The 72,089-nt window shown below is 45.8% G+C and overlaps 2 protein-coding genes across 2 annotated transcripts; both read left to right on the forward strand.

Moving 5' to 3' along the window:
• Window positions 1-30,212: 30,212 nt before the first annotated feature.
• LOC124673103 (L-gulonolactone oxidase 3-like) lies at window positions 30,213-34,063 on the forward strand. Its single transcript, XM_047209229.1, has 2 exons — window positions 30,213-30,896; window positions 32,969-34,063. Exons 1-2 carry the CDS (start codon window positions 30,213-30,215, stop codon window positions 34,061-34,063), a joined length of 1,779 nt encoding a protein of 592 aa, XP_047065185.1.
• Window positions 34,064-52,482: 18,419 nt separating this feature from the next.
• Window positions 52,483-60,257, forward strand: LOC124673104 (wall-associated receptor kinase 2-like). Its single transcript, XM_047209231.1, has 4 exons — window positions 52,483-53,144; window positions 55,499-55,752; window positions 56,464-56,625; window positions 59,161-60,257. The coding sequence occupies exons 1-4, from the start codon at window positions 52,483-52,485 to the stop codon at window positions 60,255-60,257; spliced, it is 2,175 nt and encodes a 724-aa protein (XP_047065187.1).
• The last annotated feature ends 11,832 nt before the right edge of the window (window positions 60,258-72,089 follow it).

A 72,089-nucleotide genomic window follows, 5' to 3' on the forward strand; every position in this document is an offset into this window, starting at 1 on the left:
ATTATATGTGGATGACATATCATTGATTATAAATGATGTAATTATATACTTGATTAAAAGGTTTCATTGAGAATTAACTTCAATGAAAGGATATGGACTGAAACATATTTAGTGTCAAGATCTATGAAGATAGATTGAAACACATAATAAGTTTAAGTTAAAGTACATAGAATGAAGATTGAAGTAGTTCAATATAAAAATATTAAGAAGGTGTTCTTTTCATGTGAAGGTTTAACAAGACTTGGGTGTATCTGACACTCAATGAGTAAAAACACATGAGTGGTTTTAGATCACGAATAATATGTACACAATCAGATGTTCTGTGCTCTAAAGAGTTAGGAGCATATACCGAATGATTCATGTGATGATCATTGACCAACAGTAAGAATATCCCTGAGTGCTTTAGAAGAACCAATGATATATTTATTAGTTTTGTATGGGGAAACGACAAACAAATCGCTGTAAGGTGTTGCACCGATATTAGTTTGGTCATATATAAAAATGAATTTCAAATCTCAATTAGGCTAAGTATTCATTAGAAGGTAGCACAATGCTAGATTTAGATGAGTTCTAAATATTGTGACGGATTCTACAAACGAAGGCAGAGTATGTCATTGTTTTGACAATGACTGAGGATGTTAAAGTCGAGGAGTTCTTTGAGAACTTGGTGTAGTTCCGATAGTGTCAGAACTTTGAAGCTATATTGTGTGTGACAATATTAGTGACATATTTCAGACCGCAGAATTAAGGTTCCACCGTAAGACTGAACATATATGATTAATGCCGACTCATTTGGAAAATGAGTGATGCGTTGAGACGCAAATGAATTGCAAAATACATACGTTTCTGAGCGTGTCAGAACCGTTGACTGAAACCTCTCCCGTGAGCAAGACATGATAAGCACCAGAAGGCCAAGGTGTTATATCTTTACATATGTAAACTAGATTATTGACTCTAGTGCAAGTGGGAGACTGTTGGAGATATGCCCGAGAGGCAATAATAAAATAGTTATTGTTATATCTTAATGTTCATGATAAATGTTTACACTCCATGCTATAATTGTATTAACCGGAAACATTGATACATGTGTGTTGTGTAAACAACCAAAGTCCCTAGTAAGCCTCTCATTTAACTAGCTTGTTGATTAATAGATGATCATGGTTTCCTGATCATGAACATCGAATGTTATTAATAACAAGATCATATCATTAGGTGAATGATGTGATGGACACACCCATAGTAAGCATAGCATAAGATCAAGTCATTAAGTTCAACTTGCTATAAGCTTTCGATACATAGTTACCTAAGTCCTTCGACCATGAGATCATGTAAATCACTTACACCGGAAGGATGCTTTGATTACATCAAACGCCACTGCGTAAATGGGTGGTTATAAAGATGGGATTAAGTATTCGGAAAGTGTGAGTTGAAGCATATGGATCAAGAGTGGGATTTGTCCATCCCGATGATGGATAGATATACTCTGGGCCCTCTCGGTGGAATGTCGTCTGATTAGCTTGCAAGCATGTGATTAAGATCACAAGAGATGACATACCACGGTACGAGTAAAGAGTACTTGTCGGTAACGAGGTTGAACAAGGTATGGAGATACCGATGATCGAACCTCAGGCAAGTAAAGTATCGCGTGACAAAGGGAATCGGTATTTTATGTAATTGGTTCAATTGATCACTAAGTTATCGTTGAATGTGTGGGAGCCATTATGGATCTCCAGATCCCGCTATTGGTTATTGGTCGGAGAGGAGTCTCAACCATGTCTGCATAGTTCACGAATCGTAGGGTGACACACTTAAGGTTTGATGTCGTTTTAAGTAGATATGGAATATGGAATGGAGTTCGAATGTTGTTCGGAGTCTCGGATGGGATCCAGGACATCACGAGGAGGTCCGGAATGGTCCGGAGAATAAGATTCATATATAGGAAGTCACTTTCCAAGTTTGGAAATGATCCGGTGCATTTATGGAAGGTGCTAGAATGTTCTAGAACTTTCCGGAAGAAATCACCATGGAAGGTGGAGTCCCGGAAGGATTCCACAAACCCTAACCAGCCAACCAAGTGGGAGGGTGGAGTCCATGGTGGACTCCACCACCTTGGCCAGCCAAGCAAGGGGGGAAAGGGAGAGTCCCTGTCCCTCTAGGTTTCGTCCATATGGCAGTTTTTGAATTGGGGTCTTATTCAGATCTTTTGGGCAAACCCTAGGGATTCCACCTATATAAAGAGGAGGAGAGGGGGGCTGGCCGGCCACTTCAAGCCTGTCCTTGGCCGCACCCCTCCCTCTCTCCCAAACCCTAGCACCACCCCCTCCTCCACCTCTCTCCCGCACGGCTTAGGCGAAGCCCTCGCCGGAGATCTCCACCACCACCGCCACCACGCCGTCGTGCTGTCGGGATTCCGAGGAGGATCTACTACTTCCGCTGCCCGCTGGAACGGGGAGAAGGACGTCGTCATCAACACCGAACGTGTGACCGAGTACGGAGGTGCTGCCCGATTGTGGCACCGTCAAGATCTTCTATGCGCTTTTGCAAGCGGCAAGTGATCAACTACATCAACAACGAGATCTAATCTCGTAGGCTTTGGAAATCTTCGAGGATTAGTCTCATGTTCTTCTTGTTGCTACCATCTACTAGATTGGATCTTGGCTTGTTATTCGTTCTTGCGGTAGGAAAATTTTTGTTTTCTATGCTACGAATCCCATCAAGTTGGTCAGTGATGTGCTGGAGAAGACCGGTGCTGGAGGCGGTGAGGATGATGTCATCGACGTAGAGCAGCAGGTAGGCCAAGTCATCCCCACGACGAAGAACGAAGAGGGACACGTCGCTTTGGGAAGCAACGAAACCAAGTCGATGAGCATAGTGAGCAAATCGCTGGTACCACACCCGAGGCGCCTGCTTCAAGCTGTAGAGAGACTTGTGGAGCAGGCAGACATGCTGGGGCCGAGTCGGATCGTTGAAGCCAGGGGGCTGCTCGCAATAGACCACCTCATCAAGATTAGCATGCAAGAAGGCGTTCTTTACGTCGAGCTGATGAACTGGCCAAGCACATGAGACGGCGATGGTGAGGACGACACGAATCGTGGCCGGTTTGACAACCGGGCTGAATGTCTCATCATAGTCGATGTCGGGCTGTTGAGAGAACCCACGAACCACCCACCTTGCCTTGTATCGAGCAAGATCACCATCAGAGCCAAGCTTATGCTTGTAGATCCACTTGCCTGAAACAATGTTAGCACCAGCGTGCCGAGGTACGAGAGAACATGTATGGTTCTCAAGAAGAGCAGAATACTCCTCAGACATCGCAGCACGCCAATGTGGGTCATGGAGAGCCGTCCGGTATGTTTTGGGAATGGGAGAAATAGGGGTGTGGATAGCGGAGAGGTTAAGTTTGTCGACAGGCTTGACGATACCTCGTTTGGCACGAGTGAGCATGGTGTGGGTGTTGGACGCTGGTGGTGGTGGTGGAGGTGGCGCGGGAGATGGCGAGTCGGGCACAGGAGTAGGCGCACGCGTCGGGGATGGCGCGGGAGAGGGCGGCGATGGGATGCGCGCGGGAGAGGGCTATGGCGTGGGGGCACGTGCAGGTGCATGTTGGGCCGACGGGGCGCCATGCAAGATGGGCTGGGCCGGCACGTGCTGTGTTGCCACGAGCTCGAGCAGGAAGTCGAAAGAGTCGGCTGGATGGGTGATGGTTGCATGAGTGAATGGGAAGGAGTTCTCGTCAAAGACAACATGGCGAGAAGTGATAATCCGACGTGACGACATGTCAAGACAGCGGTAGCCACGGTGGGACGAAGGGTACCCTAAGAAGACGCATGCGGTAGAACACAGAGCGAGTTTGTGAGCAGCAGTGGCGGATTGGTTAGGGTAGCACAGGCAGCCGAAGACCCGGAGGTCAGAGTAGGAGGGAGGTTGGTTATGTAGAAGAGTATAGGGGACTCGGAAGTTGATAGGCTGACTAGGGCGGCGGTTGAGGAGGTATTTAGCGGCAGCAAGAGCCTCGGCCCAATAGGAGGGAGCTGATGACCCACAAGTATAGGGGATCGCAACAGTCTTTGAGGGAAGTAAAACCCAAATTTATTGATTCGACACAAGGGGAGGTAAAGAATACTTATAAGCCTTAACAACTGAGTTGTCAATTCAGCTGCACCTGGAAAAGCACTAGTAACAGGGGTGATGTGAAAGCAAGCAGTAATATGAGAGCAATAGTAACGAGTAACACAGCAGCGAGTAGTAGTAACACGGTGGCAATGGCACCGAGAAAATAGTTGATACTACTTCCAATGACATGTAGAACGAGTGTATGATGATGAGAGATGGACCGGGGTTCCCAGCTATCTACACTAGTGGTAACTCTCCAGTAACAAGTGTTGGATGAACAAATTACAGTTGGGCAATTGATAGGATTGAAATAGCATTAAGACAGAACATCAAGATTATTAATTATGTAGGCATGTTTTCCATATATAGTTATACGTGCTCGCAATGAGAAACTTGCATAACATCTTTTTTCCTACCAGCCGGTGGCAGCCGGGCCTCTAGGGAATCTATTGGAAATTAAGGTACTCCTTTTAATAGAGCACCGGAGCAAAGCATTAACACTTGGTGAAAACATGTGATCCTCATACCTACGCCTTCCCCTCCAGTTATCCCAGTTGCTGTCACTCTGGGGCCTCGGGTTCCGGACATAGACATGTGCAAACAACTTGTAGATACAATCTAAGCAATAATTATAGAGCTTAAATCTAAGATCATGCCACTCGGGCTCTAGTGACAAGCATTAAGCATAACAAGATTGCAGCAACAATAACTTCACAAACTTATATAGATAGACTGATCATAATGTAACAATTCATCGGATCCCAACAAACACAACACCGATTACATCAGATGAATCTCAATCATGTAAGGCAGCTCATGAGATCATTGTATTGAAGTACATGGGAGAGAGAGTACCAACTAGCTACAGCTAGAACCCGTAGTCCATGGGGGAACTACTCACGGAGCATGATGGAGGCAGTGGCGTTGATGGAGATGGCTTCCGGGGGCACTTCCCCGTCCCGGCAGGGTGCCGGAACAGAGACTTCTGTCCCCCGAAACGGAGTTTCGCGATGGCGGCGGCGCCCCTGGAGTCTTTCTGGAGTTTCATCGATTCGTATCGAGGTTTTAGGTCGAAAGAGCTTATATAGGCGAAGAGGCGGCGCAGGGAGGTGCCTGGGGCCTCCTCACCATAGGCTGGCGCGGCCAGGCCTGGGGCCGCGCCGTCTTATGGTGTGGTGGCCCTCTGGCCCGCCTCCGACTCTCCTTCGGTGTTCTGGGGTCTTCCGGGAAAAATAAGATACTGGGTCTTTGTTTCGTCGAATTCCGAGAATATTGCCCGAACAGCCTTTCTGGAACAAAAAACAACAGAAAACAGGAACTGGCACTTCGGCATCTTGTTAATAGGTTAATTCCGGAAAACGCATAAAAACATTATAAAGTGCGAGAAAAACAGGTAGGTATTGTCATAAAACAAGCATGGAACATCAGAAATTATAGATACGTTGGAGACATATCAGCATCCCCAAGCTTAGTTCCTACTCGCCCTCGAGTAGGTAAACGATAAAAGAATAATTTCTGTAGTGACATGCTACTTACATAACCTTGATCATACTATTGTAAAGCATATGAGATGAATGAAGTGACTCAAGGCAACGATCTATAGTTTGCTAATCAAATAGAATACATATAGCAAAACTTTTCATGAATAATACTTTCAAGACAAGCATCAAAAGTCTTGCATAAAAGTTAACTCATAAAGCAATAAATTCAAAGTAAAGGCATCGAAGCAACACAAAGGAAGATATAAGTTTCAGCAGTTGCTTTCAACTTTCAACATGCATATCTCATGGATAATTGTCAACACAAAGTAATATAATAAGTGCAATAAGCAAGCATGTAAGAATCAATGCACAGTTGACACAAGTGTTTGCTTCTAAGATGGAAGGAAGTAGGTAAACTGACTCAACATAAAGTAGAAGAAAGGCCCTTCGCAGAGGGAAGCAGGGATTAAATCATGTGCTAGAGCTTTTTAAGTTTTGAAATCATATAGAGAGCATAAAAGTAAAGTTTTGAGAGGTGTTTGTTGTTGTCAATGAATGGTAGTGGGCACTCTAACCCCCTCATCAAACAGACTTTCAAAGAGAGGCTCCCATGAAGGACGTTATCTCTACCAGCAAGGTAGATCATCCCTCTTCTCTTTTGTTTACACATGTACTTTAGTTTTTATTTATGGATGACACTCCTCCCAACCTTTTGCTTACACAAGCCATGGCTAACCGAATCCTCGGCTGCCTTCCAACATTCACATACCATGAAGGAGTGTCTATTTGCAAAATTAAGTTGCTTACTGATGAATCAGGGCAAAACATGTGAAGAGAATTATTAATGAAGGTTAATTAATTGGGGCTGGGAACCCCGTTGCCAGCACTTTTTGCAAAATTATTGGATAAGCGGATGAAGCCACTAGTCCATTAGTGAAAGCTGCCCAACAAGATTGAAAGATAAAACACCACATACTTCCTCATGAGCTATAAAACATTGACACAAATAAGAGATAATAACTTTGGAATTGTTTAAAGGTAGCACATGAAGTATTTACTTGGAATGGCAGAAAAATACCACATAGTAGGTAGTTATGGTGGACACAAATGGCATAGATTTTGGCTTAAGGTTTTCGATGCACGAGAAGCATTTCCTCTCAGTACAAGGCTTTGGCTAGCAAGGTTGTTTGAAGCAAACACAAGTATGAACCGGTACAGCAAAACTTACATAAGAACATATTGCAAGCATTATAAGACTCTACACTGTCTTCCTTGTTGCTCAAACACTTTTACCAGAAAATATCTAGACCTTAGAGAGACCAATCATGCAAACCAATTTCAACAAGCTCTACAGTAGTTCTCCACTAATAGGTTTAAACTACATGGTGCAAGAGCTTAAACATGATCTACTTGAGAGCTCAAAACAATTGCCAAGTATCAAATTATTCAAGACAATATGAAGCATTTTTTGTTTCCAATCAAATAACAAGAAACTCTCAAAACAAATATAAGTGAAGTAAGAGAGTACTTTCTATAAAATAACTAATAGCTCTGAACAAGAGATACATGAAAACCAAGAGCTAGAAGCTACACAGTGCGAAAACTGAATACTCAACAAATATAAGTGAAGAATAGGAGTATTCAAATGAAAAAGCGGAGCGTGTCTCTCTCCCAAACAAGATAGATAGGATCCAATATTGATATGATCAGAGAATAAAAATAACAAAACAAAAATAAAAGCACACAGACGCTCCAAGTAAAGCACATAAGATGTGACCGAATAAAAATATAGTTTCAATAGAAGTGACCTGATAAGTTGTTGATGAAGAAGGGGATGCCTTGGGCATCCCCAAGCTTAGATGCTTGAGTCTTCTTGAAATATGCAGGGATGAACCACGGGGGCATCCCCAAGCTTAGACTTTTCACTCTTCTTGATCATATATCATCCTCCTCTCTTGACCCTTGAAAACTTCCTTCACACCAAACTTCTCATAAACTTCATTAGAGGGGTTAGTACTCAAAAAACTTTAATCCACTTTAGTCCCGTAGTGACACATTGCAAGAACTCAATAAAACATTAGCTACAGCTCTCCATGTCTAGAAAGCCTTGCTTAAAGTCCACAAGAGACAATGCAAAAACAGAGACAGAATCTGCCAAAACAGAACAGCCAAGTAAAGACGAATTTTTAAGAGGTACTTCCGTTGCTCAAATCAGAAAACTCAAAACTAATGAAAGTTGCGTACATATCTGAGGATCATTCACGTAAATTGGCAGATTTTTCTGAGTTACCTACAGAAGGGGCTACTCAAATTCGTGACAGATAGAAATCTGTTTCTGTGCAGAAATCCAAATCTAGTATCAACCTTCTATTAGAGACTTCACTTGGCACAACAATGCAATAAAATAAAGATAAGGAGAGGTTGCTACAGTAGTAACAACTTCCAAGACACAACAAAACAGTAGCAAAATAAAGACATGGGTTATCTCCCAAGAAATGCTTTCTTTATAGCCATTAAGATGGGCTCAGCAATTTTAATGATGCTCACATGGAAAATAAGAGTTGAAGCAAAAGAGAGCATCAAGAAGCAAATTCAAAACACATTTAAGTCTAACCCACTTCCTATGCATAGGAATCTTATACACAAATAAATTCATGAAGAACAAAGTGACAAGCATAGGAAGATAAAACAAGAGTAACTTCAAGAGTTTCAGCATATAGAGAGGTGTTTTAGTACCATGCAAATTTCTACAACCATATTTTCCTCTCTCATAATAATTTTCAGTAGCATCATGATCAAACTCAACAATATAACTATCACATGCAGCATGCTTTTCATGATCTACAAACACATAATTTTTATCAAGCTCAAAAATAGTGGGATTAAAACTTTCAAACCCACTTTTATCAATAATATAACAAGATGATTGATCATTCTCAAGAGATATGGGACTCCTAGATAAAGTCAAGACTTCTCCAATCCCATTTTCATTAGTAGTACCATTAATAATATCAAGTAACATAGGACCATCATCTAGAGATTTATCATAAACATTTGCTACGCAAAACTCTTTAGTACCATGCATTTCGACATCAGGCACAAATAAAGCATTATCATAAGATTTATCAAAGTAGCATGGATTATCATAGATAACAGTAGCATAATTATTCTCACAAGTTTTACTCATAGGTAATATTTCAAGAGAATCCACAAGAACATAACATTCATCCTCCTTTGGTAAGCATGGAGGACAATCAAATAGTGTAAGAGATAAAGAGTTACTCTTATTAGAAGGTTGGCATGGGTAGCTAATCCATTCTTCCTCCTTTTGTTCATCACTCTCCTCTTCTTTTTCATCCAATGAGCTTTCAGGTTCATCAATTTCCTCCTCTTTTTCATCCAATGAGCTTTCAGGTTCATCAATTTCTTCTTCCACTGGTTCCCGCAAATTGTGAGTGCATTCTTGTGCATTAATGAGTCTCTCTTTATAATCAATGATATAAGGATTATCACTATAACTTTCTATGCAAAAATTAAGGATAGAAGAGACATAATCTTTAAGGTCCTTACAAGCAACACAAGTTTCATAATTTTTAGACATGAAGGATTCTATCTCAGAGGCTCCCATAAATAAGACAAATTGTTCTACCTCTTCGAACCCAAGATGAATATAGCTATTCCAATTATAGTTCTTAATTAAAATTTCCTCACTAAAACCACATTGAAATTTAAGATGTTTAGTATCCTGTTTAGAGCAATAGTTTATATCATGGCGTTTAAGCAAGATTTTAGCAATTGTATTCAATTTTTCTATCACAGCACTCATAACTTTACCCGTTCTTGATTCTCTATAATTATTATATAATTCTATAAGCTCCAAATAGGTTGTGGGTTCTCCCATAACAACAGTTTTTAATTTTTTGATTTTTCAAATTTTTATGGATTTTTGGGTATATAAGAAAAATAAAACAAGACAAAAAGAAACTAAGCAAAAGTAAACTAAGAAAAATAATACTAGACAGAAATAAACTAAGCAAAAATGAACTAGGCAAAAGTAAACTAAGAAAAACAAAATAAAATAAAACAAAAACAGAGAGAGAGGTAGAGTGTACTCCCCAGGTGAACTTATGAGTAGAGCTATGCCTCCCGGCAACGGCGCCAGAAAATAGTCTTGATGACCCACAAGTATAGGGGATCGCAACAGTCTTCGAGGGAAGTAAAACCCAAATTTATTGATTCGACACAAGGGGAGGTAAAGAATACTTATAAGCCTTAACAACTGAGTTGTCAATTCAGCTGCACCTGGAAAAGCACTAGTAACAGGGGTGATGTGAAAGCAGCAGTAATATGAGAGCAATAGTAACAGTAACACAGCAGCAGTAGTAGTAACACAGTGGCAATGGCACCAGAAAATAGTTGATACTACTTCCAATGACATGTAGAACGAGTGTATGATGATGAGAGATGGACCGGGGTTCCCAGCTATCTACACTAGTGGTAACTCTCCAGTAACAAGTGTTGGATGAACAAATTACAGTTGGGCAATTGATAGGATTGAAATAGCATTAAGACAGAACATCAAGATTATTAATTATGTAGGCATGTTTTCCATATATAGTTATACGTGCTCGCAATGAGAAACTTGCATAACATCTTTTTTCCTACCAGCCGGTGGCAGCCGGGCCTCTAGGGAATCTACTGGAAATTAAGGTACTCCTTTTAATAGAGCACCGGAGCAAAGCATTAACACTTGGTGAAAACATGTGATCCTCATACCTACGCCTTCCCCTCCAGTTATCCCGACTTGCTTGTCACTCGGGGCCTCGGGTTCCGGACATAGACATGTGCAAACAACTTGTAGATACAATCTAAGCAATAATTATAGAGCTTAAATCTAAGATCATGCCACTCGGGCCCTAGTGACAAGCATTAAGCATAACAAGATTGCAGCAACAATAACTTCACAAACTTATATAGATAGACCGATCATAATGTAACAATTCATCGGATCCCAACAAACACAACACCGATTACATCAGATGAATCTCAATCATGTAAGGCAGCTCATGAGATCATTGTATTGAAGTACATGGGAGAGAGAGTACCAACTAGCTACAGCTAGAACCCGTAGTCCATGGGGGAACTACTCACGGAGCATGATGGAGGTGGTGGCGTTGATGGAGATGGCTTCCGGGGGCACTTCCCCGTCCCGGCAGGGTGCCGGAACAGAGACTTCGTCCCCGAAACGGAGTTTCGCGATGGCGGCGGCGCCCCTGGAGTCTTTCTGGAGTTTCATCGATTCGTATCGAGGTTTTAGGTCGAAAGGGCTTATATAGGCGAAGAGGCGGCGCAGGGAGGTTCCTGGGGCCTCCTCACCATAGGCTGGCGCGGCCAGGCCTGGGGCCGCGCCGCCTTATGGTGTGGTGGCCCTCTGGCCCGCCTCCGACTCTCCTTCGGTGTTCTGGGGTCTTCCGGGAAAAATAAGATACTGGGGTCTTTGTTTCGTCGAATTCCGAGAATATTGCCCGAACAGCCTTTCCGGAACAAAAAACAACAGAAAACGAGAACCGGCACTTCGGCATCTTGTTAATAGGTTAGTTCCGGAAAACGCATAAAAACATTATAAAGTGCGAGCAAAACATGTAGGTATTGTCATAAAACAAGCATGGAACATCAGAAATTATAGATACGTTGGAGACGTATCAGGAGCCATGTGCACTTGGAAGAGAAGAGTGCGGGTAATGTCATTGATGGTGCGTATAGCACGGTCAGCTTTGCCGTTTTGTGGCGAGGTGTAGGAACAAGACATGCGGATGTGAATACCATGGCGTGTAAGAAACTCGACGAGCGTAGAGTTGACAAACTCCGTGCCATTGTCAGATTGGAGAGCAAGTTGGAATTGTGTGCGTGCGTATGCAACAAAGTTAATGAGGATGCCGCAAGTATCGGACTTGTGCCGTAGAGGGAAAGTCCACATAAAATGTGAAAAATCATCGACGACAACAAGATAGTATTTAAAACCGGAATTGCTCGCGACAGGGGATGTCCACAAATCACAATTTATTAATTGGAAAGGACGAACACAAATAGTTTTAGACCTAGAGAACGGCAAACGGACATGCTTGCCGAGTTGACACGCATGACACACCATAGTATCTTTATTACATGGAAGAGAAAAATCTTTGGCTAAATGAAACGCAGCATCATGTCCTGGGTGACCTAGGCGGCGATGCCACAGCTCGGTGGAGTTGGTGGAGTGATACGTCTCCGACGTATCGATAATTTCTTATGTTCCATGTCACATTATTGATGTTATCTACATGTTTTATGCACACTTTATGTCATATTCGTGCATTTTCTGGAACTAACCTATTAACAAGATGCCGAAGTGCCGCTTGCTCGTTTTCTGCTGTTTTTGGTTTCGAAATCCTAGTAAGGAAATATTCTCGGAATTGGGCGAAATCAACGCCCAGGGGCCTATTTTGCCACGAAGCTTCCAGAAGTCCGAAGACGAAACGAAGTGGGGCCATGGGGTGCCCAAACCCTAGGGCGGCGCGCCCCCCCCCCCCTTGGCCGCGCCGGCCTATGGTGTGGGGCCCCCGTGCCCCCTCCTGACTTGCCCTTCCGCCTACTTAAAGCCTCCGTGACGAAACCCCCAGTACCGAGAGCCACGATACGGAAAACCTTCCAGAGACGCCGCCAACGCCGATCCCATCTCGGGGATCCAGGAGATCGCCTCCGGCACCCTGCCGGAGAGGGGAATCATCTCCCGGAGGACTCTACGCCGCCATTGTCGCCTCCGGTGTGATGTGTGAGTAGTCTACCCCTGGACTATGGGTCCATAGCAGTAGCTAGATGGTTGTCTTCTCCCCATTGTGCTATCATTGTCGGATCTTGTGAGCTGCCTAACATGATCAAGATCATCTATCTGTAATTCTATATGTTGCGTTTGTTGGGATCCGATGAATAGAGAATACTTGTTATGTTGATTATCAAAGTTATATCTATGTGTTGTTTATGATCTTGCATGCTTTCCATTACTAGTAGATGCTCTGGCCAAGTAGATGCTTGTAACTCCAAGAGGGAGTATTTATGCTCGATAGTGGGTTCATGCCTCGCATTGACACCGGAACAGGTGACGTAAAGTTCTAAGGTTGTGTTTTGTCGTTGCCACTAGGGATAAAACATTGATGCTATGTCTAAGGACGTAGTTGTTGATTACATTACGCACCATACTTAATGCAATTGTCCGTTGCTTTGCAACTTAATACCGGAGGGGGTTCGGATGATAACCTCGAAGGTGGACTTTTTAGGCATAGATGCAGCTTGGATGGCGGTCTATGTACTTTGTCGTAATGCCCAATTAAATCTCACTATACTCATCATGATATGTATGTGCATGGTCATGCCCTCTTTATTTGTCAATTGCCCAACGGTAATTTGTTCACCCAACATGCTGTTTATCTTATGGGAGAGACACCTCTAGTGAACTGTGGACCCCGGTCCAATTCTCTTTACTCGAAATACAATCTACTGCAATACTTGTTCTACTCGTTTTCTCGCAAATAATCATCTTCCACACAATACGGTTAATCCTTTGTTACAGCAAGCCGGTGAGATTGACAACCTCACCGTTTCGTTGGGGCAAAGTACTTTGGTTGTGTTGTGCAGGTTCCACGTTGGCGCCGGAATCCCCGGTGTTGCGCCGCACTACATCCCGCCGCCATCAACCTTCAACGTGCTTCTTGGCTCCTCCTGGTTCGATAAACCTTGGTTTCTTTCTGAGGGAAAACTTGCTGCTGTGCGCATCATACCTTCCTCTTGGGGTTCCCAATGAACGTGTGAGTTACACGCCATCAAGCTCTTTTTCTGGCGCCGTTGCCGGGGAGATCAAGACACGCTGCAAGGGGAGTCTCCACTTCTCAATCTCTTTACTTTGTTTTTGTCTTGCTTAGTTTTATTTACTACTTTGTTTGCTGCACTAAATCAAAATACAAAAAAATTAGTTGCTAGTTTTACTTTACTTGCTATCTTGTTTGCTATATCAAAAACACAAAAAAATTAGTTACTTGCATTTACTTTATCTAGTTTGTTTTATTTACTCGTTGCTAAAATGGCCAACCCTGAAAATACTAAGTTGTGTGACTTCACAACCACAAATAATAATGATTTCTTATGCACACCTATCGCTCCACCTCGCTACTACAGCAGAATTCTTTGAAATTAAACCTCGCTTTATCGAATCTTGTTATGCGAGAGCAATTTTCCGGTATTAGTTCCGATGATGCTGCTGCCCATCTTAATAATTTTGTTGAACTATGTGAAATGCAAAAATATAAAGATGTAGATGGTGATATTATTAAATTAAAATTGTTCCCTTTCTCATTAAGAGGAAGAGCTAAAGATTGGTTGCTATCTCTCGCCTAAGAATAGTATTGATTCATGGACTAAATGCAAGGATGCTTTTATTGGTAGATATTATCCCCCTGCTAAAATTATATCTTTGAGGAGTAGCATAATGAATTTTAAACAATTAGATACTGAACATGTTGCTCAAGCTTGGGAAAGAATGAAATCTCTGGTTAAAAATTGCCCAACTCATGGATCGACTACTTGGATGATCATCCAAACCTTCTATGCAGGACTAAATTTTTCTTCGCGGAATTTATTGGATTCAGCTGCTGGAGGTACCTTTATGTCCATCACTCTTGGTGAAGCAACAAAGCTTCTTGATAATATGATGATCAATTACTCCGAATGGCACACGGAAAGAGCTCCACAAGGTAAGAAGGTAAATTCTGTCGAAGAAACCTCTTCCTTGAGTGATAAGATTGATGCTATTATGTCTATGCTTGCGAATGATAGGACTAATATTGATCCTAATAATGTTCCATTAGCTTCATTGGTTGCACAAGAAGAACATGTTGATGTAAACTTCATTAAAAATAATAATTTCAACAACAATGCTTACCGAACAATTCTAGTAACAACTATAGGCCATATCCTTATAATAATGGCAACGGCTATGGTAATTCTTATGGGAATTCTTACAACAATAATAGGAGTTCACCCCCTGGACTTGAAGCCATGCTTAAAGAATTTATTAGTACACAAACCGCTTTTAACAAATCTGTTGAAGAAAAGCTTGGGAAAATTGATATACTTGCTTCTAAAGTCGATAGTCTTGCTGCTGATGTTGATCTTTTGAAATCAAAAGTTTTGCCTAATGAAAATCATCATAATAAAATTACTACTACAGCAAATGCCATTCAAGTTAGAATTAATGAGAATATAAGATTAATGGCTGAACTGCGTGCTAGGTGGGATAGAGAAGAAAATGAAAAACTAGCTAAAGAGAAGAATGTAGCTAAAGTTTGGACTATTACCACCACTAGTAATGCTAATGCTACACATGTTGCTGCACCTCCTACTAATAATAATAAAAGAATCGGTGTTAGCAATATTTCCACTTCTAATGCAAAGCGCGAGAAACTGCCTGAAACTGCTAAAACTGCTGAAACTGCCTGTGATAAAGCTGCTGAAAAAAATTTCAACATTGGGGATGATGATCCAATTGCTTTAGATTATAATGGTTTGAATTTTGATGATTGCCACATCTCTGAAGTTATAAAGTTCTTGCAAAAACTTGCTAAAAGTCCTAATGCTAGTGCTATAAATTTGGCTTTTACACATCATATTACAAATGCTCTCATAAAAGCTAGAGAAGAGAAACTAGAGCGCGAAGCCTCTATTCCTAAAAAGCTAGAGGATGGTTGGGAGCCCATCATTAAGATGAAGGTTAAAGATTTTGATTGTAATGCTTTATGTGATCTTGGTGCAAGTATTTTTGTTATGCCTAAGAAAATTTATAATATGCTTGACTTGCCACCGCTGAAAAATTGTTATTTGGATGTTAATCTTGCTGATCATTCTACAAAGAAACCTTTGGGGAAAGTTGATAATGTTCGCATTACCGTTAACAATAATCTTGTCCCCGTTGATTTTGTTGTCTTGGATATTGAATGCAATGCATCTTGTCCCATTATATTGGGAAGACCTTTTCTTCGAACTGTTGGTGCTATCATTGATATGAAGGAAGGTAATATAAAATATCAATTTCCTCTCAAGAAAGGTATGGAACACTTCCCTAGAAAGAGAATGAAGTTAACTTTTGATTCTATTATGAGAACAAATTATGATGTTGACACTTCGTCTCTTGGTAACACTTGATACCCACTTTCTGCGCCTAGCTGAAAGGCGTTAAAGAAAAGCGCTTATGGGAGACAACCCATGTTTTTACCTACAGTACTTTGTTTTTATTTTGTGTCTTGGAAGTTGTTTACTACTGTAGCAACCTCTCCTTATCTTAGTTTTGTGTTTTGTTGTGCCAAGTAAAGCCGTTGATAGAAAAGTAAGTACTAGATTTGGATTACTGCGCAGTTCCAGATTTCTTTGCTGTCACGAATCTGGGTCCACCTCCCTGTAGGTAGCTCAGAAAATTAAGCCAATTTACGTGCATGATCCTCAGATATGTACGCAACTTTCATTCAATTTGAGCATTTTCATTTGAGCAAGTCTGGTGCCATTTTAAAATTCGTCAATACAAACTGTTCTGTTTTGACAGATTCTGCCTTTTATTTCGCATTGCCTCTTTTGCTATGTTGGATGAATTTCTTTGATCTATTAATGTCCAGTAGCATTATGTAATGTCCAGAAGTGTTAAGAATGATTGTGTCACCTCTGAATATGTTAATTTTTATTGTGCACTAACCCTCTAATGAGTTGTTTCGAGTTTGGTGTGGAGGAAGTTTTCAAGGATCAAGAGAGGAGTATGATGCAACATGATCAAGGAGAGTGAAAGCTCTAAGCTTGGGGATGCCCCGGTGGTTCACCCCTGCATATATTAAGAAGACTCAAGCGTCTAAGCTTGGGGATGCCCAAGGCATCCCCTTCTTCATCGACAACATTATCAGGTTCCTCCCCGAAACTGTATTTTTATTCCATCACATCTTATGTGCTTTGCTTGGAGCGTCGGTTTGTTTTTGTTTTTTGTTTTGTTTGAATAAAATGGATCCTAGCATTCACTTTATGGGAGAGAGACACGCTCCGCTGTAGCATATGGACAAGTATGTCCTTGGTTTCTACTCATAGTATTCATGGCGAAGTTTCTCCTTCGTTAAATTGTTATATGGTTGGAATTGGAAAATAATACATGTAGTAATTGCTATAAATGTCTTGGGTAATGTGATACTTGGCAATTGTTGTGCTCATGATTAAGCTCTTGCATCATATACTTTGCACCCATTAATGAAGAAATACATAGAGCATGCTAAAATTTGGTTTGCATATTTGGTTTCTCTAAGGTCTAGATAATTTCTAGTATTGAGTTTGAACAACAAGGAAGACGGTGTAGAGTCTTATAATGTTTTCAATATGTCTTTTATGTGAGTTTTGCTGCACCGGTTCATCCTTGTGTTTGTTTCAAATAAGCCTTGCTAGCCTAAACCTTGTATCGAGAGGGAATACTTCTCATGCATCCAAAATACTTGAGCCAACCACTATGCCATTTGTGTCCACCATACCTACCTACTACATGGTATTTTCCGCCATTCCAAAGTAAATTGCTTGAGTGCTACCTTTAAAATTCCATCATTCACCTTTGCAATATATAGCTCATGGGACAAATAGCTTAAAAACTATTGTGGTATTGAATATGTAATTATGCACTTTATCTCTTAATAAGTTGCTTGTTGTGCGATAACCATGTTCACTGGGGACGCCATCAACTATTCATTGTTGAATTTCATGTGAGCTGCTATGCATGTCCGTCTTGTCTGAAGTAAGAGAGATCTACCACCTTATGGTTAAGCATGCATATTGTTAGAGAAGAACATTGGGCCGCTAACTAAAGCCATGATCCATGGTGGAAGTTTCAGTTTTGGACATATATCCTCAATCTCAAATGAGAAAATTATTAATTGTTGTTACATGCTTATGCATAAAAGAGGAGTCCATTATCTGTTGTCTATGTTGTCCCGGTATGGATGTCTAAGTTGAAGAATAATCAATAGCGAGAAATCCAATGCGAGCTTTCTCCTTAGACCTTTGTACAAAGCGGCATAGAGGTACCCCTTTGTGACACTTGGTCAAAACATGTGCATTGTGATGATCCGGTAGTCCAAGCTAATTAGGACAAGGTGCGGGCACTATTAGTATACTATGCATGAGGCTTGCAACTTGTAAGATATAATTTACATGATACATATGCTTTATTACTACCGTTGACAAAATTGTTTCATGTTTTCAAAATCAAAGCTCTAGCACAAATATAGCAATCAATGCTTTTCCTCTATGGAGGACCATTCTTTTACATTCAATGTTGAGTCAGTTCACCTATTTCTCTCCACCTCAAGAAGCAAACACTTGTGTGAACTGTGCATTGATTCCTACATATTTGCATATTGCACTTATTATATTACTCTATGTTGACAATATCCATGAGATATACATGTTACAAGTTGAAAGCAACCGCTGAAACTTAATCTTCTTTTGTGTTGCTTCAATGCCTTTACTTTGAATTATTGCTTTATGAGTTAACTCTTATGCAAGACTCATTGATGCTTGTCTTGAAGTGCTATTCATGAAAAGTCTTTGCTATATGATTCACTTGTTTACTCATGTCATATACATTGTTTTGATCGCTGCATTCACTACATATGCTTTACAAATAGTATGATCAAGATTATGATGGCATGTCACTCCAGAAATTATCCGTGTTATCGTTTTACCTGCTCGGGACGAGCAGAACTAAGCTTGGGGATGCTGATACGTCTCCGACGTATCGATAATTTCTTATGTTCCATGCCACATTATTGATGTTATCTACATGTTTTATGCACACTTTATGTCATATTCATGCATATTCTGGAACTAACCTATTAACAAGATGCTGAAGTGCCGATTGTCGTTTTCGCTGTTTTTGGTTTCAGTAAATCCTAGTAAGGAAATATTCTCGGAATTGGACGAAATCAACGCCCAGGGGCCTATTTTGCCACGAAGCTTCCAGAAGTCCGAAGACGAAACGAAGTGGGGCCACGGGGTGCCCAAACCCTAGGGCGGCGCGGCCCCCCTGGCCGCGCCGGCCTATGGTGTGGGGCCCCCGTGCCCCCTCCTGACTTGCCCTTCTGCCTACTTAAAGCCTCCGTGACGAAACCCCCGCACCGAGAGCCACGATACGGAAAACCTTCCGGAGACGCCGCCAACGCCGATCCCATCTCGGGGATACAGAGATCGCCTCCGCACCTCGCCGGAGAGGGGAATCATCTCCCGGAGGACTCTACGCCGCCATGGTCGCCTCCGGTGTGATGTGTGAGTAGTCTACCCCTGGACTATGGGTCCATAGCAGTAGCTAGATGGTTGTCTTCTCCCCATTGTGCTATCATTGTTGGATCTTGTGAGCTGCCTAACATGATCAAGATCATCTATCTGTAATTCTATATGTTGCGTTTGTTGGGATCCGATGAATAGAGAATACTTGTTATGTTGATTATCAAAGTTATATCTATGTGTTGTTTATGATCTTGCATGCTTTCCGTTACTAGTAGATGCTCCGGCCAAGTAGATGCTTGTAACTCCAAGAGGGAGTATTTATGCTCGATAGTGGGTTCATGCCTGCATTGACACCTGGGACAGTGACAGAAAGTTCTAAGGTTGTGTTGTGCTGTTGCCACTAGGGATAAAACATTGATGCTATGTCTAAGGACGTAGTTGTTGATTACATTACGCACCATACTTAATGCAATTGTCTGTTGCTTTGCAACTTAATACTGGAGGGGGTTCGGTTGATAACCTGAAGGTGGACTTTTTAGGCATAGATGCAGTTGGATGGCGGTCTATGTACTTTGTCGTAATGCCCAATTAAATCTCACTATACTCATCATGATATGTATGTGCATGGTCATGCCCTCTTTATTTGTCAATTGCCCAACTGTAATTTGTTCACCCAACATGCTGTTTATCTTATGGGAGAGACACCTCTAGTGAACTCGTGGACCCCGGTCCAATTCTCTTTACTCGAAATACAATCTACCGCAATACTTGTTCTACCGTTTTCTCGCAAACAATCATCTTCCACACAATACGGTTAATCCTTTGTTACAGCAAGCCGGTGAGATTGACAACCTCACCTGTTTCGTTGGGGCAAAGTACTTTGGTTGTGTTGTGCAGGTTCCACGTTGGCGCCGGAATCCCTGGTGTTGCGCCGCACTACATCCCGCCGCCATCAACCTTCAACGTGCTTCTTGGCTCCTCCCGGTTCGATAAACCTTGGTTTCTTTCTGAGGGAAAACTTGCTGCTGTGCGCATCATACCTTCCTCTTGGGGTTCCCAACGAACGTGTGAGTTACACGCCATCATGGAGGCGGCAAGACCAAAGTGGGATGGAGAGCTGTGGCTGGTGAAGAACTCGTAGAGAGGACCGGGGCTACTGCAGCGTATGATCTCGCGTCGAGTTCGAAGATCCTTAACAGAAAAACCAAAAGGGTCATACTCCACAGAAACAGAGTTATCAATGGTAAACTGACGAGTAGAAAGAAGGTTTTTGATAATGTTTGGAACTACTAAGACGTTGTTTAAGTGAAAGGTTTGATTAGGTGTGTGGAGAATGGCGTGACCGGTGCTGGAAATAGGAAGAGAAACACCGTTGTCGACAGTAACATGAGAGGAAGAAGAAGTGTAGGAGGGGGAGGAGATTATACCGGGGTCGTTGACCATGTGAGACGTTGCCCCCGAGTCCATGACCCAGGCGCCGGCGTTGGAGGGTCCGGCGGTGGAGGAGCTGGCGGTGCTGTTCAGGGCGGCGATGAGGGCGGAGCAGTCCCATGCTGGCGGAGTCACGGCGGTGGGGTTGTAGAGCGTCGCCGGGGGCGGAGGGTTGACGCCGAACGCCTGCCCGTGAAGAGGAGCCAACTGGGTGACGTAGGCCTGCTGCCCGGGTGGAACCCAGGTGGGCTGGCGAGGAGGCGGTCCGGCGGGCCGCCGACCCAGGAGGCCCTGTCCACCAGCCGGTGGTGCAGCTGGGCGCCAGGTGGGCTGCATGGGCGGCATGGGCTGCGTCTAGCCCGTGTAGGGGTTGAAGCAGATCCAGGGGTGAGGCGCGGGAGCGGTCCAGGTGCCGCGCGGGTCGACGGGAGCGGGAGTCCCGTTCTTCTTCTTCTTCTTCTTCCAGCGACTGTTGCCGCTGCTGGAGCCGCCGCTAGAGCCGCCGCCTAGAGCGCCGTCGGAGGAGGGACCGGTGGTGTGCCAGTACAGTGCGACCTGAGACGCCGACGGCATGCCCGGGAGCGAGGCGGTGAGCTGGTTCTTGCGGAGGAGCAGGAGGGACCGCGTTTGCAGGAAGGTTGGGAACGGGACCTGCATGGTGACGAGCGTGGTGATGTCACTAAACCGCGGATTCAGACCACGCAGGCAGGTGAGGACCAGGGTTTGGTCGGTCACGGGCTGGCCGACGTCACGAAGAGCGTTGGAGAGGGCCTTGAGGTGGTGGCAGTAGGCGGCGATGGTGCGGTCGCCCTGTGCTAGGGCACGGGACTCCGCCTCGAGGTAGACCGCGCGAGTGAGCTGATTGTCGAGGAAGAGGTTGCGGATCAGCGTGTAGGCGACGTACGCGGTTTGGTTCGGGCCCATGATGGTGTCGAGGATGTCGTCGCTGATGGAGCCGTATAGCCACGAGCGGACGGTGAAGTCCTGGCGCAGCCACTCGGCGTCGCGATCGGCAGCCGGGGTGTCGACGGAGATGTGGCTGGTGAGCTCATACCAGCCGAGGAGAACGCCGAGCAGCATGTCCCACTTGGCGAAGTTGGAGGCCTGGAGGTCGAGGACGACCGGGACGTGCGTTTTCACGCTGGCGACGTTGACGGCGAGGGAGGCCGGCGAGGGAGGCGCGATGGCAGGCGCCGTGGTGTTCGTGAGGACGCCAGCCATCATGGTAACGAGGGAGGAGGAGGTCTGGGCGGGGCTGGTCATGGCGGCGGCCTAGGGTAGGCGGCGGCGGCCAGATGAGATCGGGAGATCGGCGGAAGCTGTTTTAGGGTTTTGGATTGGAAACTGATACCATATAAACGAGAATAGATTTGAGGGAAGACACCTCTCAATGGGATGATCGGCTCAATATATATAGCAGAGTTACAAAGCCTTGGAGACCGAGGAAACTACCAATACATGTATCAATGTACAACTATACAAGAATAATATGGTCGGTAGAACTATACAGGTTTATACTTTAACAATAAAAACATGTTAAATTTTATAGCATCATAAATTATAAATTATGGGAGGGATAAATTCGTGTAGCATTTTTTTCGATAAAGGTCCTTTTATTACTTAAAAGGTTTAAGAATTACTTAAAATTAGTGTAGCATACAGGACGAAAAGATTTGAGCACCACCACATGGAATAATTGGGCATGATAATCAAATTCTCTATTAGACATGTAAATAGTAGATAGAGTGTGCATACATCTCAAGAATAAAGAAACAATATCATAATATCATATCTAGATCAAACCAAATCTTTTTATTTAACAAAGGGAATATATTAATACCAAGAAGATATCAATTACACAATAACATATTGATAAGAACAAATTTAGACATCAAGGATTGCAGATCCATAAAACAAAATGAATAAGGAAAAAAGAAAAGAAAGACTAAGCCGAAGCAATCAGAGACTAGCAATAACAATAGTACCACCAGTGGTGACGACACCTCGACTCCGAAAGATCTTCTCCAAAATGCCGCTGATCTAATCTGCCATGAGGTCCAACGGAAGTTGTTGGCCGGATTCTCGAGCACCGATCGACGGGAGAGGATCCTTCCCTTTTTTCCCTCAGCCTCGCCGGATTGCCAAGCCTCTCCTAACCATTTTGAATGGCGTGGATCTACGACATCTACAGCCTCCTGGAATCCGTGCCACCCTCGAGCTCCAACGTATGCGCCTCCGACGTCTCGGACGACATGTGGCAGTTGCCATCGAAATCCTCCGGCCGAAAAGGAGGATGACCACCTCGACCTCCCGCAAGGTTTGAACCACTTTTTGCTGAAAGTTCGATATAAACCCTCCGGTCACCCTTGTGGAAAAAATTACGCTTGCTACATCACTATTTGCATGGAGCCACAACGAGTTGATAAACACGTGTAGTTTTGTTGCCATTAGCTCGGGACCTTCACTCACATTCTGCGACGTCAGCTAAAAGTGTGTGAAAGTCCTACTCAATGATAATTTACGTAATCCCTAATATTACTTGTGAGCTAGTAAAAAGATATAGCAAAACCAAAATATGGTCAAATTTGTTTAATAATTGTGTGTGTATCCATTTCGACCAATATATTGTAATTCCTTCACAATGCGGTCCTTTTATGAGTCGCGGATAATTTTTCCAGAATTTTTCATTGGCGTTGTGAGGGTACGCGGAGCACCATCATGGCAAACTGTTTTAAAGATAAATCGTGTGCGGTATTATGGTTATACCGTTCGTCCTCAGGACCAATCTGTCATCTCTGTTCCAGATCAAATTGATTTTCGTTCATATGTAACATCAAGATAAGTTAATAATACTTGATAGTAGACTCGAAGGGTTTCAATAAAAATATGGTTGACCTTCCTATCACAAAAGACCAGTAACTTCACATTACGTACATATAAGGTCTAATTATTTTAGAAACATCTAATAACTAAACGTCCTCGTCGTGAAAGGAGATGACGATAAACTCGCCGTCGCCGGTGGCACCATAACTAGACCATGATTCCTCTGCGTCATTTGCGGCTATGACCTCTCCGGTGCCTAATGCCTTGGCATCGTCACTGAAATGGTGGTTGGAACACGACGAGGGCAAGGCATTGCTACTTACCTTTCTTCTTGGTGCGCAACCATGCACACACTGGTCCTCGCGGATATACCCAAAGGGGAATCCTCCACACTGTAGCTTCTTCAAGCCGCGTCGACGCGATAGACAACTCCACCATCATATGCTCCTACAAAGTCTCCTCCTCAATGTCGTTCGGCATCGACAGATGAGTGTCAGGAGTCGCTGGAGTGTGATCATCCTCTGAATCATACGCCGTGAGGTCGACGACACTGCACCTAGCTAGCTCCGTGCGATCATGAATGCCCCTCGTCCACACCAAACGGAGCAAGGTCAATGTAACTGAGACTGAATTCACTAGGAAGCATGGTGCCAATGTGAGAGGCAGACAGCGGAAAGATTATGCGATGCATTTTATAGCCGAGGATGTAAATGGCACGAACATTATAAGAGTTTGCATTGGGTTGGATTGCATAAAAAGACAGAAGATATTTAGTCTAAAAAGTACAAGAGCCAACTCTTGGGTCACTCATAACTCATAAGGTAGAGTCTTTCTGTAGGGAAATTCAATTCGGCTCCCAGGTGCATATGCTCCCTCTACCAAAAAGTTATATTTTGAAATATCGAAAATTTTTGACAAAAAATTCTACATGCACATCTCCATAATATATGTACGTTCATAAAGTTTCGTGAGGAACTAATATATTTTGTGCTCTATGTAAAAAAGAGAAAATTTATCTTCTAAAAATTCTTATTTCTAGCATTGAATTTTATCTTTTTTACACACGCCACACGACAAGTCGATTTTTCATGAAACAACTTTATGAGCGCGTAGCACGTGAAGATGTACGTGCGAATTTTTCGTTTCAATTTTTGAAATTTCAAGATGTATGTAACATGAATATAGGGAGCATATGTTCCCATGTACCAAAACATCACTCCTCTGTAGGAAATTACAGAAATAATCATACCCGTATCATGGGAGCGATACCCTAAACCGGGCCGCTGATCATGTTTATATATGGAAGGGACATACACGATTACAATACGGTAATACACCTGTATACAAGACAGACTCTACGTACAGCTAGATTACAATGTTTAACACTCCCCCTCAATCATAACTTATCTAAGTTAAGATTGCACCCAAAAGTGTCTAGCTGTTTTGTAGATAGTGACTTGGTAAAACCATCAGCCACTCTCCTAAAGGAACAAACCGTATGTCCAAAAGCTTGTTAGCGACCCTTTCACGAACAAAGTGATAATCCACTTCAATATGCTTAGTCCTAACATGGAACACTAGATTAGCCGAAAGATATGTAGCTCCAATGTTATCACACCATAAGCATGCAGCCTAAGGCTGCTGTACTCCCAATTCTCCAAGCAAAGTTTGCACCCAAATGACTTCAGCCGTAGCATTGGCCGATGACTTATATTCCGCTTCTGTACTAGAGCGAGAAACTGTTGCCTATTTTCTTGCACTCCATAAGATCAAATTTGACCCCAGAAACACAGCAAACCCACCAGTAGATCTTCTATCATCAGGACAGCCAGCCCAGTTAGCATCAGAGAATGCACTGACTAAAGTAGAAGAAGACTTGGTCAATCTTAATCCAAGAGAAAGTGTGCCTCGCAGATATCTCAAGATACGTTTTACAGCTGTCCAATGTACTATTGTGGGAGAGTGTAAGAACTGACAGACCTTATTCACAGAGAAAGAAATATCTGGTCTTGTTAATGTGATGTACTGTAATGCTCCAACAATACTTCTATAACGAGTAGAATCTTCACTACTCAAAGGATCACCATCAGCTACTAACAATTTCTCAGAAACCAAGAGAGGAGTATCAACAGACTTACATATCGCCATATTTACTCGTCTCAATAGATCATTTGCATATTTCTCTTGAGAAAGAATAATACCATCCGGTGCCTTCTTAACCTCAATACCAAGAAAATAATGCAACTCTCCCAGATCTTTCAAGGCAAAATCCAGACCAAGATCATGAAGCAATGCATCAACAACCTTCTCTGACAAACTAGCAACAACAATGTCATCAACATAAATGAGCATAAATATAGTCACTCCCCCTTTGTTGTAGAAGAACAGAGAAGTATCAGCTTTAGATGCAGAAAAACCAAGAGACTGAAGTTTAGTGCTAAGGCAAGAATACCACGCTCGAGGGGCTTGCTTCAAACCATACAAAGCCTTCTGAAGTTTGCAAATATGACCCACACGATCAGGCTCCTCATAACCAGGAGGTTGACGCATATAAACCTCTACTTCTAGAACACCATGTAAGAACGTGTTCTTCACATCTAGTTACGAAGCTGCCATCCTCGAGAAACAGCAAGAGCCAAGACCAAGCAAATATTAGCCGCCTTAACAACATGACTGAAAGTATCCTCATAATATATGTCATAACGTTGCTTAAAACCTTTAGCAACCAAGGGAGTTTTATAACGATCAATAGTACCATCCGCCTTTCGTTTCACCTTATAAACCCATTTGCAATCAATAACATTCTTGCCATAAGGACTAGGCACAAGGCACCACGTGTTGTTGTTCATGAGAGCAGAATATTCCTCATCCATAGCAACCTTCCAACGAGGATCCGAGAGTGCTTCAGAAACACTAGTAGGTTCCCCTGTAGTGCAAAAATTCCCAAACCAAATCTGATCATACCGAATGCGCCCATCAGTAATTATTTTTGGTTGAGAAATACCATGTTGAGAGTATGTACACAGACGCTCAGGAGCTTGTGTAGCAGTAGCTACAGGAACAATAGGCGCAGAAGATCCAGACTGGTCAGGCAGATCGGATGAAAAATCCACAGAAGATCCTGTGGCCGGAGAGGAAGACACAGGCGAGGCCGCAGAGGATCCTGGCCAGACACGGCAGGGTACGGTGCATGTGAGGGAGCAGAGAGATCAGCTCCAGTTTCTGTGCCAGGACCACCAGGTTGCAGCAAATCACCACGCGCCACGTCGCCAGGAGAAGCAGCAGGACCACGCTCCACGCCAGGAGATGCATGCTGCCCATGCGCTGATCCTGGAGAAGATTCCTGTGCAGCAGGCTGCTGCGACAGGGCGGGAAAATCTTCTCCGATTCCCGTGCCAGGGCCGGTAAAACCACCAGATACATCATTTGAAGCAGAATATTAATGTGTATCCTACATAAAAGACTCAGCATGTGCAGTACTTGTAGGATTAGCGTCAGGATCTACTCATATATCATGCCCCTCATGACCATGCAATTGAACAAGTTGTAACGTGAGAGGAAGAAGATTAATCTCTTCACGCAAACGGGCACCGGCGTTGGAATGGAGGGAGGAGAACGGAAACACCGTTTCATCAAAAACAATATCACGTGAAATATACACGTGACCAGTAGAAATATCGAGACACTTGTAGCCTTTATGGAGACCACTATACCCAAGAAACACATATTGTTTTGAACGGAATTGCAACTTATGTTTGTTATAGGGCGGAGATTAGGCCAACACGCACACCCAAAAATGCGTAGAAGTGAATAGTCACGTTTATGTCCAAAAAGGCGTTCCATGGGAGTTTGAGAATGAATGACTTTACGGGAAGACGATTAATCAAATAGATCACCGTAAGAAAAGCTTTATCCTAAAATTTAGGAGGCATAGACGCATAAGTAAGGAGAGACAAACCAACCTCTACAATATGCCTATGTTTACGCTCAGCGGGACCATTTTGCTGATGCGCATGAGGACAAGAGACAAGATGAGATATGCCTACTCGTTGAAAGGAATTAAGTTTCTGATACTCACCACCCCAGTCAGTTTACATAGCAATAATTTTCTTATCAAATAGCCTCTCAACATGATGTTGGAAATCACGAAATTTCTGAAACACTTCAGATTTTCTTTTCAGAAGATAAACCCAAGTAAACTTGCTATAATCATCAATAAAACTGACATAATATTTATATCTCCCAAAAGATTCTGAGGCGGGGCCCCAAACATCAGAAAATACAAGTTCAAGAGGAGAAGTAGACACACTAGTTGACTTTGGGTATGGAAGTTGATGGCTCTTGGCTATTTGACAAGCATCACAAACATGCTCTTTATTGAACTCACTAAACGAAATTTTATTATCGCGAAGAACTTGATGAACCACAACCGAAGATGGATGACCTAGACACCTATGCCAAAGCGAAGTGGAGGACTTGACGACACCATGAGCTTGATGACGAGGTGGAGGGTCCGACGATGATGGAATAGGATAGAGCCCTCCCACACATCTACCTTGGAGCAGAACCTTCCTCGTGTCCTGATCCTTGATAAAGAAAGAATTAGGCCAATACTCAACAAATGCATGATTATGTTGAGCTAGACGACTAGTTGATAGAAGATTTTTCGTGGCTTTAGGAACATGTAAGATATTTTTAAGATGCAAGTCATGATTAGGGGTATGAATAACAGAGTGACCAACATGACGAATCTCCATACCTGTACCACTAGCTGTGTGGATTTGCTCGTTTCCATTGTAGCGGTCCCTCACGTGCAGCTTGTCAAGTTAACTTGTAATGTGATCGGTTGCTCCAGAGTCAGAGTACCAATTGGTGTCAACACCATACAATCCAACAGTTGCGCCCGCTGTTTTCTCAGGACCATGATAGCTTTTCTGGAACCTTTTCCAACAGTTCAGCGTAGTATGTCCTTCCTGCCCGCACACTTGAGAGGTGGGTCTCGGACCTTGATTACCACCGCCATAGTTCTGCTGACGGTATCCACCACGTCCACCATTGACGCGGTCGTTTCCACGATAGTCATTGCCGCGGTCATATCCACCACGGGAATCATAGCTACGCTGATCATAGCCACGCTGCTCGTAGTTGCGCTGATCTGGGTAGCCACCACGGCCACCATTGCGCCCACCACGATATCCTCCACGCCCGCCACGCGTGGCAGAATTCACCGACGAACCGCCAGTGGAGTTCTGATCCTCTAACCGAGCTTCATAAGACAAGAGCTGGGCGTACAGATCACTCAAACTAATGAACTTCTCAGCCTTGATCAAGGCAGTAATTGCAGCAACAAATCCATTGTACGTTTCATCATTCAGACCGGAGAGAACATATGATATGACATCTTCATTGTCTAGCGGCTTGCCCGCGGCTGCCATCTCATCTGCCAGCGTCTTAATCTGGTTGAAAAACACCGCAGCAGTCTTGTTCTCCTTCTTCGTCATGTTGAGTTGTGTGCGGAGGTGCACCACACGAGCCTTGGACTGGGACGAGAACATCTCAGTAATCGCTGTCCAGGCACCGGCTGAGCTAGTCTGCCCAACCATCTGAGTCAAAACTTCTCGCGACATATTCCGAAGAAGATACCCCAACACCGATTGATCATTGGAGATCCACCGCGCATACTCAGGGTTCGGGATCGTCACTTATTTGCCATCGACATCCTTGCTCTTCAGTTCCTTCTCCGGCGCCGGCGTAGATCCGTCCAGGAACCCGTATAGTTGGGCACCACGGATGTCCGGCAAGACCTGCGGTTGCCACAAGAGGAAATTGTCCCTCGTGAGCTTCTCAGAGACCGACGCATTGAGCGACGACTTGTCCGTCATGGAGGAGGAGGAGGATCCCAGCGACATCGCGTCGAGACTTGGCGACGGCGGCGGCTTCCGTTTTTAGGCTAGATGCGTTTTGGAAGGTCTAGCTCTGATACCATATCAAAACGTTATGGGAGCGATACCCTAAACTGGGCCGCTGATCATGTTTATATATGGAAGGGACATACACGATTACAATACGGTAATACACCCGTATACAAGACAGACTCTACGTACAGCTAGATTACGATGTTTAACAGTATCCTACCCAATGCATACCGCCTTCGGATTAGGAAAATATGGACAATATTAATTACCATAATTCCACTTTTGATATCTTTCCACAGTGATAAACGATTGTGCTATGAATCTATGATCAAACTTATTTGTTTCCTTGTTCGTGCACCACAAAGTCTACATTATGGGCTCTTATTGATTGTGTGCATCATAAAATTCCCCTTGCAAGGGAAGAATGTTACAGCTGTAATCGAACGGTTTCTTTCGTGCCAAGTAAATTATATATATAGGCGTAAACAGCTTACAAATGTGAATAAAATACTGCACGCCAAATCTGAGCTTTGGTGGGACAACTTTGAATAAAATACTGTTCTAAAATAGTCTATATCATCGGCTCTGATTGATCGTGTGCATTTTGTAAATCCCCTTACAAGGGGAAGAATGTTACAGTTGTAATCGAAATATGGTTTACTTTTTGACAAGTAGATTAGTACTACCTGTGTCTATAAATAGACGACGTCTAAGATTTATATAGATACATTTAAATTTAGATAAATTTAAACATTTATTTATAGACGGAAGGAGTAGTATCAACGGGTAAACAGTTTACAGTGTGAATAAAATACTGCACACCCAATCTGAGCTTTGGTGCCACACAATTGTGACTAAAATACTGCTCCAAAATAGCCCGTGTGGATGAACATGCTTGTACGTCAACTTTGGTGTTACAAAAACCATAATCATTCACGAGTGAGGAATCCTTTTAAGCCAAAATTCCCACGAGCCTTTCCAGCCAAACAAAGAGGAGCTTCCAGCGCAGCACTACACTAACAGCGCCGCGACGTCCGTGCTGTGCTCCCCCACCACCGACTATACACCAGCAAAGCAAAAAAGACAGAGCCCGATCGCGCACGGCGCGGACAAAACAATGATGGCCGCCGGTACACTTCTCCTCCTGCTGGCGCTCTGCTCCCTGGCCCCGGCGGCGCTGTCCGTGCCACCGCGGCCGCCGGTGCGCTGCGGCGGATCGGGCGGCGGCTGCGTGCTCACCAACGCCTACGCCGCCTGGTCCAGCGACCGCGCGGACTGCCCCGTGGCGGCCGTGGCCTACCCGGCGTCCGAGCAAGAACTCGTGGCCGCCGTCGCGCGCGCCAGCGCCGGCGGCCTGCGGGTCAAGGCCGTCAGCGGCTTCGCGCACACCATCCCCAAGCTGGCCTGCCCCGGCGGCGGGATCGGCGCGAACAACACCAGCACCCTGCTGATAAGCACGGCGAGGTACGCCGGCGTGGCGGTGGACGCGGCGGCAAGGACGGTGACCGCGGACGCCGGCGCGCCGCTCCGGGCCGTGATCGACGCGGCCGAGGCCGCCGGGCTGAGCCTGCCGGCGTCGCCGTACTGGGAGGGGGTCAGCGTCGCCGGGGTCATCAGCACGGGCTCCCACGGCAGCTCGTGGTGGGGCCGGGGCGGCGCCGTCCACGACCACGTCGTGGGCCTCACCATTGTCGTGCCCGCCGGGCTGAACCAGGGCTGGGCCAGGGTCCTGCCGCTCGCCAAAGGTGACGCGCTCTTCCCCGCCGCGCTCGTCTCCCTCGGCCTGCTCGGCGTCGTCTCCAAGGTTAGTACAGTATATGCAAATCATCAGCTCGAGCGTGCACCGCAGTTCAGACTTTTCGTGTGCGCTGGAATCATTATGCTTTCCCGCTGGTTTGACATTTACAGTAGTTGTTAATACTCCATATACTTCCCAAATAAAATAGGTTGTGCTATAGCTTAGCCCGCGCAAAATTTGACTCTAACTTTGACCCAAAATTTAACTGTGAAAAATGCAATTTATAAATTACACACGAGAGGCTAGCTTTCTAAAGAGGCTTACATTTCGGAACTCGTATAGTATTTTGGAGTATGATCTAATTACATCGATTTAGCCACATACTGTTAGCCAAATATTTGTCCTTTCCAGAGCTACTCACGGGATTTTCAAAAGATTTGCCTGGGATTGAGATCATATTGATTTTTTCATATGGAAGTTGTTTGATTCATGGGACATATCGCATAAGAACTAATTCTTTTGGAATCATGTAATGTATATTTTAAAGGAGACTAGCACTAGGTCAGACCTCATGAAAAATTGCTTCACATCAATTCCCCCTAAAAAAACTATTAAAGAAACAATTATCTCCACATAAGATTTAAGTAGACAGGACATCTCAATTCTATATGTTTACTATTTCTATAGTTTCTGTTTCCTATGAATCAAAAGTGTCCCAAAACCTAATAGAAATTAAGCTTCTTGGGATGGAGGGAGTAGTACATGCTGCCATAGCGGAATGTGTATGGTTTTTCCAAACAATTTTGTTCCTTTGTATTTTGACTCAAAGTAGAAAATTAGTTGTCTTGTGATTACTTTTACATATTTTATCATGCATGTGTATACATCAGCATACCTAACTATGTTTCCTGAAACATCTTTACCTTGCCACCACGTTCTAGCATTTTCTTTTTCTTTTTCTTTTTTAAGAATCACGTTCTAGCATGCTAGTTGCTAGTGCAGGTAGTTTCCCCTCTCTCTTTTGGTAAAGGACGAAGCTAGCGTCCTATGTACATACATCTTGCTATATTAATATATATGTTAGTCTGGGTTGAATAAACATCAACCCTGTTGACCAACATGGCTTTCCACGTAATGCCAAACAAATAAAACTTTGCTTACACGGCTGATGCAAATGATTTGGATGATGTTCCTTTCCATGTGTAGGGAATCTCACAAATAAATAGTTTCTCAAAAACTTAAGCGACTGCATCAAGTTTGTAACTTTTTGCTAGTTATAGGTCGATTGAGAATCAGATTAGTTATAGGTCGACTTTAGGACCGCTAGATTTGCTTTGTAATTCATACACGTGGAAATTACACATGGGACGTAATTGCACATCTTTTTTCCCGGTTGCACATGAAACATATTAAAGGTCAGATGATCTAGAATTAAGTTAATTCGAAGTTAATCAAAAGTTCAAAACTAGCCACGTCCATTTTATAAGTCGTAGGCAAGTTGTGCTGGAATGAACCGGAATTGGGGGAAGGAATCGACTGCGCTTTCATCAGTTTGCAGTCGCTTGACGTTTAGGTTGTCCCAAAAATCCTATACCTTCTGAAAAAAGCATAGCATGAATAAGCTACTCTAAGTAAGAACATGGCTAGCTAGTCCACACATAGTTACTGTTGCGACTAAGAGTGTTCTATCATACTGCTCATTATTGTATGACTTTTAGATATTTTAAAATAAACTAGATACCGATCTTTTTCTACCAAAACAAATAAATCTACACACTACAAATACATGCATCTACAAAAGGTCTTAGTGAACGAAGGAGTACATTTTTCGAGAACGGATGACCTGAAGTCTAACGGCACTTCTTATCTTCAGTATCCATTTTATCTCCACTCAGTAAAATCTAAGATAAATTTTAATTAGTACTTCCTTTGTCTAGAAAGGAGTGATTCAGATTTATCTAGATTTGCATATATCTAAACGGTAAAACGTGTCTAGATATATGGGAATCTAGAAAAATCAAAGTTAAGGAGGGGGTATTATATTGTTTCGAAATGCTTAGTTAAGTTGAAAGTTTTTTTTTTTACTTTACTGATGTCCGGTTTACAACTGATTGCAAATGGCGGATGGGTTTGTTCAGGTGACACTGGCGCTAGAGCCGCGGTTCAAGAGAAGCATAACCTACGATTACAGAGACGACTCCACGTTCCAGGACGACTTCGCTGATCACGCCGCGCGCCACGAGTTCGCCGACATCGCCTGGTACCCGTCCCAGCACCAGGCGGTGTACAGGATCGACGACCGCGCGCCACTCAACGCCACGGGCGACGGCGCCAATGACTTCATCGGCTTCCAGTCCACACTCATCGCCGTTTCCGCGGGGATAAGAGCACTCGAAACTTCACTGGAGAAGTCGAGGAATGCCGAGGGCAAGTGCACGATGGCCAAGTCGGAGATCGCGGCGAAGCGGCTCATCGGTAGCGGGCTGCGCAACAGCCAACACGCCCAGTTGTTCACCGGCTATCCCGTCGTGGGGTTCCAGGGGAAGATGCAAACGTCGGGCTCCTGCGCACACTCGCCGGCGTACAACCTGCTGGCCGCGTGCGCGTGGGACCCCAGGTACAAGGGCCTCTTCTTCTACGAGAGCACGGCCATCTTCTCCCCGGCGCGGTTCCGGTCCTTCATCCTCGACGTGAAGCGGCTCCGGGACCTCGTCGGCGCGGACCACATGTGCGGCGTGGACGTCTACAACGGCCTCCTGGTCCGGTTCGTGAAGCGGTCGGAGGCGTTTCTAGGGCAGCCAGAGGACTCCGTGGTGGTGGACTTCAACTACTACCGCGCGTCGGACCCGGCGGCGGCGCGGCTGGACCAGGACGTGTGGGAGGAGGTGGAGCAGATGGCGTTCGTCAAGCACGGCGCACGCCCGCACTGGGCCAAGAACAGGATGGTGGCATTCCGTGGCGTGCAGGGGAAGTACCCGGGATGGGCAAGGTTCGCCGCGGCAAAGCGGCAGCTGGACCCACGAGGGTTGTTCGATAGCCCGTGGTCCGACGAGGTTGTAGGCAATGGCCTTAGCGCCGGCGACGGCGACGGGTGCGCGCTGGACGGGCAGTGCGTGTGCTCCGAGGACAGGCACTGCAGCCCGGCGCAAGGGTACTACTGCAGAGAGGGACGTGTGTATACGGAGGCCAGGGTATGCAGATATTCCGCTTCATCCTTACACCTTAATGTATGAAAACACATGTGTAACACTGCGGACGTTCTGACAAAAAAAAATGGATTATTTGGTTCGATTTCAAAGCTGATAAACTGTAGGGGTGTAATGGGATCGGACTTTGTCTTTACCATATCTTATAGTACCATATTTTCTCGATAGATTCAGGGCAAATCGGATAATGACTGGTTGCAGATTCAAATGGATACACGAGACGACTGGTTTGGAATGGAAATGGAGCAGATTTGGGGCGGAAACAAAATTAATAAGATGTGTTTAGGTCGGAAGACAATACAATTAAAAATATTTAGTTTCAAAAAATTAAAAATATTTGTTAAAACAAGTGTAATAAATCACACATGAAATAAGTAATGTAATATGATAATATGAATAAACATAACATAGCCACATGAATAATGTAGGTTCATATGGAATCAATAACACAAACACAAGAGGAAGGATAATACAAACACATGCTTTAATAGTTGAGTATCATAAGAAGTTCAGACTTCCTATTCTTTAGAGTGATTATGTAAGTGAGTAACTCACTATGTACTAAATATACTCTATTAGGTTTGATACTTCAGATGAAAATCGGATTATTCAGATAAAAACTACTGGATAATCTCAAATACTTCTTGGATACGGATATCTTGATGGTATTTTGTATACCATATCCTATACCGTATCCTATGTTAAGTTCTAAATCGGATATGCTTATTTGTTGGATCTCTTCAAACCGGATACGGATTCTCTAAAACAGATTTGGATATGAATATGGTGCGGAAACTATCATATCCGTTTACACCCCTAAAAATGGGACTATGCGAGGCCAAAAACGTATTTCGGTTGAACCTTAATCTTGCCTTGTTAACTATCCCAAAATCAGTCTTATCGAGGATTTGCATTCTCTAGCTTTTTTTTTTTTTGAGAAAAATTTGCATTCTCTAGCTGCGCTACGCTGGTTCCGTTGCTTCTCAGACTTCTCCTCAGGCGCCAAAACTGGTGGGATCTTCTTGGGCTCTCACTTATCCTTACCCAGTTCCCTCCGCCGCCTGGCACTAGTTTACCGGGCAAGACAGTGGCTGAAGGTTAAGAGGCTTCAGTGGGCCTAGCAACCGCAGGCAGACTGTATTTTGCAATTTTCCTTTCGCGCGTGAGAATATGGACTTATGTTTCTCAAACAACACAAGCAAGAAAAATTTAGGCTGATTTTCTCCTTGCTCCGGTCATCCTTGTCAATGTGCTTCGACGATCGGTTGTCTCCAGCCAGTTCTCATCACGGATAGGCCTCGTCTCATCTTCAGGTTCTGCGAGGTGGAACAAAACAAAGTCGATTCCCAAAATCCTTTTCTTTTTTCCTTCGGTCGACATCCGCTTCATTTGCAATCCTTGTTAATATGACCAATGACGCCACATAGGTGGCAACACTTGGGTAAATCATACTTCTCTAGGTACTGTTCATTTCGTCATTAACTTCCTGCTGCTGTGCATTTTTCACACACTTCTACATCATGGAACATATCAATTTATCCCTAATCAAACTCATTAACTTCTAGGTTCATCGTTCCAAACGGGCTACCATTGACATGGGAACATACACTACTAGGAAAAGGGCTACAGCTGCACGGAATAGTGTCGGCGCACCATCATGGACCGCGCCGGTGGCAAAATACCGCCGGCGAGCCATATTAGGCCGCGCCGGCGAAGAACATATATTGCCGGCGCACAAAAAAAAAATAGTGCGTTGGGAATAAAATTCGAAGAGGTCTAGCCGGAAGCAAAAAATCTGGGCACCTTACCCCCGGCGCTCCTCTATGGTGGTGCGCCGGTGGTACACAATTTACCACCAGCGCACCATCATAGAGGTGCGCCGGGGGTAAGGTGCCTAGATTTTTCTCTCCACCACCCCCCCCCCCGAAATCGCCTTTTTAGTTTTCGAAAAAATAAAAGAAAATGATAGAAAACTCAAAAAATAAAATCCTTTGAACTGCCCATGTATTATGTAATCTAGCTTTCATCAAAATTGGAAAAAATGAATTTCGATATGTTATGCAAAATGGCGTCTTCTTTCGGTAAAACGGGTTTTCTGGTTGCATACGACCTCCGATGAAAAACTTTTTTATATCAAAATCGATCTACGCGAAATTTTCTATTCGAATTCAATGACCATACCGATTTTTTTGATTCCCAAAATTCGAAAAGGAAAACAGAGTTTTTTGAGGTTTTATATTTGGATGAAAAAAAGTTAAAAAGTACCCCCGGCGCACCACCATACTAGGTGCGCCGGCAGTAACCTCTACTATATAGACGCAGACTAGCCTCCTCCTCCTCTTCCACTTCCCCTCCTCCTCTCCTCCTCCTCCTCCTCCTCCTCCTCCTCCTCCTCCTCCTCCTCTTCTCCTCCCTGACGGGCTCCTCCTACTCCTTCTCCTCCGACGATGACGACGAAGACCTCCTCCGGCGACCTCAACCTCGGGCCTCCTCCGGCTACCTCAACCTCAGGCCTCCTTCTCCTCAACCTCGGGCCTCCTCCGCTGGTGACATCCTCCTCCTCCTACTCCGGTGACATCCTCCCTCCGGTGACATACTCCTCCTCCTCCTCCTCCTCCTACTCCGGTGACATCCACCCTCCGGTGACATCCTCCTCCACCTCCGGTCACCTCCTCCTCCACCTCCGGTCACCTCGTCCTCCACCTCCACCTCCGGCCTCCTACACCTCCTCCTACCCCTACCTCGGCGCAACAACGACATGCCCACTTTCATGGTTTTCGAGGATGAACCCGAGCTAGATCTAGATCGAGATCTAGATCTAGATCGGCCTTTTTTAAAAAAATTGAAAAATCATACCGCCGACGCACCTGGCCTGGTTCGCCGGGGATAATTCATGTTACTGCTGGCGCACCTGCTGGTGCGCCGGCGGTAACTCATTACCACCGGCCTGTTCCCACCGGAGGGCTCTGGTGCGCCGACAATAAGTCTTTTCCTAGTAGTGATATTGGATGCAAGAATACAAGTTTCTCCACCGTCTTCTTGGCATCATAATCCCTTAGCACAATTACATCATGACTATCACCAAGGAAGTGTTGCTCCTCTTTCAAGGCTTTCCGCAAACCATCAAACTAGTTAAAGTTGAAGGAAAGGACAAAAATTGTCTCCCCATATTGCAGATAATGTTTTTGCTATAGTAAGAAATTGGTGCCTTTTCTGTATTTCAAACCTTTTTTATGAGCTCGTTTGCCTCAAGAGCAAGGTTGTTGGCCTCAAGAGCCACAATGGATATGTTAGCAAAACTACAATTGATTAATTGTGGTAAATGGTTATGGCATGGTTAAAATACTTTTTTGATGCTTAACAAACTCAAGTTAGCCATTATATTAATGAAATTGTATTCAACCATAACTATAATAAATTTTTGAAAATATATACAATTTTTTTCACCCTAAGATATTTGCCATGCTCACTTATTCTATGTTAACTCACTTAACCCTCTAATTGTATTAGACAGCTCGTTGTTGTGATTAAAATCGATGAAACAACCAATTAATATAACTAAATGTGAGTTATTTTTTGTGTGTACCATCTTTGCCTAGGGGCCATGCTATTTATTTTTTGTATCGTTCCAATTATATGCACTACGGGAACAACTTCATATGCCGACGGCCCCGTACCGTCGGCACAACCACTTCAACCGTCGGCACCGGCTGTGCCGTGACCGTCGGCACAGGCTGGTCGGCACATCTCCGGTCGGGGTAGCTCCCATCACCGTCGGCACAGTGGACCACCGTCGGCACACGCTGCACCGACGGCCCGGGACGGTGGCCGTCGGCCGTGCCACCGTCGGCACGGGGCGTTGCTCGTCCGCAACGGAGTGACGGCGCTGGTGAAGGCCGTTAGGCTGTGCCGACGGTGAAACCGTCGGTACAGCAGCCCAGATTTTCCCAGAATGCGTGGGCGCGAAAACTGAAAAATTTCGAAACTGACAAAAAAACGCGCGCTGGGCCGGCTGTGCCGACGGTGTCACCGTCGGCACATGCCCATAGCAGCTGCGCCAAATGGCAGGGTATGTGCCGACGGTGACACCGTCGGCACAGCCGGCCCAGGTTTTTTTCAGTTTTTGCCATTTTTGCTCTATTAGCTCAGAAAATTGCTGAAACTGCACATATTATAATATTGAATGTCCAGTAACATATATAGCACCATAGAGCACAAAGATATCACCGTATAGCACCAAAACTCACAAATATAGGATCAAATCTCACAAATAGCACAAATATAGCATACAAGACCATGGTACATACACGGGATCCACTACAAAGATGAAGCGTGTCATCATGTGCTAGTACAATGTAGAAACTATGGTGGTGCACCACCCGGCGGACCCGAGTACTGATCTAGCTCCGACTGGGTGAAGCGAGGCCGCACTACTTCGACGGTGCTCGGGGAGGTAGAACCACGACGAGAGCCACCGGAAGCGAGAACCATGCCGAGGTTCGGCGAAGCACCGAGGAGAATGGCGACCGGGGTGCATCGGCGTACCACAAGGAGTGTCGTTCCCGGATTCTCCCAATCCCTACATGTTGGAGGGAGTTAGCAACTTAGCCATGTCACACCAAGTTAGCAACTTAGCCAAGTTAGCAACTTACCGGGGTCAGCGACGGCGACGCTTGTACATGATATAGAACTCCTCCTTGGACGGGAACACCGGCGTCGGCCCCGGATGAGGTGGCTGCGGGAGTGGTTCCTCTCGCACTCCAGGTCATCATGAACCGAGTGAAACTCTGCAAGAAACGGGAGAGATAGCTCGGATTCAAACATGGGGACTTATGATGTTTTGCAACCATAGAGATTGAAACTTGCCGCCATCTGGTTGCTCGTCCACTGGACATAGGCATCTTTCACAAGGTCATGCTCCTTAATCTTCTCGAGATACTCCTCGTAAGCTACTGCATAGGCCTCCTCGAGCTGAATCTACAATTTCAGAAATAATGCATCTCATCAACATAGCCATTCAGGAACAAGAGTCAAAACGAGAGGATGAAAGTGTGGATGACTTACATCTACCTCTACCCGAGAACGGCATGTAGTCCGCGAGGAGGTAGCGTAGCTGCCGGAGGGGAGGGTAGCCTTGATCTGCGTGAAGTTCCTGCGAGGCTTGAAACCCCCGGCAAGGCGGGCGGGACGTCCATGCGGCTGGCCGGACCCCGCCGGCATCATCGCCACCTCGTCGACCGGCTCGGTCATAGGGTCCTCCACCTCTGGATGGAGCTTGGCGTACTCCTCGCGGTATCTTTCCTTGTTCTCTTTGGCCTTGCCGTAGTACATCTCGGGCGCGGGCCGAGGCTCGTTCGGACGGGCGTCACCGGCTTCATGTGCGTCCACGCTTCCATCTCACCAAGTTCCCTCCCGAGCTTCTTCCCCTGCATCACAAAACAAATGTTATGCATATCATCGAAAATCAAAAAAATGCAGCTTGTTCCATTTTTATATGTACCAGACGCTCCCGATAGCGATCGGTGCTGCTGCTCCCCGCCGTGTGTGTTCCCTGATTCCCACGGTTGGCCTTGTTCCGGTCGCTCACGGCCTTGAAATCGGGGTTTTCGCCGACCCAATTCTTGACCAACTCCATGAAGGCGGCCCTCTTATTATTATCAGCCCAATGTGGTACAACCTGCAAAATCAAAACTCATTTGAAGAACAAACAATATAGTTGCAAGTTAGCCGCGAGTACATAGAATCGCATTGACAATTACTTACCGACATGAAGTCCTCTATCGTCATAGCCGGGGCGAGTCCTGCACAATCTCAGGCTTTGTGTACCTTACGCCCTGCTCAGCATAGAAGTGGCCGATGCACGTGATCCTCTGGTTGTACCACTGCTGCCGTGTCAACTTCCGACACATGTTACGGAGCACCACGTCCGCCCTCTCCTTATGCTCAGTCGCCACCCTATAATTGCGCTGCAATCAAGCATAACAGAAAGTGTGAGAGGCATGAGTTATCACGGTGGGGTTATCAACTACATATGAACGAAACCCAAAGAGTATGCATTACGTACCCAAAACTTCTTGATCACGGCGTCGGCGGTGGAAGTAAAGCCAGGGTAAGGCGCTATCTCAAAGTCTTCCCAAGTGTAGGCTAGCTTGGACTCGCCCCTAAGGACCGGAGTGTACATCCCCAGCCAGTACTTCCTAATAGCAGCTCCAATCAGACTCCCTGGCACGCGGACATTCTTCCCCGTGTATGTGAAATTCCTGCACAATTATCAAACATTAGAAAATGCTAAGTGTCATAACGGAAATGAAATCACCTTACTACTTACTCTATCTTTCCTGGGACAAGGAGCCACTTCTCATCCTCCGTAGCAGGTTCCTTACTCTCATCGGGAACCTGCGCTTCCCCACGAATCCGCAACTTCTTCGGAGCCATCTCCGTCGAAGCCTCCTCGTCCCTAGACTCCTCCTCCTCCTCCCTAGTGTCCTCCTCCTCCTCCCTAGTGTCCTCCTCCTCGTCCATAGGCTCGTGAAGCCACTGAGCCAGAAGCAGAGGGAATGTCAGCTAGAAGGAGCTGTGCATCCCCCCCTCGTCCTCCAGCTCGTCCTCCCCCTCGTCCTCCAGCTCGTCCTCCCCCTCGTCCTCCAGCTCGTCCTCCAGCTCGTCCTCCCCCTCGTCCTCCCCGTCCTCCGTCTGCGTCTTCGTAACGCCGGGTGGGAACAATGGGTCTTCCACTCCGTCTGGAAGCACCCGGCCCTGGCTTCCGCTGATGCATCTGATCAAGCAAGGAGCTCGATGATGCCTTCCGTCCGCTCATATTGGGCAATTACCTGCATAAGAAAAGAGAAAATAATTAATAAGCATGTTGAAAATGAGTAAACACTAAGCATAATGACAAATATAGGTACTAAGCATAATGAAAAATGTAGGTATTAAGCATAATGACAAATGTATGTATTAAGCATAATGATAATGTAGGTACTAAGCATAATGACAAATGTATGTATTAAGCATAATGATAATGTAGGTACTAAGCATAAAAGACCCTCACCATTCATCACCACTCTCATCTCTAGGCATTGGGTTCTCAGCCTCACTATCAAAATCAGTATCATATGAGTATTCATGGTCAGCATTGGGTTCCGGTTGAGTCTCGACAATGTTGTCTTTGTTCGCATGGCGCTTGGTGAGCATAGCTATGTCCTTCAGGTCCACCACGGTCTCACCACGCATTTGTACATCGTTGTGGAGATCCTGAAGACCTATGTCTATTTGAAGAGCCCCGAACTGCTCTTCCTCTTGATAGAAAATTCCCTCATATGTTACCGGGTCAATGTTGTTGTAATCGTCCTCGGAGGGGATGGGTAGCTTACCATGTGGCGATACCTGGAACACGACTTCCCAGCCCATGAGTTCCTCATTCTGACATGGGTAGGACAAATAATAAACTTGCTTAGTTTGGTGAGCCACAACATAGACGTCGGATCCGCTGTAGGTGGTTGTAGGCCTAACTTCAACTAAACCAATGGAGGGGGTGCTTCTCATTCCACCGTGTGGGTCAAACCAGTGGCATTTGAACACAAAGAGCTTGAGTTCTATGTTTGCGTTGTTGAACGTCAACTCGTATACCTTTTGTAACCTTCCATAGTAATCAAGATCATCGGCTCCGCGGGTGTAGACCCCGGTATTTATTGTTTTTGCATTAGGCCGGTTCTTCCGGTGAAACTCCGTATGGAAGCGATACCCATTTACATCATACTTCTCATGCGTATGGACTCTACGGTTAAAACCACAGGAAACGCATCTCAACTCATCTCGTCATCTCAACGTTGGGATCAGCTCCCTACAAGTTCGAGTTCAGATTATTTTGTGCATTAGTTATGTGTAATAAGACAAGTCACGGATTGCAAAGTAAGAGGAACATTTGAGAAATTACTTTTTCATGGAACCGAGTTCACGAAGCTTTTATTTAAGGGCGGGGCACCCTCTTTCAGAAGAGTGTACCACTGCGTGGGAGTGGGACCATTTCTTCCTGACCACATTTCATCATGGAATTGGCTGAAAGGAGAAAATACGTATTAGACCAAAACCAAGTTACTAGTTGCAAAGTAATTGGTTCATCATTTTACCTCATGAAATCGACCACTTCCTCCATGTTCATAAGCACGTAAAGCATTATGCAATCCTTCTCTTCTGGCGAAATGTTCTCCACTTTTGAGGCACCGGCCTTGCCACCGGGATATTTGAAGAGAAAGAGCTTTGGGTCACGCTTGGGCTCATCGGAATTGTACCGAGCGACCGGGTTATGCTTAGTGGGCACATCATTGGCATAGTACATTGTCGTGGCGTCTGCCATCTCATGGAGGAGAGTTGCCTCAGCTATGCATGCTTCAATCTTATTTTTGTTTCCACATTTGTACCGAATATATTTGAACTCCCTCTCAATACAAAACTGCCAACGATACTGCACCGGTCCCCCAAGAGTGCCACGTTGGCGAGATGCACGATGAGATGTAACATCGGAGTGAAGAAGCACTGGGGGAATATCATCTCTAACTTGCATAGCATGTCCGGCACTTGCTCCTGCAGCTTCTCAATCACCTCGGTACATATCTGCTTAGCATAGACCGTGCGGAAAAAATGGCTCACCTCCGCAAGCACTCGCCAGACATGATCGGGGAGATACCCTCGAAGCATCACCGGCATCAGCCGCTCAATCCATATATGATAGTCGTGACTCTTGAGCCCGTTTATTTTTCCTGTAGCAAGATTGACTCCCTTACTCATATTCGAACAATAACCATCAGGGAACATCACGTCATATTTGAGCCACGTAAATGCCTCCTTCTTGTCGGCGCTATCAAGACAGTACTTGGCATGCGGCTTTAACCAACCTTTTCGATTGCCCTCAGGAGGCTGCATGTGTAGAGCCACCCTGTCACATATCTCCTCAATATCGACTCTAGCTGAAACATTATCCCTTGACTTGCCTGGTATGTTGCAGCAGGTGTTAAGGAATGCCTCCCCACAATTCTTTTCGGTGTGCATCATATCGATATTATGGGGAAGTTCAAGGTCCTTGTAATACTCGAGCTCTGTTATGCCTGCTATGTGAGTCCAGTTGTGCGTTTTACCATATCCCTCAAATTGGTGGCCGGGTTCCTTACTAGGCTGGAGAGCACGTAGCTCAGCATCAACAGTTGCACCATCGAACTTTGGTATTTCTTTATGTTCAAGCACAACTACGCCTTTCGTGAAGTTTTTCTTGTCGAGATCTGAACCGATGCCCTGGATCGAGGAACTTGCGGTGTTTGTCAAAGGCAACATATTTGTGTCCAGCTTTTAGGTGCCTGAATTCTAGTTCGTGCACGCACACTTGGGCATGGAAACTTACCAGTCTGTACTATGCCCACGGAATAGGGCGTACCCGGGTAGGTCATGCATCGAATAGTGGAACCAAACTTTCATGATGAAGTTTCTCTTTGATGCTCGGTCGTATGTCAATGTACCGTGATGCCACGAGTGGTGCAAATCATCCACAAGTGGTTGCATTAAGACACTCAATTTCTTCCCTGGATATTCGAGGCCCCGGAAGGATCATCGACAAGAATATGTTCTTCCTTTGCATTACGACTCCGGGAGGGAGATTGAGCGGAATAACAAACACGGGCCAGCAGCTGTACGCGGCGGTCGACATACCATATGGGTTGAATCCATCGGTTGCTATCGCAATTCTAACATTCCGAGCCTCACTTGCCTCATTTGGGTGCTTTTCATCGAAGTGCTTCCATGATTGACCATCGGATGGATGTACCATGGGTACCCGTTTCTTCTCGTCCTGCAATCTTATCCCGGTCTTATGCCATGTCATCCGCTTGGCAGTCTCCTCGAACATGTAAAGCCGCTGGATTCTTTTGATGAATGGGAGATAACGAAGAATCTTTATGGCTACTTTTGTCCGCCTCTTCTGACCATTGCCTACATCTACCTCATGATACCTAGAGTGACCACACTTGGCACAGTACTTGTCATCCGCATAGTCTTTCCAAAACAAAAGGCATAATTTTGGACAGACATCATATGTTACATAATCCATTTTCAATGCTTTCAAGATTTTCTTCGTTTCGTACATGGTCTTGGGCAAGCAATGACCTTCGAGCAACATGTTACCTACTTGTGTTCGAGTCTTTTCAAAGGATGCTCGAGTACTCTCAAACATGCACTTGTCGGCTAGCAAGCTGCGTGATGCCATCAAGTTGAGACATTTTTGCACCCGGGTATAGAGGCCTCCTAGCTGAGGCCATCATATCAATGAAGGCCCTCGCGGTTGGCTCGGAGTTCCTCCTCCGGAAGTTCCTCCGGTTGTGGCGGTCCCTCCGGTTCAGGCGGTTCCTCCGGTTCAGGCTGTTCGTCCCATGGTAACTACGGCATGTCAGCATCCCGAAGATCATCTAGCAAGTTTAAGATGACATCGTTCTCATTGCCATCGATCCACTGCCGCATCACCTCACCTCTATCACGTTCGTGCCGAGAAAAGTCGACCGGCGGGTCGTAGTCACGCATATACCCATTCCACCAAAGGTGTTTAGTCATCTCTAGAATATCCTTAGGATGACGCCTCCTGCAGACATTGCAAGGGCAACGGGGACGAACAATCCCCTTCGAACCACGAGCTAACTCCTTCACTAACAAATCGGTCTTCCATTTCCATTCATCTGTCACTTGAGTCGAACTAACACGGCCATTGTACATCCACTCATTATCAGCCATCCTGCTTTATTGCGTGACAAACAACAAATAGTAGCATGAAATTGAATGCATCATATTTTTATTTTTCTACCGGCGAAAACGCGTGCATCAACCTACATCTCTACTAGGTGGGCTCCTAGCAGCCCCCGGACCCGGGTCAGGTGCGAGACAGAATTTCGGCAGCACCTCCCCGCTGCTCTCCCGATACACGTCTCGGCAAAAAGCCGAGAGGATGTGCATCCGGAGAACAACAGGGAGGCGCTGACGAAATCCTGTCTCGCACCCGAGCAGACGTGGAAAACGTACCCAACTACGGGTCCGGCGACTGTCCCGTAAATGCCACAAGCGTTACGGTTCAAAATATGCTGACCACTAATGCATATTTATCCGCGTAACGCTTGCGGACGGGAATTGACACCTAGGTTACGCGACTTGACGGAGAAATTAAATCTAATGACATAAAAAATGCGGAGGGGGAGTCGGCAATTCAGCTCACCCTCGGCTGTAGAGGAAGTAGTCGAACAACCGGCAATGTCGACGGCCGTAGAGATGCGCCGCAAGATCCGGGGTCGTCACGCGGGGTGCTCACTACGGGACCTAGTTAAAATAATAAAAATTTGTCAATGCAAATTCATCGCTAAATAGATTTCATTTTCAATTTCAATTAGCATTTCAATTTCAATTTCATTTTGCATTTCAATTTTATTTTCAATTAGCATTTCAATTTCATTTTCATTTTCAATTAGCATTTCAATTTCAATTTCATTTAGCATTTCAATTTTATTTTCAATTAGCATTTCAATATCTTTTTCAACTAGCATTTCAATTTCAATTAGCATTTCAATTTCATTTTCCATTTCAATTTTCCCTAACTATTAACTACTCAATAACTAACTAACTACCAAATAGACACAAAAATAAAAATAAAAAGAAGAAAAATTACCTTCAATTACCGGGCGAGGCGAGCAGGGGCAGCGGAGGCGAGGGGGCCGGGCGAGGCGGCGCTGCAGCGCGGCGGAGGCGAGGGGGTCGGGCGGGGCGGCTGCGGCGCGCGGCGGGCGGCCGCCGACGCGGCGGAGGCGAGGGCGGCCGGCGTCGGCGGGTGGTGGCGGAGGAAGAGGGCGGCCGGGCGTTGGCCGGGCGTCGGCGGGTGGTGGCGGAGGCGAGGGGGTCGGGCGGGGCGGCTGCGGCGCGGCGGGGCGGCTGCCGACGCGGCGGAGGCGAGGCGGCCGGGCGTCGGCGGGTGGTGGCGGAGGAAGAGGGCGGCCGGGCGTTGGCCGGGCGTCGGCGGGTGGTGGCGGAGGCGAGGGTGGCCGGGCGTCGGCGGGTGGTGGCAGAGGCGAGGGCGGCCGGGCGTGGCGGTGGGTGGCGGCCGGGAGAGACGGCTGCGGCGCGGGGGTGGGGGTGTGACTGAGTGGCGGATGAGGTGTGGTCGGGCGCGGCCGATCTGATTAAGTTCGAACCCCTGTGCCGACGGCTAGGTTGTGCCGACGGTGACCGTCGGCACAGGTAGTTTTTTTTGTTTTTTATTTTTTATTTTTTAAAATAAATACTGTCACTATTTACTGCAAATAATAAGAATAGAATAGATCATCTTAAATCCTAACCCTAACACTAACCCTAAACACTAACCCTAACCCTATAGGTTGTGTCACCGTCGACGACAAGTAGTTTTTTTGTTTTTTATTTTTAATTTTTTAAAATAAATACCGTCAGTATTTACTGCAAATAATAAGAATAGAATAGATCATCTCAAATCCTAACCCTAACCCTAACCCTAAACACTAACCCTAAACAATTAGTGTAGAACCCCCTGTCCGAGGAGCCGGGCACACCCGGGGGGTAGCATTGGATGTAGAACCATCACAAATCACTTATGTGCATGCCATGTGGACACACACAACTTTTGGGGCCATTCCCTAGGTCCGATGCTCGATTTCTGACGAAACCCTAGTTCTGTTGGCATCCCATCGGGGGTCCCCCGGTGGGCGTATGCCTACGTTTGAGCTTGGTTAGGTCATAGGTACATGTGGAAACAAGGATCATACCCTATGATCCCAAGGTTCTCTCCGGTTCACCTCCGAGGGAGTTCCCCCATATACATGCAGAATCTGCCTAAGTGTAGGAACCCCATGTCCGAGGAGCCGGCACACCCGGAGGGTAGCATTGGATATAGAACCATCTCAAATCACTTGTGTGCATTCCATGTGGACACACACAACTTTTGGGGCCATTCCCTAGGTCCGATGCTCGATTTCTGACGAAACCCTAGTTCTGTTGACCGCGTCGTCTACCCCTTTGATCGCATCCCATCGGTGGTCCCCCGGTGGGCGTATGCCTACGTTTGAGCTTGGTTAGGTCATAGGTACATGTGGAAACAAGGATCATACCCTATGATCCCAAGGTTCTCTCCGGTTCACCTCCGAGGGAGTTCCCCTATACATGCGGAATCCGCCTAAGTGTAGGAACCCCATGTCCGAGGAGCCGGGCACACCGGAGGGCGTAGCATTGGATATAGAACCATCTCAAATCACTTGTGTGCATGCCATGTGGACACACACAACTTTTGGGGCCATTCCCTAGGTTCGATGCTCGATTTCGACGAAACCCTAGTTCCGTTGACCGCGCCGTCTACCCTTTGATCGCATCCCATCGGGGTCCCCCGTGGGCGTATGCCTACGTTTGAGCTTGGTTAGGTCATAGGTACATGTGGAAACAAGGATCATACCCTATGATCCCAAGGTTCTCTCCGGTTCACCTCCGAGGGAGTTCCCCCTATACATGCAGAATCTGCCTAAGTGTAGGAACCCCATGTCCGAGGAGCCGGCACACCCGGAGGGGTATCATTGGATATAGAACCATCTCAAATCACTTTTGTGCATGCCATGTGGACACACACAACTTTTGGGGCCATTCCCTAGGTCCGATGCTCGATTTCCGACGAAACCCTAGTTCCGTTGACCGCGCCGTCTACCCCTTTGATCGCATCCCATCGGTGGTCCCCCGGTGGGCGTATGCCTACGTTTGAGCTTGGTTAGGTCATAGGTACATGTGGAAACAAGGATCATACCCTATGATCCCAAGGTTCTCTCCGGTTCACCTCCGAGGAGTTCCCCCTATACATGCGGAATCCGCCTAAGTGTAGGAACCCCATGTCCGAGGAGCCGGGCACACCCGGAGGGGTAGCATTGGATATAGAACCATCTCAAATCACTTTTGTGCATGCCATGTGGACACACACAACTTTTGGGGCCATTCCCTAGGTCCGATGCTCGATTTCCGACGAAACCCTAGTTCACGTTGACCGCGCCGTCTACCCCTTTGATCGCATCCCATCGGGGTCCCCGGTGGGCGTATGCCTACGTTTGAGCTTGGTTAGGTCATAGGTACATGTGGAAACAAGGATCATACCCTATGATCCCAAGGTTCTCTCCGGTTCACCTCCGACGGAGTTCCCCCTATACATGCGGAATCCGCCTAAGTGTAGGAACCCCATGTCCGAGGAGCCGGGCACACCCGGAGGGGGTAGCATTGGATATAGAACCATCTCAAATCACTTTTGTGCATGCCATGTGGACACACACAACTTTTGGGGTCATTCCCTAGGTCCGATGCTCGACTTCTGACGAAACCCTAGTTCTGTTGACCGCGCCGTCTACCCCTTTGATCGCATCCCATCGGGGGTCCCCCGGTGGGCGTATGCCTACGTTTGAGCTTGGTTAGGTCATAGGTACATGTGGAAACAAGGATTATACCCTATGATCCCAAGGTTCTCTCCGGTTCACCTCCGAGGGAGTTCCCCCCTATACATGCAGAATCTGCCTAAGTGTAGGAACCCCATGTCCGAGGAGCCGGGCACACCCGGAGGGGGTAGCATTGGATATAGAACCATCTCAAATCACTTTTGTGCATGCCATGTGGACACACACAACTTTTGGGGCCATTCCCTAGGTCCGATGCTCGATTTCTGACGAAACCCTAGTTCTGTTGACCGCGCCGTCTACCCCTTTGACTCGCATCCCATCGGGGTCCCCCGGTGGGCGTATGCCTACGTTTGAGCTTGGTTAGGTCATAGGTACATGTGGAAACAAGGATCATACCCTATGATCCCAAGGTTCTCTCCGGTTCACCTCCGAGGAGTTCCCCCTATACATGCGGAATCCGCCTAAGTGTAGGAACCCCATGTCCGAGAAGCCGGGCACACCCGGAGGGGGTAGCATTGGATATAGAACCATCTCAAATCACTTTTGTGCATGCCATGTGGACACACACAACTTTTGGGGCCATTCCGTAGGTCCGATGCTCGATTTCTGACGAAACCCTAGTTCTGTTGACCGCGCCGTCTACCCCTTTGATCGCATCCCATCGGGGTCCCCCGGTGGGCGTATGCCTACGTTTGAGCTTGGTTAGGTCATAGGTACATGTGGAAACAAGGATCATACACTATGATCCCAAGGTTCTCTCCGGTTCACCTCCGAGGGAGTTCCCCCCTATACATGCAGAATCTCTCCTGCCCTTTTTTTCCCGCCCACCCTTTTCCCGCTGCTTCTCTCCCGCCCCTTTTTCCCGCCCACCCTTTCCCGCTCCTTCTCTCCCGCCCTTTTTCCCGCCCCCCCTTTCCCGCTGCTTCTCTCCCGCCCTTTTTTCCCGCCCACCCTTTCCCGCCCATTCTCTCCCGCCATGTTTTCCCGCCGTTTCAGCCCCTCGTCGGCCTATATATAGCCATGGCTTCTCCACTAACAGCACCAGCAACATTTCTCCCTTCATCACTTCTCTCATCCAATAGAACCACAAAATCCTCCGAGCTGAGCTGCCGCCGAGATGGCTCCTCGTCGCCGTAGCAACACGGGCTTCATCGGCGTTCGCCTGCGGCCTGCGGGACATTTCGCGGCTGAAATCACCGCCGGTGGTACGCGTGTGTGGCTCGGCACCTTCTACACGAAGGAGGCTGCTGCCCGCGCATACGACGTTGCGGCTTGGAGGTTTGGCCGGCCGCGCCACGAAATGAACTTCCCGGAGGTCGGGTCTCCGACGGAAGCTCGAGTCTCTCTGCGAGCCACTACTTCGCTCACGGGGTGAAGCGCGGCGGTACGGGGCTGGCCGGCGGCGGATTGATACCACCGAGGCGGACGAGCGGTTCATGGCACGGTGGCGCGGAGACCATCCCGGAGACGTCGAGGCAACGCGCGCATTCCGGAAGGAGAAGCGGACGTACGGGAGAGAGAGGAGGGCGGGAAAGCGGCAGAGGAAGGCCGAGGTTGAAGCAGAGTACGCCAAAGGAGAGGCGTCGACATGGGGGAGAATGATGAATGGTGGTTGTGGAACCTCACAACCACCGCTTCGGAGGACACCCCCAGCGAGGATGAAGATTTCGACTTCTCTGATTAATATGTGTGTGTCGAGTCCGTGTGTCTAGCGGGTCATGTGTCGACCCAGTGTTAAGTGCTTTGTTCGTGTGTGGGTGTAGTTCTTTAAATGCTTTGGTTTGTGTGTGGGTCTAGTTCTTTAAGTGTTTTGGTTCATGTGTGTGGGTGTAGTTTCTTTAAGTGTTTTGCTTCCTCTGTGTGGGTGTAGTTCTTTAACTGTTTCGGTTCGTGTGTGGGTCTAGTTCTGTAAGCGCTTTGGTATGTGTGTGAGTCTAGTTATTTAAGTATTTTGTATCGTGTGTGGGTCTTAAGTTCTTAAATGTATCACTTTTATGCATGCCATGTGTACACACACAAGTTTTGGGGCCATTCACCCCCTCCGAGGTTCGATTTCTGGCGAATGGGTTCTATACCGCCCTTATACATATATATAGGTTTCCCGCAAAGGGGTTCGCCAAAATAGCAGTGAGAAATAAATAAACAAAAAAATGATTGGGATTAATAATTATATGGGTAATAATTATCTCTTTGATGCAAAAAAAATGGAAAAACAAAAATGTGCATATCATTCTATGTGCCGACGGCCAGCGTTGCGCCGAGGGTCACCGTCGGCACAACATTAGAAAGACCCACCTGTCAGTCTATGTGCCGACGGCCACCGTTGCGCCGAGGGCTACCGTCGGCACAGTTCAGACGGCTCCGTGACAGTTAACGGCTGGGCCCACCGTGTCAGCGCATGTACCGACGGCCGTCACAGTGCCGACGGTGACCTTCGGGCACTAGCTTCCTGTGCCGACGGTCCATTTGGCGCCGACGGTGACCGTCGGTGTCGCACGCGGTGTGCCGACGGTGACTGTGCGCCGACGGGCAGCTCCGTCGCCGGTCGACGAACGCTTCTGTGCCGACGGCCCCGACATTTGGCCGTCGGCACATGGCCTGGCCGTCGGCACACGGCGTTTCTCCCGTAGTGATGGGATGTCTCCGGAAGGAAAACCAAAGACAACTAAATATGGATTGTTATGGAAAGGATATGTTGTAATCTGGCGAGGGATGCGACATCACTGATTTTAATCACTTTTGGGGCAGACGACAGCTCATGGTACATAATACATCCACTGATCATCTCATTGACATTTTGTGGTGATCTGATCTGAAAACAACAAGCCGTATAGTATGATATGGTTATTGAGCTTACATCGATGCAACAACTGACGTACCGACCGTTGAATATGTACACCCAACTGCTACTAACTTGTGAGTTAGAAACGAATATGGGTTTACGTCACCGACGAGAGCGACACAGGAAGTGTCCAATTCGAGATTCTATAGTTGATACGGGATGACAGCGGTAATCGATTCGTATACCCGAGAAACTGCTGCCAAACGAATATGGAGTACTAACGTTTTGTGTTTGCGGGGACCAAGAGTTTATATATGTGGAGGGCAAGGGGAACGGGCACGCGAGCTCATTACAAAATTTGTGGTGCCGACTGTTGGGAACTGATTGAACTTGGCTATTGCTCCGGTGTCTCCCTTCTAAACTTTGTTCTATTTAGACGGTTAGGATCTGCTGATATCCCTTCGTGGGTTGACTTAACATGTGTGTTTGGTTCATGTGCGAACATGTACGGGATGGGATGGGATAAAATATGTTTAATTAACGATTAATAGAAAAATATAAATATGCCATTAACACACCGGTTAATATGTAATTAACGGGTCCTTTTCCCTTTGTGGTGGAGATCGGACCTAGCGGGCGGCCGCCTACCCGTGCCTAGCAAGGTCACTACCCGCACATACTTAGCGAGGCCATTTCTTTGACTGGGTGTGGCGCAGACGTAGCAAGCTCGTTGCTCGCCACGCCATGGAGGCCGCCGCCGCCGAGCTAGGGAGCCACGTTGAAAATCAAGCCCGCCGCTTACCGCGCCCTGGAGGCCGCCGATGTCGAGCTGGGGAGCCACGCGGAAAAGCAAGCCCACCGCTCGCCGTGACATGGTGGCCGCCGCTGAGCTGGGGAGCACACATACGACGGTGGCAGGTGTCGGAGTCGCGTCGACGGCCATGGATTCTCAGGCGGCTAGTGAGATTAGTCATGAAATTCACGGATCATATGGTCCATCCTTTCTCAGAAATATTCAGCTTTTGGGATGGGATCACGAACCAAACACACGTTTACCACCTAAACATCGTTCGCCAAGGGGGGGACACCGGAGCACAGCCCATTGAACTTACATGTATGCTGCATAGGCCTATGGACTATATAGTACACTAGAAGAATGGAGCATAGGGAGGAGTCAGCCAGCCATTAGCGGCAAACCAAAGCAAGTTTCCATGACTCAAGCTATATTCTTCCGAGCTATGCTCTACATGGCGCTCCTCGCCACCGGCGTATCGGGCACCTCGCCGTCGCCGCCGGCGGCGGCCCCGCGGCGCAACTGCCCCGACAAGTGTGGGAACGTAACAGTTCCCTACCCGTTCGGCATCGGCACCGGCTGTTCGCTGCCCAACTTCCGCCTCGATTGCAAGGAGGGGGTACTGCTCAGGGGCAACATCAGAGTCGACAACATAACGTTGGAACCGGCGCAGATCGTCGCCTACCTCATATTAACATACAAGTGCGTCGCGCCGGCCGGTGCCAAACCACGGACACAGGACATGAACTTCAACTTGACCGGTGGCCCGTTCCTTATCTCCCAGGAGGAGAACGTTTTCACGGCCATCGGCTGCAGTTTGGTGGCCAGGCTCAGGGGCCGAACCACCGACTCCACCGACTCCACCGACCACTACCTCACGGGCTGCATCACGACTTGCACCAGCGTCAACCTGAACGACACCACCAAAGATGGTGCTCCGTGCAGTGGCCAGGGCTGCTGCCAAACCTCTATAGCTGCCGGCCTCACCCATGTATCATCACGCTGGAACCAGGATGAGAAGGCCAACAACACTGTGCCGAACAACATATGCCAATATGCATTCGTTGCCCAGAAAGGCTGGTACGTACAGTTTACTTATTCTTCTTCTTTTCTTAGAGATTTTTCTAGGAGGCGTGCATTTAGTTTGAACTTACAAGTCTTAGGACATCTTCGTTGCCTTTTCTTGGAGTTGTCATGTAATGTTTCTGTCGCATTGGAGAAGGAACAAGATAATAAGGTTGTTTTCTCGGAGGTGGCAATTTGGCTCATATGAGCAAATGCTCTCATTAAATAAAATAATTAAAAATCTACTTTAAAAATGTTAAAAAATTCTGATATAAATTTTTTGGTGTACATCGTGACATTCTATGTTAGTGCACAAATTTTCGTGGAGAAAGAATATTTTATATGGCGTGTACAAAAAAGATAAAAAAAATATCCTGTACGTAGTCGTGTTATAGCATCAAAACTTGTCTTTTTTACAGGAGCCACAATTGTTTTTAGTTTTTTTTTTTAAACTTGTGTACCAACATAAAATGTCTAGATGTACATGTAAAAATTTAGTTTAGAATTTTTTGAAACTTTGAAATGTGGATTCACATAATGGGAGCATATACTCCTATGAGCAAAGGCCATTTCTCTGTTTTCCTCTCCCATCGATCCTTTCACATGCATATAGGAAAATGTTTTCGTTTTTTCATGACAAGTGGAAAGAGCTCTCGAGATCCATGGAACCCGGTGTACAAAATAATGGAAAACTTAAATGAAATATCAAAAACTCTGAAAACAAATGTATATATGTGTGTAATATATATGTGCAATAATTTCAGCACAGATTTTTCTAACTGTGATTTACACACACACAAAAGAAAATATCTAGGACGAAATAGGGTTTTTTGCAGCCTAAAGAATAAATTTTCAACCAACTTTAGAGTTCCTTAGAACACATACAACACCCAGCATGAAGATAATGGTAACTATACCATCTCCCCTCTATTTTTTATGTCAATGAACCAAATGTTTAAGTCACGTAATTTATCTTACTTGAAAATTAAGGAAAATGTGTACCAAAAGAAAATTATGTTTACTTCACGAAAAAAATGCAAACATAAAACTTTGTTGTAAAATATACATAACTACACAAGTTTTGTGGTTTTACATGTATCTTGTGTTTCGCAAGCCAATTATTTTTGTTGCGGGTCAAGTTGAGCGTAACTCTTTATATATCAATTGAAGTAACACATAATAAGAAGGCCCAACGTAAAATAAATTATTACGCATCTTGGGAGATGGATAAAAAATTATAAATATTTACATTATATTTTACTTAAGTTGTTAAATTTAGAATTTGCATTTGACAAACAAATAGTTACATTCATTTTAATTCATAACACAAAATTGGGCATAGGAATACATGATATAAGTCATAACAACATAAACTCACAGAAATTACATCTATGAGTTTTTTATGTTTGCAATTTTATGGCATATAAACAAAAATTAGATGTACAATATACATTTCCTTACATTCTTCTTCGCTTCATAAGAACAATTTTACATGTCTTAAAAATATGGTGCAATAACGTAAACATCGGGTAGGCGTAGAATACCTATTATTCACCATTTGTTTTGAACAGTGCAACCAATCCAGTGGAATTTTTAGTTAACTTTCAATATTTTAAATCTCCATATAGATTATTATATTTTAGCCTACCTAAAGACAAGGAACCAAAACGTTGTGTGTTCATTTTGACCGTTATACAATATTTCTTTGTTTAATCATATGTTGTTATTCTGTGGGGGAATCAACCACATGTCTTCTTGCCTTATTGTTGTAGTATATAGAACCGCGAACATCTCCTAAACATGATTCAAATCTTCAACAGAATTTTGATTAAATTTCCAAATTTTTGTGTGAACTGTAATAGTTACCTCTCATCCTTCTCCTAAGTTCAAGAAAAATTATATCACAATTCTCCAAAATTAAATCAAATAATTTCTACTAATACCAAAAATCAAAAATATTATTGATGTTTCATTGAGGTCCGGAATAATCATGATTTTAAATGCCACTCATGGGCATCAATGTAAATAGTAAGCACCCTGGATGAATATTGAGCACATTGGGGAAAAGCTAGGTGTGATAGCAAGGTTTAAATTGAAAGTAATAGTAATGATGTGGTCTAGTATGTTGTGTTCATCATTATGAACACAACTATATATCAAAGTGAATGGAAAATCAAATAAAATGATTAATGATATTGTAAATTTGTAGGGTTTGGTAATTAATGCTTACAAAAGTCAGTCCTCTAGTGTTTGATACTTTACTACTAAAAAGCTATTTACAAAGACTTAGTTTGTAATCTAGCTTTATATGCCAATTTTTCATTATTATAATTATTATGATCCGTGCTAACAGTGGATCGGTCAAACAGGTACAATTTTAATAAAACAGACCTTGTCGGTAGCAATTTTGCCAAAAAATGTGGCGAGGGCATGGTTGTCCCGCTTGTTCTTGACTGGGCTATTAGGAACGGAAATTGTCCGTCGCCACCAGACGATGGCAACAACTATGGAGCCTGCATTAGTGCCCACAGCCGCTGCGTTAATGCCAGCAATGGCCCAGGATATTTTTGTCGATGCAATGATGGATATGACGGTACTCCCTACGAAGAAAACGGCTGCACAAGTTAGTCTACTTCCACATACTAATTGATTTTGGCAGGAAACAACACTCACTGACATATTGTTCTCGCAAAGGAAATATTGTTTTCTTATTTATTCATGGACCTAGAACGAGAATGCCATGAACTTTTTCACTTTGAAAATCCTCAAATATATTATGAAATTATTTGATACTATTGAAAACCAAATCAATTTAAGATGAAAACCGAAAGTATATCTTCATACTCTAAATTCACATATATATATATATATATATAGTGAAAATAAATATCATTTATGAGTAGAAAAAATCTATGAAGAAGAATGATTAGACTTATATTTAAATCAGAGTTGTATAAGATTATGATATCGTTATTAATTCCATTAAGAAAGTCAAGAGTATAAAACTCGAAATTTTGTAAAACATAACGATGTATGTATGTCATCCGTAAAAATGTTCCTTTTACGAAACTTGAGTCCTTTTATTGATAAGCCATATGTATTTCATAGAACACATGATAGGCCACATTATTTAGAAAAGGTATCAGATCAATTGGTTTATACCAGCATAACTTAATTTAGGTATCACCATAATGGTCAAAATTATTCCAAACTTTTTATTGTCACTCACAGTTTGCAAAAGTAATTTTGTAACATAAATTATTAGTCTCTTTCGTCTATCGGTCTTCTTTCAATGCTCTTATATGTGTGATTATTTCATACTTTTCTTCTCTAGATATTAATGAATGTAAGCTATCAAATTATTCTTGTCGTGGAGGGACATGTCATGACAAAGAAGGTGGTTATGAGTGTAAATGCAATTTTGGTCGAAGAGGTGATGGTAAAAGTGACCATGGTTGTGAACGCATATTATCATCAGCGGCAGTGGCAGTGATAGGTAAGGTTCATGTGGTGTACCTATACTGCTTAATTTATTTCAAAATATATACTTGGAAATTCAATTCAGCTCTCGGGTGCGTATGCTCCTTCTACCAAAAAAATATTTCAAAGTGTCAAAAATTTTGACAAAAAATTCAACATGTACATCTCCATAATATATGTGTGTTCATCAAGTTTGACGAAAACTAATATATTGTGTGATCTATGTGAAAAAGAGAAATTTTATCTTGTGAAAAGCATTATTTTTAGCATTGCATTTTGTCTTTTTACACACGTCACATGATAAGTCTTTTTTTATGAAACAACTTTGTGAGCGCGTAACACGTGAATATATACGTGCGAATTTTTGTTTTAATTTTTTTGATATCGAAAATATGTGTAAGATGCATTTCAAAAATGGAGGGAGCATATGCTCTCATGTTCCAAAACACCTCTACATCAATAATTTTGTGATAATCTTTTTGTTCATGAGAAGTTGGTAGTCGATGTGAGGCAATGTTCTTTTTTTTAGAGGAAGTGAGATTGTGAGGAAATGTTGTAGTGGCATTACAACACTATTTGGACAGCCTAATTTAAGAACTTGTTTCAGCAAATTAGCGCCTAATGAGAGACTGTACAGATAAATATGTAGTATATGTGTAAGGGGTCGCTCCGAGAAAACTCCCCGAGGAGAAGTGACCCCTCCCGCGTCGCTCCCGCGAGCGACCGGGGGGAAACCCTAGCGGCGCCGCCACTCGCCCCCCACCTCCTCCCTCCCCCTCCTCGCCGCCGCCGGGGCGCGCTGGCGGGCAAAGCCCGGTCAGCGTCGGCGGCGGCGGGGCCCCTTTCTCCCCCCGCTCGGGTGGTGGCGGCGCGGGCGGCCGGCCTCGAGCGGCGGCGGCGCGCTAGCGTGGGGCGTGGCGGCGCGGTGGCGGCCACCGGCGGCGGAGCTGCAGGGGCTGTGCGCCGGCGTGAAGGGCCTCGAGGTGCTGCTGCTGGGCACTCGCGACGGTGGCGTCTGGCTGCTTCCGGGGTTTGGCTCTGCCCAGATCTGCTGCGGTGGTTGCCGTCTCCTGCGTTGGTGGCAGGGCGGCGGCCCCCCAGGCTCCGGCGTTCGTCCGTCTCGGCGGCAGCGGACGTGAGTTGGCCTCCTCGCTGGCCGGCGTGGTGTTGGGCGGCGGAGAGACTGCTTGCGTGGTGTCGGCCACTTGTGGTCGGACTCACGGCGGCGCAGTGAAGCTTCTGCTTCCTGGCGGGCAAGGTGGCCTCCGGGCGGCGCTTTGGCGGCTCTTGGCGGCGGGCGTCGGCGGAGGGAGCGGCTGCAGGGCGGCGCTTCAGTTCAGGCCAGAGCTAGGCCTGCCGCGGGCCAGGCGGGCCCGTGGTGGGTGGCGTTTCGGCCTTCCGGTTCGGCTTCTCTGAGGCGGTGGTTGTCGTTGCCTGCCTCGGTGGCAGTGTGGCACCATCCCCTAGGCCCGCTGGCCGGCGTGGTGTCGGGCGGCGTGTGCCTGCTTGCGATGTGCCGGCTTCTGGCCGGTGGCGTGGCTGCGAGGGTCGTCGCCTCTTTCTCAGCCATCAGCCTGCAGCTGTTCGCCGCTGGGGCTGACAAATGCCATGGTTCTGCAGTGGCGGCCATGGTGGTGACGCGCTTCCCACGCGGGAAGCCGTCGTGGTTGGGTGTGGAGCCCCTCTGTCTTGCCATCAGTTTCAGAGGACGCTGCTTCCGTCTGTGCAGGTGTGCCCCATGGTGATGCAGATGGCGGCCATGGGTGCGGTCTCCTCTCCGTTGCGAGGTGAGCCGTGGCAGTAGTGGTGGTGGCGTCTTCTTGCCGGTTGCTAGGCTCCGGTGTCGGGTTCTTGGTGGGGTTCTTTGGCGCGCGGCGGGTTCTCCATGCGAGAGTAATCTTTGGGTGTCTCTGCCTTCGATGTCCTTCGACTTCAGCAGGTGGCACACAGGCATCGTGGCGTCGTCTCGGCCGCGCGCAACCTTTCGGCCACACCCTCGACACAGGTGGTTTCGGTGCGTAGTGTGGTCTCGGATGCGCGCTGCCCTTCGATTACGTCGATGGTGCAGTGCCGGTGCTGGGTCTCGGCGGACCAAGGCCGTTCGACTACTCCGGCGAGTCCTCGAGCTGGGTTGTCCCTCCTTCATGTCCTTGGGGCTCTTCCTCGTGATTGATGTGCCTGGGTCGCGATGAGAATTCTCATCGGCCAACCGTCCCCAGGTTGAGGGGTGGCCACTTTGTTTTTCTCTCCTTAGTCTTGTGTGTTGGTGGTGTGCGTTTTTTCTTTTCTTCTTCTCCCTCGTAAACCCCGTGTACTCTGGTTCATTTGAACCCATCTTGTAGAGGATGTAAAGCTTCATAGGCAACTTGGCTGAATATATGTTCAGGCTGGCTCACACCCGCCGTAGTTACAGTCAAAAAAAGTATATGTGTAAGGGGCTTGCAGGATTGTTTTCAAAGGTGAAGATATCTTTTGGTTGAGAACTTTTTCATAATTGTATTGCTAGCTAGTTACCACTTTCGTCTGGAGTAACTAACGAACTAAGAGTGAGTTTGTCCTCTTCTGCTTGCACAAAATGGCATTAACTCACATGCTACATATTTGTTCACAGGAACCACCGGTGCCATCTCCATATCAACAGTACTAATAATATTCATACTCATGCATCATGAGAAGAGAAGGCTTAGGGATCGTTTCAAAAGAAACGGTGGTCAATTACTCGAAAGCATGAAGATCGAGATTTTCAGGAAGGAGGAGCTAGACAAAATAACCAAGAATTATAGAACTATCATTGGAAGAGGTGCCTTTGGTGAGGTCTACAAGGGAACTACCAGTGAGCACGTGCAAGTCGCAGTCAAACGCTCCATCGCAATGAACAAGGATCGCCAGAATGACTTCGCGAATGAGATTCAAATCCAAGCACAAATAAGTCACAAGTATGTGGTCCAACTCTTGGGATGTTGCCTAGAGACAGAAGTTCCTATGTTAGTTTATGAGTTCGTCCCGAGGGGGAGCCTCTACGATGTACTCCACGGCAAGAACAACAATGGACGAAAAGAACCTCTCTCATTGCAAGCACGCCTCGACATCGCCATATCCTCTGCGGATGCCCTCGCCTACATGCATTCGCAGGCGAGCCAGAAGATCCTGCATGGAGACGTGAAGTCCGGCAACATTCTCCTCGACGATGAGTTTCTGCCCAAGGTGTCGGACTTTGGGACTTCGAGACTCATGTCCATCGAAAAGGATCACACCGACTGGGTAATCGGGGATAGCAGCTACATAGATCCCGTATACATGAAGACCGGGCTTCTCACGGAGAAGAGCGACGTGTACAGCTTCGGCATCGTGTTATTGGAGCTCATCACCCGGAAGAAGGCTAGGTATGACGGGAACAGAAGCCTTCCGCTGAACTATGTCAAGGCTTCCGCGGACGGGTCTACTGTGCAGATGTATGATACAGAGATTTTGTCTAGTGGGGAGGACATGAAGTGCCTCGGCGAGGTTGGCCTGATCGCCATGCATTGTCTCGAAGCTGATGTGAATGACAGACCAACAATGACTCACGTCGCGGAGAAAATCAAAAGGTGCAAGAGCCGGTGGTTGCAAAGCCATTGGCATGGGAAGACCAACGAGATCTATGCCTAGAACCGTGACGCATGGCCTTGACTTGAATTCTGTTCTGTGGCCGGTGGAACTATTCTTTTTGTATCACTTTGGTTGTCAAACATTAGTTTCAGATTATATACTACAATGTATGGTACAGTTTATCCAATCCATGTACAGAAGTTTAGTGCAGTAACATTCATGTAGTCTTGCTCCTTAGTTGATTAATTTTCTTTAAGATATGAAGTTCCCCTGATTTTCATTAAAGAAACCAAACAGTTCTGTTACGATCTCTACCAAAAGAAAGAGAGAGAAAAGAAAAGAAAAACACAAAGAAAGAAACCGAATGACCCTAAGAAGCTTTGGGTTGGAAACTTGGAATGGGCACCCCTTGCAATGAGGTCGAATGGGACTATTCTATGCCATCACAATATCACCATTGGCAATGGAAAAATTACCCCCGTTTGGAATTCCCCTTGGCTAAATGGAAGGAAGGCAAAATACATTGCCCCTCTCATACATGAGGGCTCCTCTAGGAAAAAATGGAAAATCAATCAAGCCTTGCACAACAATGCTTGGGTCTCAAAAATAAAAATGGACACCAACTTGACAGTGCCTCACATTCATCATACATCCGGCTTTGGATACAACTCAATGGAATTCACCTTCATGAAGACACATAGGAGTCCATCTCATGGAACCTCGCGCCAAATGGTGAATACACCACAACTTCAGCTTACAATGCACATTTTTTTGGCGCTACCCTCACATAAAGATGAAGAGGTTAGTTTGGAAGCCTTGGACGCCCCCCAAAGATCAAATTCTTCGCGCGATTGGGCATCCGAAATAGGCTATGAACGGCGGACCGTCTTGAGAAAAGAGTATGGAATATGTGGTCTTTGCCCGCTTTGTAAACAAACTCAAGAGACAACGGCACACCTATTCTCTCATTGCCGTTTCTCCGAAAGACTTTGGGGAATGGTGAAGGAGTGGCTCGACATCCCCGGCAGACTTCTCTATTGAACATTGGTGGACTATGATGTCATGCAAAGTGAACCCAAACCGGAAGGCTATGGCTTCTCTTACCATGCTTGTGAGTTGAACTATTTGGAAATGGTGAAACGCAAGGATCTTCAACAACACAGCCACCCCACCAACTATTCTCCTCGAGATGATTAAAAGTGAGGCTAAGATTTGGGTCGTCGAGGGGGCCAAGCATTTGAGTTTTGTAATGACGGGAGAGTAATCCATATAGGACTTTCTTTGTTCTTGTTTAAACTTTTTTTATGACTCCTCTCCTTAATTAATGAATGGTGGCAAAAAAATTGCCACTCTTTCAGAAAAAAAGACATATACATCACAACATCCATCGATATATATATGAGATCATATAAGGAGCATGCATCAACATATATAGTTTATTCCCGTCTCTTCTTTGCCACCCTTTAAAAAAAGACATATACATCACAACATCCAGCGATATATATGAGATCATATAAGGAGCATGCGTCAACATAGTTTATATCTGTCTCTTCCACCGTCCGGGATCCTCCCCATGCTCCCCCAAGGAAGATGTGTGGTACCGTGAATGGACATTCGTGCTTGCGGTGTTTTTGCAAGCAGTCTTTATCAGTAGTGTCATGCTCCCAGCAGACTCTTTGTATGTGTGGGTTGTCCCTTGTTGCTATGTTATTATGTTAGGAAATATGAATTACAGAAATTTAGTGGTTGACTTTGACAACAAGTAGGTTACACGTTCCACTGTGCCGAGATGTGAGGTGCAGGTGGTCATGATCAGCACGGGGTTTGTGCTAGCGCCCTTGGTTGGCACTCCAGGGCCTGACTACGCTCATGAAAATACAAGTCGGACCTATAACCAAATTTGTGGGTTACGAGGCCACCTTCACAACCTTCTCTGGTCTATCTTTATCCAAAGGAAGGTATGTCGGTTCACTTGAATTTTTCAACTTTCCCTTCGCCCAGTGTTCATGGCCCACTACGGACTCTCCATCGTGCTATCGACATAGGATCTTACTCCGGGTCAACGGCTTAGTGCCACATTGGAGTGATCCAATACATGGTTTTGCATGTTCCACCACTTTCTCCCTTCATTTCCAATATTGATCTTGAAACACCACGAGCAGGAGGACGTTGAATCTCGGAATTTGAAGTGGATTTCTTCATTTGCCCATTCCTAGTCATCACTGTACATAAATAAGAGAGTATTCCCCTAGAACTTGTCCAATACCACCGGTACTAAAAATGCATATCCACATGTTTAATTGAGCTATGGAGATTGCCCCTGCCTTATTTGTAAAGGTTTTGGTCGCCTCCTTTAAGGTCACAGTTAGTGGAGCATGAACTCACCTATGTGGTTCTTTCACCAGGGAATAATGTCAGGCCTTTGTGGCGCCATGCCTTTCCAATGTAGATGTACTTCCCTCAAACGGAAGGAACTAAGGGAATGCATATGCATGTCTCCGTTGCGGTTATTTCTATCTTTTACTTACTTGTATCGTTATTTACTTGCTTGCTTGTCATATAGGAAAATCCACATGGCTGAATTTTCCTTTGTGTCAAGCCCTAAAGTTGAAACGGAACTAAAAACTGCTAGCACCCCCCTCTAGTAGCTCATACCAATTCTTTCAACTAGTCTCCCTACATCCCCAAGAGAAACTTCCCTATTCTTCGGCCACGCACGAGCCAAAGTCAACAAGGCAGCATGTGGGTGGACGATCCCGAGCTCTCCAACGCAGCCGTGCATTTCCATCGACTGGATCCACGGCGGCAGCTAAACCACCACTCTTGTCTCCCGGACTGTCTATACATGATCGCGTGCATGCCGTGCTTGAGTGCTTGGTCACTGCAAGTGTACATGTGTATTGTAACTAGTTTCAAAAGTTGCCTCTTGTGTTGCCATTTCCCCAGGTGTATGAAAAATCATTTAAATGACTTTTATCACTTTAAAATATCATATGAAAGCTCCAAGTGATATGTTCATCAATACCTTGATAATTTGGGATCATGTGAAAACAAGCACGATGCAAGCGAGCGCCGTAAAATAATAAAATCATATCAAAACTCACGAAAAACAACATAAGGTAAACATGCTTAAAAATGCACTCATCATTACCCATGCACCACAACATTGGACCCTTGCACCCACCTCCAAGTGGAGCAGTACGGTCATTTGAACCGCTCGGGTCGTTCCCCTCCAGGGTGACTCGGGGCGGAACCCTAGCCCCCACCGCCGCCGCCTTCCCCTCCCCCTCCCCCCTCCTCGTCGTCCCCGAAGGCCGTCGCCGGTGAAGCCTGGCGCGGCCGGTGATGGGGCGGCGGGGATCCTCGCGTGGTCCCCTGGTGCAGCGGATGGAGGCTCGCCTCCGCACTGGGGGATGGCCCCAGTGACAAGGTATCAACTTGTCAATGCCTATGGATTGTAGGCTAGGGTTTAGTTGGAAGTAGAGGGCAAGTAGATCTCGAAGGTTTCAGCCGAAAAGTACTCGACGATTATGAAAACTAGGGTTTGTAGACAATGATTCGATGATTTCTGCGTCCCTCGACTCCACCTTATATAGGAGGCGGAGCCGAGGGATTCGTGCTGTACAAGTTACAAAGTCCGGTAAGGTTTCTAACTCATCCCGCAAGATTACAAATAAGACTTCCTATTACAACTCTAGCTTTCCTTAATACTATCTTGGGCTTCCGAATCTTCTTATTCTTCGGGTAGTGGGCCTTCAGTAAATCCCGGGTACTATCTTCGGCAGGCCCATTTGGGATGCCTATGTCAGTAGCCCCCCGAGATTTTGCTTGAATCGTAGGGTCAAGGAAAATCTCCACTGTTTATTTTCATTCGACGGCTTCGACTTTTCTATATTTCTGCTCATAAACATCTATATTGTACAGGGATAATGGTAATTGGGGCTAGTTCATCTGACGGATCAGGTACTAGTTAACTGCTCTAGTGGCAATCCGCAAAAACCTACTTCAAGATCACGTCCCTGGACATGACCTCGGGATACCGGTGTAAACTTCGACGAGTGCCGCTTAAGGTCTTACCATTCCGTCGAGTCCCGAGTAAAATTTATCGGGTACCTAACGCGTCCGTTAGGATTTTTCTTCGTATCCGTTGATACGGATAAAAGTAGCAGAGCGCAGTCTTTGGTGATGCCACGCCCAGCAGAACGGATCTGGGGTCTTACCTTCGCAAATTTGCGGCATTCAGAAATTGATCGCAACTTTGGCGTTCTGGGAATATATTGTCGAGTGCTTTTTCGGCTGTTGGAATGGCACATTTTATCGAGTCAACGATGACTTATATTGCTCTCCCGATGGGAGTATATGTAGAGTTAATTATAACTCGAAATATACTCTTTTGCTCTTCTATCTTTCTTTTTTCTCTTTCTTTCTTTCTTTTTTATAATTTCATCGGGCACGCGAGCAGCGTTCCCGATGGGAGTAGCCCCCGAGGCTACAGCCAAGGATTTGTACTTGGGTGTAGGCTCCACGCCTTATGCCGATATATTTTCTTTTATCTCCCGAAGTTTTATAATTTCTCGGGTGCGCGAACAGCGCTCCCGATGGGAGTAGCCCCCGAGGCTATGAACAAATATTTATATTTGGTCATAGGCTCACGCCATTTCCATCTTGTCCTTCTGGATCCTTTCCTTTTTTCCAAAGTAGCCCCCGAGCATTTGATCAAAAACTTGTATTTGATCAAAGGCTCTACATTATTTTTCCGTGTCGCCTTTTATGAAGCTGTTGAGTCGAATTTTTTCTTCTGACAAGATGACGTTGTTGCTGACGACAACCACGATTGCTTGTCAAAAATTTGCGACAAGTCTTTTCTCGCTGCCATGCGGGCCCAATTAATCCACTATCTTGACACGTCGTGCAAGTGGGGGACACACGTCCTCCGCTTTTTCTGGCGCACGCACCGTAACTTCCCCAACGTTGAATTACTTTTTTACCCTTGTTGCCACGTGGCTATCATCTGTCACACATTTTCCTTATCCAACGGTTCGTCGTTTCACCGCACCCCTATATAAGTTCATCTTCTTCCTCCTTGGGCACTTCCGCTCGCGCTGTCCTCCTTCTCTCAGCTGCAAATTTCTCCTGCGATCCACAGCCTCCTAAGCTCCTTGCCTCCCAGCTGCGAATCCTGCGCCATTGTTGATGCCACCTCGTCGATTGACAAGGCACAGCACGCCGGAGTCCTCCATGGCCGCCGTGGATCTTGGGGCGGCGGAGTGGGAAAGATCAAAAATTTCCACTCAAGACGTCAACATGCTGAGGAAGCTGGGGATCAGCAAGAAACCCAAGGCATTGTGCTTCCCCAGTGAGGAAAGCTACCCAACCCCTCCAATGGGGTACCGGGTAAGTTTTGTCGACCACCTCATCCGCGGTCTTTCCGCCCCCATTCATCCTTTTCTCCGTGGACTTCTTTTTATCTACGGTCTGCAACTCCACCACCTCACGCCAAATTCAATCCTCCATATCTCTATTTTCATCACTCTGTGCGAGGCCTTCCTTGGCGTCCAGCCTAACTGGGCGCTATGGAAGCGCATTTTCTTCTGCCGCCGTAATGGCTCGCCCAATGTCGCCTATAATATAGGCGGCGTTGTGATTTCTGTTCGGCCCACTGTCGACTACTTCGACGTCAAGCTTCCTGACTCAGTTCAAGGATGGCGCAAGAAGTGGTTGTACATTCAGGAGGAGAATCATGGATGTGCGGAGGACAACATCCCTCCTTTTGATGGCGCCGAAAAAATCTTTCGCCGCCGCTCTTGGGACGCGGAGGCCACCGAAGAAGAAAGGGCGTCCACAGAAACCTTGATGGCTCGTATCCACGAGTTGCAAAATACTCGTGGCAAAGAGTTATCGGGTGTCCAAATTACTGCATACTTTCTTAGGACTAGAGTGCAGCCGCTTCAGGCTCGCAAATATCCTCTATGGAAATATGCTGGCGACGAGGACGTGGATCGGCTGTCGGTGAATTTGGAGGTCAAGGATTTAGAAAGACTTGTCCGAAAAATTTCATCTCTCAGCAAAAAAGATGCTGTCCCTTCTTCTTGCCGTGTGACGCCATTCAGCGCCGCCAATCCACTTCCCGAGGTAATCTTTGTCTACTGTCTTGTTGTTGCTTTGCTATCTTTTTTGTAACTTTATTTCTGACATCTCTCCCTGCTTTATTTTGCACAGAATCATCCAGACCTTGTCTCGCTTCCTCCTCTTCCTGAAGGTGGAGAAGTCGAAGAAAGGGTCATTGTCACTGATGACAATCAAGAAGCTCCGTCTTTTGTGAATGAACCCGTGGATTCTCGAAAATCTGCGGGATCTTCCGAAGGCACTGCGTCTGCACAATCTCCTCCTCCCGCTGTTCCTCCAAAAGGCAAAAGGAAGAGGAATGATATCGAAGATTCCGGCACCTCCAAAGCCGAAGAAGTTGATCCTTCACGACAGAAGGCAGCTTATGATCCATATCTCGAATCCCTCGTCAGCTCGTGAGTCACTTTTATTTTCCCTTATTTCTGTACTCGAAATTTTTGTCTTATCCTGCTTTTTATGCTGTCGATTTTTAATCACAGCGATGATGAGGAAGAAGTACCAACTTGTGACGTGGCTCCTCGGATGAGCACGTCACATACTTTACTTGCCTCGGATACGCTAGTTGAAGGAGAAGAATCCTCGCCTCCTCAACAAAACGTCGTCACCACTACTCCGCCATCGAGCCCCCTTGCTCCTTCACCAAAAAGGACAAGGATCGAAACGATCATTGAGCCTGCCCCTCAATTGGGTAGCTCTTCTACTCCGCTCTTGGATGATGTAAGTTTTTTAACTTTCTTGCCAATATCTATATTTCCTCTATTTGCTTTTTTACACCTTCACTCTTTTTCCATACCGATGTTTCTCTTTCTTTGTTCTTTGTTGACAGCCCATGATCAAAGAGCTTATTCGCATCGGATCCCAATTCATTGGGTACCGTGAGTATGCCAGCAGAACTGAAGGTAATAACTTTTTCTTGTCGTTGTTTCTGACTTCTTGCTCCTGTTTTTTGTCGCAATTTTAACCTTTCTTTTTTATTTCGACAGAGAAACTTGCAGAGGCCAACAAGCTCGCCGACACTCTTGCTCAAAAACTGGAGCAAAGTGAAGCGGCCCGCAAGAAAGCCGAACTTGTTGCTAGAGAAGCCAAAGCAGAGGCTAATGAAGCCAAGGCAAAAGCTGCTAGTGTCGAGGAACTGCAGAAGAAACTTGAAGATGCTGAAACTGCTTTAAACGAGCACAAAGCCGCACAGGCCACTCGTGAGCAGGGGATCCTCAAGCGCCTGAAATCGCAAAATCGGCGCTTTCAAGGTAATGTTATCGATCCCTTCTATTTTTTATGGGACCTGCTTTTTTCTTGCTTTTGACCGACGTTTATTCCCTGTTGCAGGCCAAACAAACCAAGAGTTTGAGCTAGAGAATCCCGACAATGATCCTCTCCTGGACACACTTTCTTATTTGGAGCTTCATGGATCCGAAATTCGTGAAGGCGTGATGAATGCTGACGCAGGATTGTCAAAACTATTCCCCTACTTCTTCCCGAAGAAAGAGGAGCCCAAGACTTTCCTTGCCCTTGCCCAGAGCTTCAATCCATCAGAAGACCTTGGGCTGAAAATGCGCCAGGAGAACATGAAAATTGCTGTCGAGAGCACTGTTGCCTTGGTCGCTGACAGCCAACAAACTGTTGACTGGATGAAAGTTGGCGACACCGAGCAGATAGAGCAAGCGAAATGGCGGTCTTTGATCAAGGCAGCCAAGCCCAATACGAAGAAAATTCTGGCCTATCTTGGGATCAAGCCATCTTCAACTCCTAGTTCATCGAGGCCGGAGGTCTAGTTGCATGCCTCTTTGTTTTTTTCTTTCTCTGTCTCTTTTGCCCTTGTCGCCAATCTAGCTGTGGCGACAATTATCCTGGTAGTCCTTTTGGAGAAACTTCTTTTGTAATGTCTGTGTAAATTTTTCTAGAAATTAATGAAATTCCTTCTGGCACTATCATTGATCCTGGCGCTTTCTTTTCCAGTTAATATTTGATAACTATTCAACCAATCCTTGCACTGCCGATGCTTCACCTGCTTCTTCCTTCTCGAAGAAAATGCTAGTTGATAACGACCCCCTTGAAGGTTCTTCGAGCAAACATTTCTCGGAGGATTTGCAAGAACTTCGACAACAACTTCAATCCATGAAGAAACAAACTCTGGCAATGATGGAACAATCTCGGAAAGCATCCGAACAAGAAAAACTTGCTCTCCGACAAGCCAAAGAGGCTATGGCTGCCAAGGATACTGCTGTATTGGAAGCAAAGGGAGCCACTACCCGAGAAAATAGCATGCTCGAGCTAATGTTGGAGGCTAGCACAGATATGTTAGGTATGTTTTTCCAAACTCACAATGCTTCCTCTTTATTTTGCCGTGCCCCCTTTCAAATTTCTTGCCTTGTCGCTTAATAGGCTCGGTTCTTGATGCTGCCGCCGAGGATCGAAGAGTAAACGAGAGAACAAATCTTCTCGTCAATCTTTCCCTTAACCATGGCTGTTTATTCTGGGCCTCCCCTGAACGAACCCAGAAAATTGTCAGGTTTCAAGATCGTGCTTGCCAAGTGCGCGAATTTCTCAATTTTTGCACGACAACATTAACCCTTGTTTACAAGACTTTGTTTCCTCGAAATGAAGTTCCCAAAACTCTTCCTGAATTGCTGGAGGTATTCAGAGATGCTCCCCGCATTCATAATTTTGTGCGAGCTCAATTAACTGCGGGAGCGAGGTTCGCCATGATTATGATAAATATTTGCCATCCAAAATTAGACCTGACGAAGATTGTTGCTGATTGCCTGGCCAAGAAATCGCGGCGAAAAAATGATATTGACACAATCAATGAGATGGTAACTCCTGTGGCCGAGTCGATGATAGATGAGCTTCTTCGGATGGACTCAGAATTCTTCGTCAAGGGGTCTTATGCTGAACATAAAACAACCAGAGGCTTGTCCATAGATAGTATTTTAGGCTTTGACTGATTTGTACTATATTGGACAACATTATGTCTGTATATTTTTTGATTTCCGAAGAAATTTGTTGTATATTGTAAAGTGCTCTATATTGTTGGAGCCCCCGAGTCTTCTGGCTAGAGTTTATACTGTTTTTTCCATCTCGAAGATTTTTCCTCTTGCCGTAAGGAGATATCTTTATTTTTTCACCGAATAGGTTGCAAGCCTCCGAGTATCTTAATGTCGAAGTTCTATATTTTTGTTGCGAGGTTTCTTGGACCAAAGCAATAAGATTTTTGACGTGTACACTATATTTATAATTTGTTAGCTTCCGATATTTGGCGAGGTATTTAGTGTACCAAGGCGAAATATTTTGGTAAGTCTAATTTGTCTATATTGTACGTATTTTGAGACTTGAAGGCGTTGAGCCCCCGAGCGTGTCGAAGAATAAGAAATATATCTCCACTATCTTTATTATATTGCAGCACCGCGAGCCCGCCTCATTAAAAACCTTTTCGGCCCCACTCGGTGCCCCGAAAAGGAAAAGAGTGCGTCTGAAAACTCGCGGGCGTTTCAGTACATTGTATTTTTACAGAGAAGGACTATATTTCGACTCTAGGCGTAGAACCGCCTGAGCTGTGCTACGTTCCAGGGGTTTTTCTCTAGAGCCCCTGTCTTCTTGTCCTTGATCCTGTATGCGCCTCCGTCGATGACTTCCGTGACAACGTAAGGCCCCAGCCATGGTGATTCGAGCTTCTCAGTACTTTTTTTATTTAACCGCAAGACCAAATCCCTAACTTGAAAAGATCTTGGTCTTAACCGTCGACTGTGGTAGTTTTTGAGGTCTTGCTGGTATTTGGTGACTCGTGAAAGTACTTCATCGCGAGCTTCGTCGAGTGCGTCCATATCATCCTCCCGAGCTTTTTGTGATGTTTCTTCGTCATACTCTGTTACCCTTGGAGAATCATGCTCTATTTCAATTGGTAGTACTGCTTCGGCTCCGTGGACGAGAAAAAACGGAGTTTCTTGTGTCGCCGTATTTGGTGTTGTTCGGATGCTCCACAAAACACTTGGCAATTCCTCTGGCCACGTATGTCGAGCTTTTTCAAGCGTTCCTAGCAGGTGCTTTTTGAGGCCGTTGCAGATGATACCATTGGCTTTCTTGACTTGTCCGTTAGTTTGCGGGTGCCCAACTGACGCAAAGTGCAATTTAATGCCTACTTCTACGCAGTATTCCTTGAATTCCTTGGATGTGAAATTTGAACCGTTGTCTGTAACAATGCTATGAGGCACGCCAAACCGAAAAACGAGGCCTTTCACAAACTTTATTGCCGACGCTGCATCTGGTGAATTTATTGGCTTCGCTTCTACCCACTTGGTGAATTTGTCGACAGCGACCAGCAAGTACTCATATCCTCCAGGCGAAGCTTTGTGCAATTTGCCCACTATATCGAGTCCCCATTGGGCAAAGGGCCATGACAATGGTATTGGTGTTAGTTACGCATTTGGAGAGTGAGGTTTTGCGCCAAACCTTTGACACGCATCGCAGGTTCGTACTATTTCCTTGGCATCCTCGATTGCTGTCAACCAATAGAATCCTGCCCAAAAAACCTTGGCTGCAATAGCTCGACTACTTGCGTGGTGGCCACATATTCCTTCGTGTACATCTTTCAGAATTATTCTTGCTTCTTCGGGTGTTACACACCTTTGCAGGACGCCTGAAATACTTCGCTTGTATAATTCCCCTTTGATCACTGTGAAAGCTTTGGATCGTCGAATAACTCGCCTTGCCTCAAGCTTGGATCGTCGGGTATTTCTTTCCTGAGGATATATGATATATATGCTTGCATCCAAGGAACTTCTACCATCATCACAAGCTCTTGGTCCTCTTCATCCTCCGTGGTTTCTTTGAGGGGCGCCGAAGTTTTCTCTTATTTTGCTTTTTTCTGCACCTTTTTCGGCTTCGTGGATCTCTCCGCTATTTCTTCCCAAAATACTCCTGGTGGGATTGGAAGGCACTGCGATCTGATGTTTGCAAGAACGTCGGCTTCATCATTGCTCAGTCTACTGATGTGATTTACCTCGCATCCATCAAACAGCTTCTCTAGCTCATTGTACACCTCCTTGTATGCCATCATGCTATCGTTGACTGCGTCACATTGGTTCATAACCTGCTGAGCCACCAATTGTGAGTCGCCAAAGATTTTTAGTCGAGTTGCACCGCAAGCTTTTGCCATCTTCATCCCGTGTATGAGGGCTTCATATTCTGCTTCATTGTTGGATGCATTAGGGAACGTCATCCGAAGGACGTATTTCAATTTGTCGCCTTCGGGTGATATAAGTACTACTCCTGCGCCGGCTCCTTCTGCTCTCTTGGACCCATCGAAGTTCATGGTCCAAGTTCTCGACAAATCTGGGGGTCCCGTGTTTTGTAGCTCCATCCATTCTGCAATGAAATCTGGCAAAACTTGCGACTTGATTGCCTTTCTTTTTTCAAACGTGATGTCCCGAGGGGAAAGTTCTATTCCCCAAAGGGAGACACGCCCTGTAGCTTCCGGATTGTTTAGTATATTTGAGAGAGGTGCTTCGTTGACTACTATTATCGGGTGTGCCGAAAAATAGTGGCGCAACTTCCTTGCCGTTGCAATTACTCCATATGCTAGTTTACGGGTACTGCGGGTACCGCTGTTTGGAAGGCGATAAAACTTCACTGATGAAATATACTGGCCTTTGCACTCCATGGAGTTTTCCTTCTTCTTCTCTTTCAACAACTAGCACCGTGCTAACCACTTGCGGCGTGGCTGCAATATATAGCAGGAGAGGTTCCTTTTCCTTCGGCGCCACCAAGATT

The sequence above is a fragment of the Lolium rigidum genome, chromosome 7 (genome assembly GCF_022539505.1).
Source record: "Lolium rigidum isolate FL_2022 chromosome 7, APGP_CSIRO_Lrig_0.1, whole genome shotgun sequence".
NCBI lineage: Eukaryota > Viridiplantae > Streptophyta > Magnoliopsida > Poales > Poaceae > Lolium > Lolium rigidum.

What these genes read in the sequence shown, in the direction of transcription:
- LOC124673103 (XM_047209229.1), top strand. Translation starts at nt 30,213, where the DNA reads ATGGCCGCCGGTACACTTCTCCTCCTGCTGGCGCTCTGCTCCCTGGCC. An exon ending in TGCTCGGCGTCGTCTCCAAG is followed by an intron (nt 30,897 to 32,968) that starts GTTAGTACAGTA and finishes GGGTTTGTTCAG; the next exon opens with GTGACACTGGCGCTAGAGCC.
- LOC124673104 (XM_047209231.1), top strand. Translation starts at nt 52,483, where the DNA reads ATGACTCAAGCTATATTCTTCCGAGCTATGCTCTACATGGCGCTCCTC. An exon ending in TTCGTTGCCCAGAAAGGCTG is followed by an intron (nt 53,145 to 55,498) that starts GTACGTACAGTT and finishes TCGGTCAAACAG; the next exon opens with GTACAATTTTAATAAAACAG. An exon ending in CGAAGAAAACGGCTGCACAA is followed by an intron (nt 55,753 to 56,463) that starts GTTAGTCTACTT and finishes TTTCTTCTCTAG; the next exon opens with ATATTAATGAATGTAAGCTA.